Below are 72,089 nucleotides of genomic sequence, written 5' to 3'. Positions count from 1 at the left end.
CAGAGGAAGGATTATCAGCCCCAGCCAGCAGAGCCAGAAGCCTGTTAGCACACTATGCAATAGAGTGTCATTCTCCATGTCTGCTCCTCCCCTTCATTTTCCCTTTTGCCTTTGCTTTCTCAGGCTTTTCAGATGGGGTTGGTAATCATAATCCCGTGACCCATGTGCTCTATCTCCCACTGAAAGCCCCAGGAATCTTTGAAAATAGACCAGCCTCTTCCTTCCTTGTTGAACAGGCTATTGGGCTAGCTGGAAAGTGAAATCCCTTCTCTTTGGCCCATAGCTTATAGAACAAAGCTTATTCAGCTGATGAATTCAGATCCACTATGGGGCTCTTTAGGTGACACAGATGCAGAGGTCTGATGATAATCTGCAAAACAAGGACTGAGAAAATTACCTTTTCTCATCAAAACAGCATCATCTGAGTAAAATAAGTGGAGAGTAGAAGAAAGGTTGACACTAAGGGACCTTTGAATGTTTCATTTAGGTCAAATCAAGTCAATAAGCACTTTTTTATGATGCCTACTACGTGCCAGGGATTGTGTTAAGCAGAATAAAATACATGCAGATGTATGATCTAAGAATAATAAAAGGTAGCATGCAACATTATAGATGACCGAATCAACTTGAATCATTTCATTTGATAAGGAAATTCAGTCATTGGTGGCAGATTTCACAATTACCTTTATTATCTGTTTTATTGATAAAGCAACTGTGATTTAAAGAGAATCACTGGTTGGTCCCAAGTCTCCCAAGTCACAGAGTATGTTGCAATGTCTATACTTAAATTAAAAACTAACTTCAAGTCAAATGTTGTTTGTTTTTTTCTCCCAAACCACAGCTACTTCCCACAAGCGAATCATGGAAGTATTTAAATTTAAAACATTTTTTTAAATGCAGTCATTTAGGTGCATGTTGTATTAAGAGATAATGTGTAGAGCTGTTTTCTCATATAAAAGATGGATTTTTTCTTTGAAATATCACATAGAGAAAATACCAGTAAGGTATATGGCATTCACCCAAAAAAGCTTTTAATGTTGCTAGAGTATTTGTTTGGATAAATAAATAATTTAAAACTTTAATTTATTTAAAAAGTAAATATGAAATATTCTACCACAAGCAATACTTCACCCCCACCCACCCTTACCTTTCATGGACAGAGGTCAAATCAAGGGGAACATGAATGTATGGATAGAAATATCAAGGAATTGGCCAATCAGAGAATCCTTAGGCTTTAGGAATAGTACCCCAATAGTAACTGTATGAATAGGGATGGAGAAAATTCCAGTTGGAATAATGTGTTAGCCCTTCTCAAAGCTTACTACATAAAGAAATAAACATAAGCACATATCCTTTTAATCCTGTCATTTGGGATATAAAATTCTCAACATATTACAAGTTCTAATTTGATTACTATTACTACTAAGAGTCAAATTTGGCTACTGATCTTTACATTGTTTTTATGTTTGATTCCAGAATGAAAAGGATAATAGATATATATATATATATATATATATATATACATATATATATATATAGAGAGAGGGAGAGAGAGAGAGAGATACAATTTAAAGATGGATAATTTTTTAAATTATTTCTACTTGTTGCTCAAAATAAATCATTTATCAATACTTCCCATCAAAAAATAAAAAGCATTCAGCAAAATACCTTTCAAATACCTAGATTTTTAAGAAGTCAAGAGAAAGGGACTATTTGGAATCATTCCATTGTCACATGTTTAAGATCGAATGATTGCCTGTGTTCATCTTTCTACACTTCTGATGCCTTAATATATTGAATTCAGTGGGCACCTAGGTGGCTCAGCTAGGTGGCTTGGAGAAAAGAGGGGTTCTGACTTCAAATCAGGCCTTAGACACTTCCTAACTAGGTGACCCTGGGCAAGTCACTTAACCCCCACTGCCTAGCCCTTACTATTCTTCTGCCTTGGCACCAATTCACAATATTGATTCCAAGACAGAGGGTAAGGGTTTTAAAAAATCCATGATAATTCTTTGAGGTGCTCCAGTAAGTCCCACCTGCAGATGATCTAAACATTACCAACGTTGAAATGCACAGCTTCAATGAAAGACCATCCATCTTTAGATTGCCAGGACCATATTTATAGAAACTTCCTTATATTAAATTTAACAAGAGTTATTTGAAGCTATTTCCTTTAGCCAAATGCAATATTTCCTGGGTATATTTAATTCTAAAAATCTGGGTCTGAGCATTATGGGTATCTACACACCACCCATACTTTACTAGCCAACTATTTCTCTACCACTGCCATCCCCACTGGAATTTGTCCATGGGAGAAGGAGCTGGGTCTAAAAGGTGAAGAAAGTCAGCGGCCTTTCTGCTTTCACACTTCATAATAGCTTCCCTGGAGACAAAAGAGAAATCAATTTCTGACACTGAATAGTAGGAACTCTTTCTCCTTTTCCCACTGTCTCATTCTCTCCCTCCTTTACTTTAAACCCAAGGGGCAGGAAAGAGCCTCTGGCACTGTTTTGGGTCCACCTCAAAGGCACCCTATTCCTAAGGGAATGTGTATAAAAAGGTTCTGTGAAAAGCACCTCATAAAAGTGGCTTTTAGTGGGAAGAGTAAAGGCCCCAGAAAGAAGGCGTCTGCAGTGTTTAATTGTCAGAATAAGCTTGGCATTGACTTGACATTGATAGATGCAAATGGGGACAATTTCTGGCCACAGAGATACCACCTGGCTTGAAGCAGCTTTGATCAGGATCCAAGAGTGAAGCAGAAATTTCACTCTGAACTAACTGGCAAGACAAAGGAATACACACAGAAATACATGAGGGGATTTGCACTTCTTTGGGAATCCAAGGGTAGAGGGATAGGAGAATAAAAGCTTTTTTTTTTTGCCTTTCTCTAATGCCAAAGAGAAGAGGGTAAGGCTGAAGCTTCTTTACTATTCTAACTTTTCTTCTCCCTCCTTGCCTATATCAATTTAATTGGACAATAAATACCTACTATGTGCAGACCATTGTGTTAGATGCTAGTTGAGGCAAAAAGATAAACATGATGCTTGCCCTCATGGAGTTTATAATTGAGTGGAGGAAGATAATATTTAGAAATAACTGCAATGTGAACTCGAAGTCGATAAGATAGATATTAGCGTACTATGAAATATCTGGAAGATGGGGGAAATTATTTTGGATGGAAAATTCAGAAAGGGTCATGAACTTGGAGGAAGAAGAAACTATATTCAATCTTTGACTGGACTAATTATTTTCTCTGTAATCCTGGGCAAATTACTTCACCTTTCTGGATCTCAGTTTTCTTAACTAACTGTAAAATAAGGGGATTGGACTAACTGACCTTTAAGGTCTTACAGCTTTGAATTTATGAACCCGACTGCATGGAGGAGCTGGCATTTGAGCTGAACATTCCTGAAAGAATATATTTTCAAAAGATAGTTATGGTAAAGGGAAGAGACAACTCCATATGCAGAGAACAACAGGGATAAAGGTATAGTACAGTTGTAAAATTCTAGGAGACATTGAAGCTACTGTCTGAATTCTGCTGTCCAAACACTTCCAATTCTTCCCATTCAATCCAAAGTTATTCTCATTATACACATGGTACTTTTAAGGATGACTAATATATAGACTGGCACAATGTGGTCAAACTCAAATAGAAAGGAGGGCAACTAATCCATACCTAAAGATTTGCAAAGACTGATTATTAACTTAGAAAAACCACATATTAAAATTATTCATATTTATCTGTATATCCTATTTTAATTTTAAATGTATTTTGTTAAATGATTCCCAACTGCATTGTATCTGGTTCTGGCTGCCTTTGGAAATACTGGGTCACCTGGCTGCATTTTGATACCTTGGGACTAGCAGCTGGCACCCATACTTCCAAGTTAATATGAAGAATCTGAGAAATGTATGAGAAATAATTCTGCCAGTCTAGAAACAGTGCTTTGCTATTGTCGTCCAGTTATTTTAGTCATGTCTAACTCTTCACGACCATATTTGGAGTCCCCATTTTCTTGGCAAAAATACTGGAGTGGTTTACCATTTTCCTTTTCAAGCTCATTTTACAGATGAGGGATTGAGGCAACTCGGGTTAAAGGACTTGTCCAGGGTCACACCACTAGTAAGTATCGGAGGTTAAATTTGAATTCAGGAAGATGAGTGTTCTTGACTCTGAGCCTGGCACTCTTTTCACTGTGCCACCTAGCTGACCTGTACATTAAGTGCTTAGTCAAATTATTAAACTGATTAGCCACTTAAATTGTAGACAAATGATTTGAAAACTGGAAGTTTGGCTGTACAATTAAAAGAAATTCTAGCTTTTATTTGTGGGTGACTTGAGAGAAGTCTTTGAAACCAAAATATACTTTTGCTATTGAGTATTTTTTTCATTCTATTTGGAAGTTTCAGTCTTCTATAGGTCTTCAGAAAAGAGGAAAGCAGAAGGTTGGCTTACTCCATTCTGTGAATGAACTAGAAAAGAACCAAGATACTGCTTTAAAGATATTGATCTACTTAGTGAAAACAAAGAAAAACTTAGACAAAGCTAGGCACATTCAATCATTGTATCCTTCTTCTAAAGTGTCTTAGGGCAGGCAAGTATGAGAAGGAAAAGAAAGAAGGACAAGTCTACTAGGCAAGGAACTATGCTAAACACCATATAATTATCTCATTTGGTACTCACAATTACCCTGGCAGGTAGATGCTATTATTACCTCCATTTTCTGGAAGAAGAAACTTACATAGACAAGTTGGCCTGGGTTACACAGCTAATAAGTGTCTGAGGCCAAATTTGAACTCAAGTCTTCTGAACTCCAGGCCCAGAGTTCTATACCTTGTGTACCTAGTTGCCAAGGGAGAGCAATGCAATATTCAGCAGAAATGCTCAAGTGAGGCTACCTCAGAAAATATTCCATTGCAGAAGTGCAGGCCAAATTTTATCTAACGAATGTTGACTCCAAGAAAATGCATCTCCCTCTTTCCACTGGAAAGCTGGGAGAGTCTAAGATGTCCAGTGTTGCATATGATACTGGTCAGGCAGGCTTCCTGGCCCAAAGTTTTTTGCTAAAGTATTTTTCTTTGTTTTAAGAAAAAAGGTCAATGGAGGAACATATGGGGATGGGGGAAATTTGTGAAAAACCTGTATGGAAATGATTGTTCCCTAAAGGGGAAAGATGTGTGTAAGAGGGAAAGGGTGAGAGAAGGGAAGGGAAGAAGGAAGGGAAGGGAAGAGGGAAGGGAAGAAGGAAGGGAAGGGAAGGGAAGGGAAGGGAAGGGAAGGGAAGGGAAGGGAAGGGAAGGGAAGAAGGAAGGGAAGGGAAGGGAAGGGAAGGGAAGGGAAGGGAAGGGAAGGGAAGGGAAGGGAAGGAAAGGGAAGGGAAGGGAAGGGAACGGAAGGGAAGGGAAGGGAAGGGAAGGGAAGGGAAGGGAAGGGAAGGGAAGGGAAGGGAAGGGAAGGGAAGGAAAGGGAAGGGAAGGGAAGGGAAGGGAAGGGAAGGGAAAGGCCTGAAGGAAGTTTGTGCTGAAAACTTTATATTCAACAAAGGAACAACAATTATAAATGGATATAAGAAGCCTCCTTCACTCCTTTGTGCAAACCTCTCTACCTGTCATGGTCTATGAGAAGAAAAGGCAAAAGAATGATAGTGGCTCACTAACCTCTAGGAACACACACACACACACACACACACACACACACACACACACACATCCATGCATATATAGAGAATAGATATGTTCGGTGGTCCATTTCCATGACAAATTTTCTGAAACGCCATAAATAAATTGCAGTGTTAGTATCAAGACCACAGCAGGTTTATGTGGGTTGATTGTACATTTAGATGGAAAATGACTGGCATCTTTCATAATGAAGGACAGTCGAGGCCGAATGCAGGGAACTGCGTGCCGCTTATGGCTGTCAGTCTACATCTGTGTGCCAGCAGGCCTGGGTAAGCTAGCTCATAGCTACCTGCAGCTCACTCTCCGTGAGTCTATGCCCAGCTCACATATCAAAACAATAATAAAATAGACATTTAAAGCACCAATAAGCCACAAGGTCTATCTGCACAGCAAGCTGATATTTGTACAGCTCCCTGGTCTACTCAGCAGAATTCAACGAGAAGCTTTGTGATCTAATAACAACAAAGGTTAAATAATTACCAGGTATCTTGTCAGCTTCCCCTACGAAGATATCCGTGGCTTCTACTCTCAAATTCGGATGCAGGGCAGTCAATTCTAATCTCAGAGTATTGGCCAGAATTGAATCTGGTGGAATGTTTTAGGATTATTTTAGTCTTAGTTTAGTGTTCTTCATAAGAGGATACAGTCTTTCCTGAGTGTAATTAGAGAAACCAGCACAGAACTGATTTTTCCCCGTTTGGAATATCTCAGAAATCCCAAGAATGACTTTCAATAAATTCCTCTAGATCAAATCCAGTTTAGGATTTAATTTCTCTAAATCCTTCAGGACGACACTAGATAAAGAGGAAAGAGAATTTGGGTCTGGAGTCAGAAAAACCAGCTACACAACTTAGTAATTGTGCATTATGAAGCGAGTCACTAAACCCATTTTTTTCTCCAAATGACCTCTAGGATCCAAGTTCCAATTCTAAATCTATGATTCACAAAACATATGCAAGATGAGAGCCCATGCCATGCTATTTTTTGCCTTTGCATCCTAAGGACAGGAACCTTGCATGTAGGCAGTAATAAATACAGGTATCTGAACTGAAATTCAGTTGAATAATATGTTAATCCAACGATTGTCTTTGATACACTGGATGGACCTAAGTGGTTCCTGCAAACCCACAACTCTATTCAAAATATTGATTTGGATTATTTGGGTTGGTCATTAATGCCCCTTGCTGCTAGGTCTTTTCAGGATCCACAGAAATAAAGGAATGATTTCTACCTACCCTGAGCAGTTTTGCCCAATCTCATTTCCTATGTCTTATGCCTGGAAATGTCCATCACTTTCCCTGAATCTTCACAGTCGAATAGTTTGCTGTTTTAAATGAACAGCACACAGTGGTGGCTTGACAACTCACAATTCCCTGGAGGCCCAGAAAAGGTTCAGTGATTTTTATTCTGAACAAAATCTAAGATGAAGATTCCTGAGCTGTTTGATGAATTCGTCTTGGGAGCCCAGCCTGGTTCTAGGGACTGTGGTGACACAGTAGAATATATGTTTAAATTTAGGTGGTCAAGGGATGTTCCAGACTTATCCATGCTAATGAAAGTTGAAAATGGTTTGGGAACAACTACACTCTGTTTCTCAGTGACTAAAAGTTGCGGTGATCTTCTGGGTCTCTGGGGTCATATTGGAACTTTACCAGAATTAGTCCCTCAAGTCCTGTCCTCACACTGGCATTTATTCCTGGCCTGGAATTTGAAGGTGTGCTTCAGAAATGCATTCTTTGTTTTGGTCTATTAGTGACTACAGTCTACACACTACAAGGACATTTTGAGATCTTGTTGACAATGACAAAATTCTAAAACAAACGCATTTATGACACCATTTATTTCCAAGGTTCTCCCTCCTTCCCACTTCATTTTTCTTCGTGTCTCTTTTCTCTCAAGGAATCTTGAAGGTTCTAGACAGAGTACAGATGATATATTCAAATTATACCCAACACATTTAGTAGCTGTTCAGTCCTCAATATATCACTTAGTCTTCATGTGCTTCAGTTTCCATATCTGTAAAATGAGATGGGTTGGACTAAATGATATCTAAGTTCTCTTCTAGATACAGGTTTTGATGCTATGAACTCCTAGACTTGACCTGGGGGATTTTCTTCAAAGGAATTCGTGATTGTACTGAGAAGTTCAACAAAATTTAAACTCTCTTTATTGGTGATTGCTAACTCTTGACTCTCCCTTGTCCCAATCCAATGCTTTTCTGTCATTCCTCTGTATTAGGTTCTGTTGTTCCATGCTGGGTCTGGTGGTCAGCAGATGTCATTACCTAAAAAGCTGTAGTATATAATTACAAGACACTACAACCTCCAACCAAGGGCTCTAAGATGAACTTCTTAAGAACCCAAATCTTCCTTTACTATTAAACATTTTACATTTTGATTGAATATCTTATTCTTCTCTATAAGACTGAGAAAGAAAGGAGAGAAAATGAGAAGAATTTGATTGTTAATTGTCCAATTGCCCAATTCAGTTATAACCAAAAAAAGAGTGAGATAGATGTTAACTGAAGAGCCCTTTAGAGTTACAGATGGTGAAAATGAAATAAAAAAGACTCCTTGTCTGGACTTGGAACATAGTGTCCTTAACATCACTCCCTCCTGCTGTGTTGATTTACTTCGTATCTAAGATCTAGAACAGTATGTGCCAAGCATCCAGATGAACAGCCACCCTTGGCCCACCCCTATGCTGTTATCCCCAAAACAATAACTAGAGGAAAGAAAAAACCAGCAACCCTAATGCAGTAGGTGCTATTGCTAACTTCCCCTCTCAGCCCACCTAGCCTTTCTTTCTATACTCGCTGTATATGTGCTATTTTTTCTTTTCCATATGAAGGCAAATTTCATTCATCTTATACTCCCTCTCTGACCTCATTCATATTCTCCTAAATCCCTTGACAGGTGGCAGCTTCTGACTGAAATGCTAACAAGTTATGATCCCATCTCACCCCATTTCTTCTCTCCCTCCCCAAATGGCCAGTTTTCTTGGAGAATGCCTGCCGCCTGCCCTCTCTCCTTTTATTTCCTGCAGAATTTCATTACTCACCTAATTGATCCTATGAAATATCTGCTAGCCACACACTTTTTTATGTTTACATAGCTGCCCTTTGAGTTGTGGTCATCATCTACTATTTGAATTACTGCAGTTGTCTTCTAAATATTCACTTTGTCACACTTTGTAATTCACCATATGTATAAAGGCTGCATCAGTTTTCATAAAGAATGTGTCCACGTGATTATCCTTCTCAAAGCCCTCACTAGCTCCCCCTTTGCTACAGGATAAAAAGCTTAGACTCTTCATCTGGAAAGAAAAGTCCTTTTCCTAATTCTTTCTGACTCTGCTTTACTCATCAGCAAGGTGAATCCTACACAGCATCGCCACAGTCTTACCTGCAAGCTTTTCCACATCCTCTACTCTTTCCCTCAATGTCCTCTCTCTTAACCTCCATCTAAGCACCACCCAAACTCGTTCTGTTTCATCTGTTAAATGAGGGGGTTGACTCAATGGCCTTTAAGGTCCCATCTATCTCTGAATCTATGTTCCTATGATCTTTAAGACTGAGTTGAATTCCCCACCTCCTTTGTGCCTTCACCTTAGAGGGGACTTTACTATCTTTAATCCACAGTGATCTTTCTCTCCTCTGATCTCATTGAGTGAACTACTACTCATTCAGCACTTACATTACATGAAGCCTCTTAAAAAAAAATCTGTGTGTGTGTGTGTGTGTGTGTGTGTGTGTGTGTGTGTGTGTGTGTGTGTTCTATCCTTGACTAGATTTTCAGAATCTCTCTTGCAGGGACTAAAGCTTATGCGTAATTCTTTCCATTCCCTAAGGCACTCAGCAAAGCACTATGAACATAGTAGGAACTCAATAAATATTTGTTGAATAAATGAATCTCAGGTGAATTATTGAAAATGCAGCTTATGTGCAAATCTTCCTTTCAAGTTCATTGACAGGACCTACTCCTTAACTCCTTGATTTGTTATCTTCTCAGACACTCATTATTGACAATACCTAATCTGCCTATTCATAGCTTTGTTGACTTTTCATCTCCCACAGTGGCAGCAAAGCCCTCTGAAACCAAAACACTTGGCTATGTCTCTTGCTTTAGGAATGGTTTGAGAGGGCATCTAGGACACTAGGACAGGACAAGGCTTCATATCCCTGCTGAAAGCTTGGGACTCTGCCCTTAGAAGACTTGCCTTTAGCAATAAAGTACAATGATCCACTGTGAATGACTAAACTATTATGGGGCAGTGCAGAGAGCCAGGACAACCCCAAGAAGTCATAATGAAAGAGCATATCTGCCTCTATAGAAGGAATTGAGTGACAATTTCATTTCCTCCAGGGATTTTTCCTCTAGTGGAAGTGATATGTGTCTTCTTTCACAACATAATAAACATGGAAATATATATTGTATGATAACACACGTACAACCTACATCATAGTATCTCCCATCTTGGGTTGGAGGAAAGTGGGAGGGAGGCAGAGGACATGGATCACAAAATATCAGAAAATGATAATTCTGTCAGCATGTATTCTGGAAAAAAATTAAATGTAAAAAAAAGAAGAAGATTGCCTTTAGGAGCCCTTCCTTTTCCTGTAGTGGATGTAAGGCAGACTAATAGTTCATTTATTATTATCTATACTAAGAAAACACCTAGTAAACTTATCCTTCTCAAAGCATGCTATCAAACCTTACTAATCAATAAGGCTAACCAATGGGAACAGCAGCCTCTCAAAAAAACAACCACCAACCTGCTTCTTAGAGGTACTGGAAATGTCTCCCTGTCTACACAATTGGAGGCTGTGTCTCTCTCTCTCCAAGGTGGTCTACATCAATAGCACTTCCCACAGACAAACATGATACCTTGAGTTTCATGCTGAGTCTTAAGTGTCAGAACGTAGGAAACTATTCTTTTTGCAAACTAGGAGCAAGACAATGGCTAAAGGCTCCAATGGATTTCTTATAGTTCTATCTGTGGGTATTCCTAATTTGTTTCCCACATAATTTGATTGGTACGTCATGCACAGGCTACTGAGGAACTTGTTTAGAACATTCTTTATATCGGTGCTTTGGCCAATCAAAGGGTCCACATCTGCTTCAAAGTTTTAGAAACATAGTGTTTATTTTTTTATTACAAAAAAGTTAACTCCATCATTCCCTCCCCCATTACAGAAGGCATTATTTGATAAAAATATATCTGTATATATAAAACTATGTCTAACATTTCTATTTATCAGTTCTTTCTCTGGAGGTGGACATACACAAGTCATTCTTCAAACAATATTTCTGTTGCTCTAGCTAGCATTCTCTTGGTTCTGCTTGTTTCACTCTTCATAACTTTATGTAAATCTTTCCATGCTTTTCCAAAATTAAGTTGCTCATTTCTTATAGTACAGTAATATTCCATTAAATCATATACTACAATTTGTTTAGCAAATCCCCAATTAATGGGCATCCCCTTAATTTCCAATTCTTTGCATATTATTTACCAAAGCATACCATATAAGTATTTGTGTTATTGTTGAAAAACATTCTATAGAAAAACGACATACCAAAAACCAAACCAAAATGGTTTAAAACAAAATGGAGTTAGTTTTGCCAAGTGTACAAACTTTCTGTCTCCTATGTTATTAAGGATATAAAACTTAATCTCACTTCAACCCTCCACTTCCTCTCTTCCATTCCTCTTCTCCTATTATAGATTTAGATATGGTAGCAACCTCAGAGGACATTAAGTTAAACCTCATCTTTTAACATAAGCACAATGAGGCAAAGAGAAGAGCAGGGTGATTTTTACCATCAGAGAGCTTAAGTAGGTGTCTGAGATAAGATTTTAGCCACAGTTTCATGACTCCAACTCTGTTGATCTCTGAAATAGGCTATGCTATGATTCAACCCCTCTGCGAGAAATTATAGATATTAAAGAATTACAGGCACATATTGTTGATATTGAGTTTTATTTTTATCTAGCTTAAGAGAGAAGTGGTGGGTCAAATTATTTCCACAAATCTAACTGCTCAATAAATATTTGAATTGAATTGAAATGGATTAAGTTAAATAAATACAACAATACAGTCCAACCTTGGTATTGAGTTTCAGAACTCCTTGAATTGGTATTAGACACATTTTGATGGAAAAAATGTGATATTATTGGGCATTTGCTTGGCATTCTATGGGCTTGCTAGAACTTGGTGCTGTCCTGATCTCAGGAAGTGTATGCTCCCTCTAGCCAAAACAAAAGGATCATGTTAGTTGAGGAGCATAAAGAAGAGGTCAACACTGAGGAACTGTAGGATCTTTTACCGGCAATAGCTAATGGGGGAAGAAGTTTTCTTCAGGAATTGAGGAGGAAAAGGAAGATGTCCCCACTTCATTAATAAAGGAAATGTGTGAAAAATGGGTGGAAGTGTAAAACTTTGTTGAAAAATATGATTGTAATAAAACTTTTTTTTTTTTTAATTTTTAACCCTTCCTTACCTTCTGTCTTGGAGCCAGTACTATGTATTGGCTCCAAGGCAGAAGAGTGGTAAAGGCTAGGTAATGGGGGTCAAGTGACTTGCCCAGGGTCACACAGCTGGGAAATGTCTGAGGTCAAATTTGAAACTAGGACCTCCCATCTCTAGGCCTGGCTTTCAATCCACTGAGCTACCCAGCTGCCCCCATGATAAAGCTTTAACAAGCAGAATTGTAAATCTGTTAAATGGCCAGACCACTTCTCACTTGAGAGGAATTTCAAAACAAAGATAAAAATAAACATCACTGGATAGGTTTCCTGTGAAGCTTTTACCTGGTGAATTTCAAACAGGGATCAGTGATGATAAGGGACAGAAAAGAGAATGAGAAAGAGTTCCAGAAGAGCAATTGCCCTCAGATATTAAGGAAGGGGACTCCTCTCCCAAACAATAACAATTCTCCCCATCATCCCCTTAAGTCATGAACTCCTCTCAATACAGGTAAAGTTAAATTATTTTATTTAATCTAATTATTGTTTTTTTAAAATTTATGCCTATGTATTATTAATGTTTATTTAGTAAATTACAACTCCATTAACACGTATGACATAAAATCTGGGTTTTCTAGGTGTCTAGAATGAATTAATTCAGTTTATATTATATGTTATGGGAAAAATTCATTTGATACTTGACCTTTTGAGTACTCAATTTACCTTCTGGAATGAATTAATGATGAGTACCAAGTTACCACTGTATTTATAAATATACATATGTTGATATTTATATATTTATAAATGTAATAAAATTTTAAATAAAATATATAAGTACAAATATAAATAAATATTGTTACATTTACTTAATTCATTTTAGTTCAATTCATTCCAGTTGCTGATTTCCCAGATTACTATATCTATTAGCCTCTGTCTAAACTCACATCTACTTTGCTTGGCTTCTTGAGAAGCCTATATTAATTTTAAAAAAATTGGCTGAGAATTTATTTTGGAATTAAAATATATTAATAGAATCCATACATGATTTTCTTATATTACCCAGTGTAAAAGATACAGCCAAGAATAATGAAAATGCTACCTACAGTAATTTTGAAGCATATATAATTTCATAAAATAATATTCTGGAGGAAAATCCTCCCACTATCAGAATTTTCTCATGAAACAGGAGTTTTCTGTAGACTACTGCAGTATAGAATTCTAGTTTTTATCAGTACCTCCCTAGTAGGATGACAGTGAACAGAAAAAACTAGTAAATCTCAGTTCAAACAGGGTCCAGCCCTTTTTCATCATTGTATAGTCTCTTATTTTCCCTAGCTTCTATTACATAAATTGTAGTAGGAATCTTTTAAAACCAGGCACCTCATTACCTGGTTTATCCATTGTTCAATTATTTGTTAAGTTTGCCAATATTATCTTTTCTTGATGGATCTGGTTTTCATCAATATGGATACTCCCTCCAGTGTCATAAGCTATATCTCTCTAACTCTTATAAATATCTATCTTTTAATTCTTCATAAGAGATCCGCCCAGGACATGAAGAAGTATTCTAAATCTCTTATAATCAGAGAGATGCAAATTAAAACAACTCTGAGGTATCACCTCACACCTAGCAGATTGGCTAACATAACAGCAAAGGAAAGTAATGAATGCTGGAGGGGATGTGGCAAAGTAGGGACATTAATTCATTGCTGGTGGAGTTGTGAACTGATCCAACCATTCTGGAGGGCAATTTGGAACTATGCCCAAAGGGCGACAAAAGAATATCTACCCTTTGACCCAGCCATAGCACTGCTGGGTCTGTACCCCAAAGAGATAATGGACACAAAGACTTGTACAAAAATATTCATAGCTGCGCTCTTTGTGGTGGCCCAAAACTGGAAAACGAGGGGATGCCCATCAATTGGGGAATGGCTGAGCAAATTGTGGTATATGTTGGTGATGGAGTACTATTGTGCAAAAAGGAATAATAAAGTGGAGGAGTTCCATGGAGACTGGAACAACCTCCAGGAAGTGATGCAGAGCGAGAGGAGCAGAACCAGGAGAACATTGTACACAGACACTAATACACTGTGGTATAATCGAACGTAATGGACTTCTCCATAAATGGTGGTGTAATGTCCCTGAACAATTTGCAGGGATCTAGGAGAAAAAAACACTATTCATAAGCAAAGGATAAACTATGGGAGTGGAAACACCGAGGAAAAGCAACTGCCTGAATACAGCGGTTGAGGGGACATGACAGAGGAGAGACTCTAAATGAACACTCTAATGCAAATATTATCAACAAAACAATGGGTTCAAATCAAGAAAACATCTAATGCCCAGTGGATTTACGCGTCGGCTATGGGGGGTGGGGGGGAGGAAAAGAAAATGATCTATGTCTTTAACGAATAATGCTTGGAAATGATCAAATAAAATATATTAAAAAAAAAAAAAAGAGATCTGCCCAGGGTACAGAGTGTCTTTCCTCCAGATTTCTTGATAATGTTTAGATATCAATGGAAACACGCTAAATGTTCCCTAGTTTTGTATATGATAAGTCCATCTTCTGTAGTCACATATTTCTTTTATGTCATCCCTTAAGCTGCTACTTACAAAAAGACAAAATGTCATTCAGTCAGCTAGCAACCACCATGTGTATAACTTTTGTCCTTTGGGTGAGCCCAGCTTTAATTCTTCAGACATGGTGGTAGTCTATGACCCAGGCCTATAAGCATCACTGGAAGACTATTGTTAATAAGAACACTATTATTTCAAGGAGAAATCAGGGGATCACTAAAAGCAATGCACCATTTCCCAAAAGGAGTCTAATTCATTTTCTTCCCCCATTCAACTCTGGGCTCAATTCACTCTAAATCTGAAGTGTCTATCCAAGATATATGCATTGACAGACACACTGTTTTTCATTGGCTGATGAATGGATATGAGAAAAAGTATAGCTATTTACTTAGTAGTCATTAATCCTTATCGAGTATGCTACTATTGCTAAATACACATATGCAAGTTACTGGCATAAGATTACACAAAGTTTCTCTCATGAAATGATTGAATCCTTCTCCCAAAGAACTTTGCTTTAAAAAGATGAATGCCTATTCCCAGAATGGTAAGGGCTGCAACAAATTGACTAAAAGGCAGGATGAAGAATCTAGTTCTCCAAATCCTTCTCAATTAGTTCTTCAAAATATATCTTTGCTTTGAAATAAATTTCCAGAATATACAAGCATACCAGTACTCAATTTTAATATACTGAGACTGCATCATTGGGAGGGAAGAGCACAAGGACTCAGAAGACAAGGTTTCTAATCTCATCTATGCCATTTACTATACTCTTGACCTTGGATGAAGAACTTGGCATCTCTGATCTCAGTTTCTCCATCTATAAAAATGTCATAATTTAATCCCACTATGTTCACAAAGTTAACACGATGGACAAATGAAATTATGTAGGGGAAAACACTTAGAAAACTGAAAAATGGTCAATAACAAATGAATGGACCTCAAAGCAAAATGTAAACTTTTCAAATACCACATGCCTTAACTCCTCATCATGAGTGTACATGATAAAAATAACTCAGATTTGTTTAAGTGCTTTAAGATGTTCAGAGCACTCTTCTAAACAACATTCCTGTGAGCTAAATAGTCATAGTTTTGTTATCTCCACTTTATAGATATAGAAATTAAGGCTTAGAGGAATCATGTAACTTGCCCAACATGGCAAATTTTAGAAGTCATGGGGAGGGGGGGTGTACTGAAATTGTTTCTATGGACTCTAAGTATAGCCCTGTTTCTATTTTCCATATGACTGAATACAAGTCTCTCCCATTCACTCTGACTAATGACTTTTCCTGGCTTCTTTTAAGTACCAATTAAAATCCCTCCCTCCATAGGAAGCCTTCAGCAAACTCTCTTTAAGTACCTAGTTCATTCAATTAATTATCTCCATTTTTATCGTTCATATAGCTTGCTTTGTGTATATTTGTTTGCATGCTGTCTCCTCCATTAAATTGTAAGCCCCTTGAAGGCAGGAACTATATTTTGCCTCATTTTATATCCCCAGCACTTAACATGACAACTTAAACTTAAATATAGCTGGCACTTAATATATTTATCAAATGAATTAGTAAATGATAAATATATTGTATTAGAAATTTCTAGAACTAGGGAAGTCATCCCAACTGTGGAAATATGCAACTATTAGGCAAGCTATATGGTATAGTGAATAGAGCACTGAGCACTTAAGGACAAATCTGGTCTGTGATACCAAGTCACTTATCCCTGTTTGCTTCAGTTTCCTCACCTGTAAATGAGTTGGAGAAGGAAATGACAAACCATTATCTATTGCCAAAAAAAGCCCCAAATTGGATCATAAAGAATTGGACATGCCTAAAATGACTGAACAACAATAACTCATAAAGAAACAATAACTCATAAAGAAATGAAAAAAATATTCAGGGCAGTTAGGTAGTACAGTGGTTACAGCATCAGGCCTGGGGTGGGGGAGGGGACCCAACTTTAATTATGGCCTTAGATACTTCCTACCTGTATAATCCTCGGCAAGGCACTTAACCTCATTTGCCTAGCCCTTGCCCTTCTGTCTTAGAGTTGTTACTTAAATCCAAGAGTAAGGTGTTTTTAAAAGAAAAAGGAAATGGAAAAAAGAGTACCCAGATCTTACCAGTATGGGGTATGTTTTTTATAAGTTTACTTTCAATTTAAGAAATAAAGAAACAGTCACTCGGAGCTGGAGAGAAGACAGACACTTGAGGAGAGACTGGAAGACAAGACACTCACACCTGGAGTGAAGATACCTAGCTGTGGAAGGAGACCTCAGGCTGCTTTCTTTTTAGACAGTCACCATAGTGAGTGTAAAGGCTGCCTTAGTTTCCTTGCCTTTCTGGAGATGTGAACCTCTGAGAAAGGTCCATCATCTTGAGACTTCTTTCCCCTAACTGGGGCTTAGAATTTCTAACAGGCTTTGAGGAAACCAGAGCTCTCCCTCCCTCTCTCTTTCCCCTTTTCTCTCTTTCTTAATATCTTCCCTCTATTGTAAGTAAAACTACCATAAATTCCATTCTACTTTAGTAATTCATTTTGAGATTTAGAAATTAAATACCTGGTGACCACCAATTTAATATTCAGGTCCAATCATAATAAATTTAACAACATATAAGATGCACCTAAGAGATGTTTGTTAAATTATTGATTGATCTGAGATCTAAAGGTTGGTATTCTATCTCTAAATCTAAAACTCTTTAGTGTTCCACAATTCCTTATTCTTTCTTTTCTATCCATCCTAACTATTCTCAATTTCTTTAACTAATGCCAGCCCTTTAATTGTCCTTTGTTTATCTTGTAGTTTGCTTTGTACATATCTGTTTGCATGTTGTCTCCTTCATTAGATTTTAAGCTCCTTGAGGGCAAGAACAATCTTTTGCCCCTTTTTTGGATCCCCAGCACTTATCAATCATCAGTCATTTATTGTTTACTCCAAGCCTGGTACTGTCTTAAACACTAATGATACAAACAAGTGAAAATTATCTGTGCCCTCAAAAAGCTTATATGCTAATGGAAAGATGTACATAAATAAACATATTCCCATTAACAGGAAGATTAGATATAGAGTAACTTCAGAAGGAAAGACAACAACAGCCTAGAAGCAACCTAGAAAGCTTTCCTACAGTGGGTACCACTTGAGCTTAGTCTTGAAAGAAGTCAGGGATTCTGTGAGGTGAGGGTAAAGAAGGAAAAAAAAAATTCCAAGCATGGGAGACAGTTGCTGGAAACACATAGAGATGGGGGACAGGGCTTTGTTAGGAGGTACAGAAGGTGTATGACTGGACTCTAGAGTTCATGGAGGGTAATAGACATATAAGAAGACTACAAAGAGAGGAAAGGATCAATAAGTGGAGTGCTCTAAATACCAGACAGAAAAGTGTGTGTTGGATCATAGAGGTACTCGGAACCCACCCTAGTTCATTGAGTGTTGTATGTTCAGCCCTATGTCTTGGGAAAAGTACTTCGGCAGCTGAGTAAAAGATGCATTGTAGTTGGGTTTAAAGCAAAGAAATCAATCAGAAGGTTATTGCAATGGTCCAGATGAGAGATAAGAAGGAACTGAACTAAGCTGGTAGCTATGAAAGTGGAGGAGATTGATGAACACAGACAGTGCACATATGAAACTGATACACTGTTAAATATGCTAACCAGTGCAATCGAAACACTAATTATTCTTACAATTCTTAATGCTAGCAATTAAACTTTTTTAATTTAATGTGTGCAAACATTAGTGTCTATTATCTAGTTGACTATAAACATTAACCCCACTAGTTACAAACCAACAAGCTGATTTCCTAGGGTTTCCCAGTAAGTGTCCTCATATTGGTACTCACCTGCAAAGCTCCCTTTCTGCTCAGCTGGAGGCCATGTGTTTCCCCCTGTAGTTGCCTGGCAAGTCTTCCTCTGTAAATCAGCACTGTTCTGTTGCTTTAGTCTCAAGTAGAGAGGGGGTGAAGGCAGGAGCTAGTCTTAGAAGCCAAAAGCAGACTGAGATCTCATAATTCAAGCTTTGGGTGTTAAATTGCTACATTGTGTCTGGTGGCCTAATTCATTTGCCAATGAATTTGATTATTACCTGATGATATAAGCTAATGACTAAGTTGCTTACCAAATGTTCCCATTGGCGGTCTTCCTTCCTCGGAGGTCTCATATGCTTATTAGCTGTTTATGAACACACATATGATTATATCACACAACAAGCTAGTTACAAAACATTGAAACACTTCACCAAAGAATGATGGGTTAATCTAAAACAGAGTTAGTTATGTCTAGGCAACAAACTTATTCTTACTATGATTGCATATAAGAAATACTATTAAATTGAAACAACCCAGTTAGCATTTGATTGAATATTTAGAGTTAATAACATTGAGGAGTTGAGGCGATCACTAGGTAACTGATACCCTACATAGTAATAAGAAAATGACTTGAGTTTGAGTGGAAAGCATATGAATTCTTTGATAGATATATTGAGGTTGAGATAGTTATGGGACATTCCAATGGAAATACCTACTAGGGTGTTGGTGATGAAGGACTGAAGTTCAGGAGAGAGACTAGGGCTGGATATATATCTGGGAAACATATATAGAGGTCAACTGTAAAGAGACCACTAAGTAAAAACATATAATGTTACACTTAAAATGCTAAGATTTATTGGTCATCCTGGTGATTTGTAAATCTTCCCCTCTTAATTACTCCAAGGTGACCCCTCTAAGTAGTTTCATCTGTAGCCTGACTTAGTTTAGCTATAGGCTATTTAATAAGGTTCTTTCCTTAGGGGATCTATGAGATTATTTTTTCTGCTTATTCTTTTTGTACTACTTGCCTCCTACCCACTCTTTTGATGCACCTTAAGGTGGACTATCATTCCTTCCAGAAATCCCTAAAAGAGAAAGTTATTAAATAATTTAGCTTGTGGGTTGAGAACTTGAGGATCAAAGGCAGGAATGTTGCCTTAAAATAACATTAGTGACTCCATTGTGCTTTTATCCACCACTTTGTAAAAATAAGTTTTAGCTGCTTATAAGTCACATGATTTTGGAAAAGTCACTAGATTGCTTCACTCCCCATAGGTCTCCCAACTTTAAAAACATTACTTAAAAACTACCCTTCTCCTCCTCACCTCACTGTCTTCTGTTCTCCTCCATGAAAGAGAAGATTACTCCCTGTCCCTCTCAACTCCATATCTCCCAATATTCTTCACCAGAGAAAAACCAGATGTCTCAATCTCTATAATTCTGCTTTCCCCATTTTTCCAAATTGTATATTAATTGTGTATAAACTGAGTATCAGAGTCCTTTCTCTACCATGAGACTTGAACCCCATTTATTTTGCAACCACTTGCAGTGCTAAATAAATTATTTGTCTGGATGAAGCTCAGTCACTTTATTCCACCATAATAATAGAGAGGATTCTATTTAACAACAGAATCACTTAAATTTTTTAAACTAAAGGATCTCCTTTTTGATTGTTCACCCTTTGTCCTGACCTCAAAGAGAATTCAATATTGCGAATCTACTTGAAAGGTGAATAAGAAACCTAGATGACAGGACTGAGAGAAAGGGATCTCACATATTTTCTTAACAAAGAAAAGTAGGAAGAGTCATATGCATATGGCCTTTGCTTTTCCATTGCTTGAAATTATGAAACGGTTAAGATAGCCTATTATTTCTAATACTCATGAGGCATAGGTCACTCAGTTTAGGATCCTATGGGTTTAATAAAAAGACCAAAATAAAAGGAATAATGGACGCTGAGACTTAGTGAGTTTGGACATTATTGGTCTTCCCACAAAGCCTTTTAAATCATCTATATAATGTAGGTAGCAATTTTTTATTTTTAGAGACTTTTATTTAGCATTTCTCATCATAATAATCCTCATTATTACAGATTTTTTTTCTGATCATTCAATCTATGTACTCCCTTTTCCAGTCCCTCTTATTTATACCTTCATACTCTTAGCAAAATAATTTTTCTACTGCCTGTTTATGCTTTCAATTATTTGTAGCTGTAATCATTCCTCTTGCTGCCCCCAACTCTGTCACCTTGCCAAGTTGCACATATTAAGCTCCTTTAATCTTCCCTCATTAAAAAATCTCTCCATTCTCATAATCATTGTTGTTACTCTTTACTGAATTGCTTCCAACTTAATTGCATCTCTGCATCTCGGTCTGCTGAACTAAGAGCGGTATTCTAGAGGCACCAGAATCTTCCCAAAAGAATGACCATCATGAACCAAATTTGAATGTACTGCTCCAAATAGCCTTGGCCCCTTTGGCTGCCAAATCGCATAGCAATATTGTGTGCTGCCTGCCCATATGCCTGTGCCTGGCAGCCCTGGTCTTCCTGAGGGTTTATGCCTGCAAGTCTGTCCTGTATAGTACTGTCTATCTTTGTGAGCTGTTGTGAGGGGCCTGGAAGGAGATTAAGCAAAGATCTTTATTTATATGTCTCACACCAGAAAGCATTTTCTTTTAAATTTACTTTTAAATAAATAAATCCATTTAGTGAATCTAAATAAAAATATGATGAAAAGAGGATGTATAGGTGGTGGTCAAAGCAGCTATTGTATGAGTCAGACTATGGCAATTAAGATTCCTCCATTCTGTATCAACATATTAACTATTTTTTCCATTGTGAGGGGGAATAAGGAGGAAAGCACACACACACACACACACACACACACACACACACACACACACAAGGTCTCAGAAACAAGAACTCTAATGATTATTCTTGGTACTCTGGTCACACCTTTGGTCCAAGGGTACAAAACATGTTGGATATATTAGCTCATTAATTTCTATAGTATTGTTGAAAGGGAGGGAAGGCGTAGAAAACTAATTATCCCTATTTTATAGACAGAGATGCTGAGACTTAGAAAACTGAAGTGACTCACCCCTGGCCTATGGAGCTTGTTAGTCCTTTGGCTGAAAACTACTATGAGCTAAATTCAAGATCATTAGTAGGCTTAGAACAAGCAGAAGACTTATTATTATCTTTGTTCATTGAAGGGGTTCAAAAAGAGGATTCAACTGAGTCCATTGCATAGCAATTGTGGTCTTTTACCCACTCCCACCTACACTGTGATTTCCAAGAGGGAGATCTGGCAGAAGGAATCTGTTTTTATTCATTAGCAAAATCAAGGACAATTTGAGAGTTTATCCAGATGGATAATCCACTTTAACAAAAGCATTCATAATGTACTTAGATTTTTCTAAACATCTGATATTCTCATTTTTAGGAAAAAAAATGACAATGGCCGACTTTTTTTATAAGGGGTTTCTAAAATCTTTTGCATTCCCATTATTTTCCCCTAAAAATATACACTTTCTCCCTTACCCACTCAGAAGAGCATCCCTGCAACTTTATAAATTGGTTATAATAATTAGTCCATCTTAAGACTAAAGTCAATACAATGGACTGTTATTTCCACCTAGTTCCTTCCCCTGGTTGCCTCCTTTTGGCCTTAGGGTGTTTATATTGAACAAAAAAAAAAGAGTACCACACAATTCCCCTGAGCTGCTAGGTAGGAACATTCTTAATATTTAGGCAGAAGTTGGGCTCTCTGACTTAATTTACATTTATATTTATCTCTAGGCAGCCCTTGGCCTCGATGTGGTTCAGGGAAAATCAGGTTAACTGAAATGTTTGGGTCAAGAAGCAATAGAGTATATTTAAATATCTGTTATTAGAAAGGAACTGAGAGGAGAAATAAGGGAAAGAGTAGATCTTTTCTTAGAACTTCTCTGGGTCCATGAGAGGGGCAGGATGACTGATGGCGTCAGCCTTTGTTTTCTGCTAGAAAAGCCTAGGAAGGACCAAAGTCCTTCCTAGACCCCCTTTTTTCACCCTTTTTCTCGTTTCCAGTGAGGTTCAGCTCCTGATGTTCCCGTTCCCTCATGGCATGCTTGAAGTCTCCCAGTTCCCACTAGCTCTCAGTTTATTAGAAAAGACTTCCTGGTGTATCTATGCCAGGCCTTACTCACAACAAGTAATGCATCAAGTTAACTTATAAATATATCTGAATGGGGTGACATCATTTCCACCTACCCCTGACATAAAAAAGTGGAAAGAAAGAGGGGGAAAAAAAAGAACAGTTCAGCTTTATTGTTGTTCAATGTGCCACATCTTGTTTGGCCATTTTCCAATCAGTGGGCATCTATATTTTTCTAGTTCTCTCCTCTTCTATGAAAATGAGGGCACCATTTTCAAGCCCCTTAAGTAATATCTGGCAATAGGACTATGGCTGGATTTTCCCATACATTTGACAAACTTGTCCTCATCTCACCTATTATCTGTGGTTTCTTCAGTTTTCTTTGTCGATTTCGTCTCGCAGAATAATAAACTTCCTCTGCCCAAAGAAGCTTCCTTCCTTTTCTTTCCTAAGATAGGCAAAGGGAGAAGAGAATGAGAACAAATTGGAGTTAAGATTGTGAATGAAGCTATAAACCAAGTGTGTGGATTGTTCTTTGGATACAGACAAAACATAAAAGGGATGCTCTGCACCTCTGACTGGTTGCGTAGAATCCTGTGAGGCTTTCTGAGGTTAGGAGTAACCAAAACCCCTTTTTTGTGTCTCTTGATTAGAAGTGTTCAGAAGATTGGCATATACAATTAAAAGAGAAAAGCCTGAGATGCAGTAACATTGTTACAGACTCAAAGCTTTGTGTACCAGACACCAGCCTCATTTTCAGACTGTTCTGAGACCGCAGACACTGACTTGGCGTAGTTTGAACAAGTATCTCAGGCATCCTTACTGAGTCTGATTGTATTTTTTCAAGTGGGAATGTTTTATTTCTCGAAGCAAATGTGTACAAAATCCCACACCTTCTTGGTTCTCCTTAAAGAACTATAAGACCAAAATAAATAAATAAATAAATGAAAGACTGGTTATAAACACAAGGAAAACCTCACTAGACTTAGCATCCATCAAATCCTGTATCAAGATCAGCCAAGCAGGCAGGCTGCAAGGCATCCATAATGAGAATTGGAGAGTGGAGAACCCTCAGCACTGCGGGCTCAATAATTAATCAAAGCTGAAATTCTCTCTAACGAAGGCAGCAGCCGTGGCAGAAGCAAGAAAGGAGCATTTAAGGAGCTGGGGCTAAATGCAGGAGAAAAGGAATGGGATGAAAAAGCTCAAAAGTCATATCCCTGGTGAAAGGGAATGTCAGGTACCTAAATATTCAGCTTGTTGAGGTTCCTGAGAGCATAATGGAACAAAAATTAATATTACACATGAACAATATTAATTCTCATCTTTTCAAGTACATGCATAGGCATAGCTTGAGATTTCTAGTAATTGGAGATTTGCCCTGGACTAGCAAAGATCCAGGAAACTGCTCCTTCTTTTCCCACTTTCCCACAGGACTGTCAGTAACCATAGCTAGTTGTGGGTTGGTATCAAAGCAAAGCACCCAGAAAAAGGAGATGACAGACCTAGTCTCATTAATACAAGCTGTACACTTCTTTTCAGCACAATGAAATGCTAGGTGGTGCAGTGGTTAGAGCACTTGGAATCAGGAAGTCCTGAATTCCTGTTTGTTTTAAGTCACTTAACTTCCACCCGCTTCAATTTCTTCTGCTGTAAAATAGTGTTGGTTACCAGCAGCTAACTCACAAGGCTGAATCAAGTGAAATCATCTTTGGAGGCACTTAATGCTCACTTCCTTTCTCCAGTGAACTAAGATTCAGTAAGATGCAAGACCCTTGCGGCTCTATAAATCACAAGGAAAAGCCGCAAGTCCTATAGACAAAATGAATGAAACGTGCCGTGCCGTGTCTGTGTTGATTCATAGCATTAATGTGTGAACCTGCTATTGGAAATAAACCATGACTAACTAGTCTTGCTCATGAGGAGAGCTCAGGGCTAAGCAGCATAATGCTCTCCCTGCCATCACCATCTTTCTCACTCTTGCTGCTCAGAGCATCATCGGTGCTCCATTTGGCCCTGTTCTCCTTAAATGTTAGTAGCATTTGGGATCTCTCATCCCAAGGATTTTTGTTGGTGTCCAATTTCCTTCTATCCCCTGTTCCTTTACCCCCACCTCCCTTAAATCTTTTAGGGGCAGGCTCCCATTGTCCCCCAAGGAAGGGATTACCTAATCTAACCAACTTTATTGTGCTACTTTTGTTGTTGTTCAGTCATTTTTCTGTCCTGCCTGACTATGATCCCTTGTGGTGTTTTCTTGGCAAAGGTACTAAAGTGCTTTGCCATTTCCTACTCCAGCTCATTTTACAGATTAGGAAACGGAGGCAAATAGGTATAAGTGACTTGAATAGGGTCACACAGTCAGTAAATGGCTGACAACAGATCTGAACCCAGCTGCCAAGCTCATTGTAGTAAAGTGCTAATAAGAGAAGGCTTTGGAGCTGCTCAGGCTCCTACTTTCAATTTCCAGGGCAGGCTTATTAAGTAATAAAGACCAATTATTTTTATATTTGAGATTTCCAAATTGCTCTGTGTATAATATCTAGGTCACCCTCAAAATGATCTCCTGAGAGAGGTGTTTTTATAGATGAGGAAACTGAGACTGAAAAGTTAAATAATTTGCCCAGGGTAATGCTGCTAATAAGCATCTGATAGCAGGATGGAAACTCCATACTCTTCTCCTCCAGGCCACTAGATGCCTTCCTTCACATTTCACCTCTTCAAGGACCTTATGGATGTAAAGGTTCTGAGATTTCAACCATAATAAGAACAATAATAACTAATGCAAATGTGGCACATTCAACCCTCACAATGTTCCTCTTGAGGTCAGTAATACTGTCAGTATTTTAAAGATGAGGAATATAAAGTATAGAGGGGTTGTAAGTTGTCTATAGTCACAGGAGTAATGAATGGAGTCAACATTTGAAGCCAGGTCTTTGTAATATAGTCACCCTTAACTTATGAGAAAGAACGTTATCCACATTGAGAGAAAGAACTGTGGGAGTAGAAATGCAAAAGCTAAACATATGACATCACTTGTCACTTGTATATATGGGTATGTGATTTGGGGTTTAGGCTTTCAAAGATCCCTCCATAGCAAAAATGAATAATATGGAAATAGGTATCAAGGGACAACATTTGTACACCCCCAAAATACATATAGTCACCCTTCGTGCTCCCTGACTCATCTATCAAAACTGATCACTACCATCCTTTGTTGAATTTTCATAAGTTTCCAACCAAAAAAATTATCACCTTGCAGTCAGCTCTTTGCAGATGAAGTTTTCAAAACTTAGCAACAAACTATAATTCATTTCTGCTCCTATAATTAAAGATGTTTCCAGCTTGGTAAGATCTGTCATAATTTGCACTTTGCTTGGCAAAACTTTTGAGAACTCGCAGAAATCTCCATGCCAGAAAGAGGCAGCAGAATAGGGTCTTATCAGAATTCAAGACACAGTCAATACTGTTATTATTTAGCACTTTTGTTGCATTAATCTAAATAAATCAATTAAAGTAATAAAGCATACAATTGAGTGCAATTGAAGTTGGTATCAAAATCTTAGGCATTAATTAAAAAATGAAAGAGAGAAAAACTGTTTTTTTTTTTACAAAAACTTATCTAACAATAAGCTGAAAAAACTATTTCTTCAAAAGTCTGTGGACCCCATGACCCCTAGACAAATATATTTGATATGATGCAATTGAACAAACATTTAATAAGTATTTCCTGTGTTCAGAACATTGTGCTAGCTACAAAGTTTAGATAAGAACCGGTCTCTACCTTTATGGAATCTATATAGTCCAGTAGAGGATAGGACAGAGACCTAATAATACAAATATGTGCCTAATATGTTCATCAGAGAGATGAGAGTAAAATATTAGATGTGTTAGGGAGTGTTTGAAGGGTGATCATTATGCTTGAAACTTCCAGAAAGACTTGATAATATTTAAATTGGAGTTTGAAGAAGGATTAGGAATTGGGATGGGAAAAATCTGTAATAACTGAGGAAAGAAAGGTCTGAGCTTCTGAGTAAATCAATTTATTAAGCAAAGTATGCTGATTGCATAACAAGTTGGGACCAGGCCTCCTCCAATAAGGATGTCAAGGGCAGCTAGGTGGCCAAGTGAATAGACAGTCAGTCTTGGAGGTGGGAGACCCTGGGTTCAAATTTAATCTCAGACACTTCCAGGCTGTGTGACCCTGGGCAAGTCACTTAACCCCAATTGTCTAGGCTTTACCCCCTTTTGCCTTGAAACTGATAATTAATTAGTATTGATTCTAAGGCAGAAGGTAAGGAATTTTAAAAATTGGCATCTCACTGCCTGCAGACCTTAGTATCTTTCTCTTCAAATATACCCCTTTTCTGAACTTCTAAATTACTGTTGAGAATACCACCATCTTCCTAGACCACATCTCAGTGTCTAGTGTGGACTCATCCTTTGTTACTATTAATGAGCCATTTTTTAGTTGTATCTGACTCTTCATTAACTCAGTTAGGGTTTTCTTGGCAAAGAAAGTAGAGTGGTTTTCCACTTCCTCCTCCACCTCATTTTACAGACAACAGGATAAAATGACTTGTCCAGGGTCACACAGCTAGTAAGTGTCTGAGACGGGATTTGAACTCAGGAAAATGAATCTTCCCAACTCCAGCCTCCCCACACTTTGTACTATGCCCCATAGCAGTTCATCTTGCCTTAGCTATCACATCTTATTGTTTCAGTCTTCACAATATAATCATCCTGTATCCGTTTCTTTTTCTCCACTCATACAACTGTCACTCTGGTTTAGGCTCTCATCGCCTTTCACCTGACCAGCTGCAATAATCTTCTAATTAGTTTCCTTGACTCAAGTGGCTTCCCTCTCCAATTCTTTATCCATATATATGCCAAAGTGATTTTACTAAAGCACAGGCCTGATTAAGTCACTCCCTACACAATAACAGTTAGCACCTTCCTATTATCTCCATCTCTAGGATGAAACTTAAAGCCCTCGGTCATTTAAAGGTGTTTACAAGCCTACCTTTTGAGTCATCTTACCTTCATTGTACATGCACCCTAAGGTCCAACCCTGCTGGCCTACTTTCTATTCTTCAAATGCAGTGTTTCATCTCCCATCTCTGAGTATTTGCACTGAACTTTCCTTAAAACCTGGAGCATTTTCCCTTCTCACCTGTCTCTTAGCATCCCTGGTGTCCTTTAAGACTCAAGCCAACTTGCTTTTCCTTTTAGGGAGCCTCTTGTAGTTGTTCCCCCATTCCCTCTTCCCCAGCTCCTAGAGCCAAAGGTTACTTTCCACCTAGTCTGTGTCTATCTTTGGTGTATCTATTTATTCATGTACAGTTTTTCCCATTAGAATATGAGTTTCTAGAGAACTGAGTATTTTGATTTGGTTTTTTCCAGTCCTCAGTATTTAGCACATTGCTAAAGATATGATAAGCACTTAATGCTTAGAGATGGATTGGTTGATTGAAAGTGAAGGGGAGGAGGCAGCGAGATGACTCAGTGGATTGAGAGCCAGACATAGAGACAAGATATTCTGGCTTCAAATTTGGCCTCAGACACTTCCTACCTGTCTGACTCTAGGCAAGTCGCTTAACCGCCATTGCCTAACCCTTAATATTCTCCTTCCTTAGAATCAATATCCAAGGTAAGGGTTAAAAAAAAAAAGAAAGCAAGAAAGAAAGTGAAGAGGAAAAGTTAAGACCAGGTAGATGGGCCAAAGGAATAATAAGTTTATTACCAGGGAGATAGAACCATGTTGGCGAAGGATTGCAAGTAGAAAATGACAAAAGAAGAGACTGAATGTGTGTGTAAGAAAGGAAAATATCACTAAAGCAAAGTTCTAGATAAAGTTGAAGAGAATCGAAGCAAGAACAGAGAGAAGGATTCATTGTCCTTAGTAAAGACTGATTAAAGGAAGGAGGAAAAGAATAGATGTCCTAATGCATTTTGAAAGTTACAATAATATTAAAGGAACTCATATTTTATTACCTCAACCCTCTTAGTGAAGTTGCATGCCAAGTAATTGTTACAAATCTGAGTCCTAAGAGTGAAATTAGAATTGCAAGGAATGGAACACATTTAGGTGGTTCAGTTTGGAGATGGGAGTTCTGAATTCAAATCTAATCTCAGATACTTCCTGGCTTTTTGACCCTGGGCAAGTCACTTCACCCCAATTGTTTAGTTCTTACTGCTTTTCTTCCTTGGAATTGATACTTAGGACAGATTCTAAGACAGAAGGTAAAGATTTGAAGAAAAAAAAAGAGTGAAGAAAAGCTTTAAAACTATGATTGTGACGAAAAAATATACTGTGATAATACCTTCAATCAAAAGTGCATATTAGAATTCATCTATGAATCATATAATATTCTTGTGTATTTTCTCCTATAAATGTTCCTCAGCAAACATCTCAAAATGCAAAGAATGTTCATGTAGATTTACCAATATTATATGAGTACCAAAGGAATATTTAGAATGTTTGTCATTTATTCTGGCCACATATCGGGTGGGGTTCTACCTTCATTTTTGTTAAATTTTCTCTTGTACAATTTTTTCCCTTGGAAATGTTTTGCCATTGATGATCATCAAGGGCTGCTCCACTGCTCTTTGAGTGTCTTTTGATTTTAATTCTTGGGGAGACTGTGATATTCCATCACTCTCAACCATGTAACAATACAGCATCATTGGAAGTTATTTTTTTTTAAGTTGGGTTAAAGCCCAGTTTGGGGGAGAAATTTGGAATCACTGAAAATATTTCATTTTCTCAAAAGCAATTGGCTCTCCCTTTTCTGTTCAATTCTAAAGGAAGTCAGTAAAAGCATAATAGAAAGATTGTTGAACAGTTCTGATAGTTAAGAAATGACTGATAGTCACCCAAATCTCATAATATTCACTAATCATTCAATGTTTATTTAGTTAAGTCCACAGAGTGAAAGATAGAGCAGAACAAACAACCAAAACATCCTCCCCTAATATCAGGAGTACATTAAGAACCTCCAGTTTGCCTGGGGAAAGAGAAACTAAAGTCTAATTGAGTCATAAATGTGCTAATGTTCTTTGCTGTTTATTTGAAAAGAGACAATGGCCAAGCCTAGAAAGGTGGCATTAGAGACTCTCAGGAGTGAGTGATGGCTAGGATGATTGAGGGAGTCAGAAATAGGAAATGGTTTGGAGTTTAGAAAGGACAAAGACACTGGGAAAATGAGGACAGTTGGGAGAAGGGGAGTGTAAAAAGCAAGATGCTACATGCCTAAGAAAGAGGGATCAATTCCTAAGAAGAAGGCTGGATGAGCTGAAGCATTATTATTCAAGGAAAATCATTTAGAGCCCACTGACAAAACTGAGTCCTGGTTTAAATGGCTTTCCACACAGGAGTTTTGACCAGAAACCAAGAGGGCAACTGGAGGATGCCCATGAGTGGGGTTTGTAACACTCTCTAATAGAGAATAAGGTCAGAATTTTTGCTGCTTTCCAGGAAATGCTTTCTAAGGGAAGACAGTGCACAGAGAAATAAAAGATCAAATAGAAAGGTTGTTTTTGTTTTTTGTCAAAATGTACTAACGTGCTTTTATCCAGATTTGGTATGCTCAAATAGTTGGGCTGAGTCCCATTCTCTATATTTGACTAAAAAGGCAACCGAGGCCAAAAGAGAAGCTATCTGCCCTTCTCAAGCTCGCTCTATTCAACTGGTTGTTAGTATTGCCAACAACAGCCTGACAGAATACATGACACATAGTAGGTGCTTGATATGCATTTGCCGAATTGAATTGAACTGGGAGTGTAATTGAATCTGCTTGGGGGGTGAGCTCTGGGACGGTTTCTGCTAGCTTTCTTCCAGACGCCTAATAACATTGTCTTCAAACGCAGACATCCACAGCAAGGTTGGAAAACAGAGAATTACCCATCGGTGATATGGACTAGATAGCCTAAAGCTCGCCTCCCAACTCTTATAACCAACTAGGGATATAGCGGGAAAGCTCCGCGATGGCTTTAATAGGGTAGCAGCAGATATTACACACATCTATTAAAGTGTTTGCTAGTGTCTATGTGAGGGTCTCAGGCACTTTTCAGTAAGCCAAAATTTAATTTGCAATTACTGTTAGCTCCGAAGGTGAGCTGGAAATTGGAGCTGGAGGCACCTCAGGCTGAAAGCTGTGTTCTAGTGAAGTTATTGGAGACCGTGCGGCGTGCGGGAGGGCTGTTGATCCAAGGAAAGATGATGCTTCTCAAGAGCCATCCTCACAGAACATGCAGGCTTGGCAGCCTCAGCAATCCAATACGCACACTATATCTGCAATATTGCAACATTTCTCCTTTGATGCCAGAAGTACTTGATGAGAAAAAAGGAATCTTTACCTTTCTAGGAACCCTGGATTCTTGGTCTAGCTCTGGCAGGCTAGATGGGAATGCTTATGTGAATGTTTCTGAGGATTCTTGACTGGATCTTTGTGCTTTCCTGCCTTTCCCACCACCTGGCAGCTAGGGAGTGGGGAAAATCACTTTCAGGCTGGGCTCAGCTTTGCTAGGGACCTGTGAGTAATTCAGCATCACTGAGGGCACAGTGAGGCTCCAGGTATCAGTAGGAATATTCAAACTGCTGTTTTGTTTTGTTTTCTGCTATGCACTAATCATCTTACAGCAGGGTAGGTATCAGGTGGCTTTTATTGAAGGTTGCTAGCAGGAATTAGTTTAGAAGATCTGTCCACTTGATTTCAGATTGAATGCTTCTTTAAAAAACAAAACCAAACCAACAAACAAAACCTATGCTGATCGGTTTTCTTGTTCCCTACTTTGTTGTTGTTGTTGTTGTTACTATTTTGTTACCTTTCGTTTTTTACAAGGCCATCATTTTGCTTTCAACACGACTGGCTCCAATAATTCTTCCTTGCAGCCAAGGGGAAAAAAAAAAACAAAAACCCAACCTTTCTCCATTTCCACTTAGCACAACAGTGCTTCCTGACTATTAACAGAGTTTCACTTCTAGCCACCAGTTTCCTTCTCTTCTGAGAGGAGGATGGCGAGTTTCTCCATTAGCTCTGCACAGAGATCATTTACTATAATTCACTTTTGTAACAATAACCACAGTCATTGTATACATTCTCCCTGTAACAAAGGAGATATCCTTGGATTTGAGGCACACCATGAGAGATACAGTTTGTCCCCTCCTAAACAAAGCCAAACCTCTGACAAGGATAACTCTGTTAGTGACTAGTCCTTTTCCAAACACTGTAGAGAGTCTTCTGATGGGAGCTCAATGAGGCAATTAAAACAAGTTTGAGAGACAGTGTGATATGTATAGTGGGTAGTGCAAGGATCAAGAAGACCTTGGTTTAAATTTTGCCTCAGCTACTGAGCCTTGGGTATTTGAGCTCAGCTCTCAGATCCTTGATTTGCTTATCTATAAAATAGGTATAATGACACTCAATGAATAAGGCTACTGAGAAGGGGAAATGAATTCATTCATGTCAAGTAATTTTTTTGAAACCTTATAGCATTAAATGGCTGTGAGCTATTGTTACATTATTCTCTCATTTCCCCTTTTTTATTTGCATTGTTTCAAACCTGTCTTCTCATGTTTCTCTGAATTTCTCATATATGTCATTTTACGGCACACTAATATTCTAATACCTTTATGTACCACATTTGTTGTTTGATTTTTGTTTTTGGTTTTATTTTTGCTACTGAGAAGAGTCTTAAGTATTTTAATACATATTGTCCTAGCACTAGTTCTGTCCCTGAATGGGGATGATTGCTGGTGAATTTTGGTTTCTACTCAAATAGACAAAAAAAAAAGTTCATCTTGGAGATTTTTATGTTATAAAGTTCTTTTCACAAGTCACAGCAAAACATTCGTGGTATGGAACAGCTGGGATAGTATCATATAGAGAAAACAAGGGCCTACAATTTTAGTGATAAGATTTCAAGGTGCAATTCGATGTCAAAATTGGAATCTTCGAGAAATAACTTTTTCCATTCGAGTTTGTTTCTTTACTAAAACATCAGACTAGATGATTTTTTGTTTGTTTGTTTATCTTCTAGTTCTGGTATTTTATTGTACGTTACATTTCTCTTACCCACTCCCAAAACTTCTTTTAGAATTTGGTTAGCACAGTATATATGGGATTGCTAGCATGCACCATTGTGAGATCACAGGAAAGATTTACAGAATTCCATTTTCCTTTAAAAAAATCCCACTTTAAAAAACAAAAACACAAGGCTGAGAAGGGGTAACTAAGGGAGGGGAGGGACTCTTGTTGAGAATTACAAAGCTGCCCTTCAGTTCATAATATCACTCCCCCCACCCCCCATCAAGTGAGGATTAACTCCTTTTTAGAGAGAGAGAGAGATAACCTCCTTCCCTTCTTCCCCCCCATGGTGAAGCTTCTCCAAGTATTTACTCCTTTTTTTTTTCTTCTTCTCTGGGTTGCATTTGAAACCTCATATATGCATTCGAGATAATGGAGCCTACCCGCAGGGTGTGATTGTAGACAGAGCATACTGCCAGGCTATCTTTCATTCTGATTTCCTAGTAATCTCCAGGCTCCCCGGATTACACATCAGAGATCATTTTACATAATGAAGCTTTCTTTTGGACAGTTTATCTTTTACCCCTCTCACTTAAAACTGTACGGTTGATTGTGTTTCTGATCAGAAATGTGCAGGCTGTCATTATTTCAAAAGATACATTTAAGAGATTAAATTAGAGAGAAAAGGAAGGAAGAGACAGGCTAATTGATAATTAGGTGAACTCCACCACTGCCACCCCCTCAGGCTCTTTGAGCTATGTTTTGGAAAGTAATGAGTTTTTATTTGAAACTCACCTTGCAGCCAGTTGGAGTCTCCTCTCTCTCACTGGGTAGACTTTGTTTGGGAAAATGTTCATCAGTGTTAATGGGCTATTCAGTCCCTACTCTTCTTCCTCCTGCAGACATCTGGCCAGAAAATTCAGAGGTGTCATTTAAGTAAGGGAAAGATTAAAAAAAAGGGATGGGTACCCATAAGCTAAGTGGAGCCAAGAATGGAACTATTCCTTCAGTGATACAGGGAATGTTGGGATTCTGCCATTTAAACAGGTGCTTAGGTACTTGGAGGAATTCATAAGTGGCTGTATATTCTGAGAGGACTGCTAGGTAGCCCAGTGCATAGAGTTCTGGGCCTGAAATGAGGAAGACTCAGTCTCAGACACTTTCTAGCTGGGTCACCCTGGGTAAGTCACTTAATCCCATTCATTCCTCATCTGTAAAATGAGCCAGAGAATACAAAGGCAAACCACTCCAGTATCCGTGAAGAAACTGTGTATACCTTTGGACCCAGCACTGTCACTCCTAGGTTTATTTCCTAAGATTATCAAGGAAAAAGGAAAAGAATCCTTATGTTCTACAATACGTATAATAACTCTCTTGTGGTGGCAAAGAACTGGAAACTAAAGGGATGCCAATCAATTGAAGAATGACTAAACAAATTTGGCATATGATTGGGATGGAATACTACTGTACCATAAGAAATGACAAACAGGTTAATTTTGGAAAAACATGAAAAGATTTACATGGAATTACGAAGAATGAAATAAGCAGGACAAAGAGAGCATTATATAGAGCAACAAAAATATCATCTGAAGAATGATTGACATATGTCCACTTCCAGAGAAAGAACTGATACATAGAAATTGCAAGACATAGTTTTATATGTAAATATATTTTTGTTCAAATTGTAAAAATTTAAATTAATATCCAGTAACCCCAAGCGTTATAATTTATAGTATTTATTAATAATCGCTTGAAGTAAAAGAAATGAAAGGACAAAAGTAAAGCATGAGTAAAGCCAGCTTTCCCAGCCTAGATCAGGGGAAAAGAGAGAGGGCGAGGTCACACACAAACTTTATCTCCAAAATGTGAGGACATAACATGAGAACAAAAGTGGGATGCTGGGAGAGAGTCCTGGGGTTCAAATCCTAATTACACAAAATGATACCTTCTCTAATGGAGAGAAGAAAGGGTATTTTAATGTAACAAATTAATTAATAAATTTAATTATATATAAAAAAAGAAAACACTAAATGGGATCATGGAAAATTCTGATATGACTGAAAAAAAGGAATGAATGATGACAACAACATATATTCTGTTATGAGATGAAGTGAAAGGAAACTGATCTATGCATGTACTTACTTTGTGACCTCCAAAGAGGTTACAAGAGACTGTAAGAGTACAAGTTACACAGAAGGTGTAGACCTACATTGGTAGAGTGTTTTCTCATCCAGATTTTCCCTGTACCAATAAAAATCATAGGTTCACTTCCTAGCTCCATCCATATCCAGGTCCCTAGCCCTATCTTTCCCTATTCATACCTCATATATTAAAAAAATTTTTTTTCAAATTTGTTCATATTAATTGTTATGTACAATACTCCATTAATCTATTTATAAAAACAACAACCATTTTCTGATATGTTGCTGAACTGTCCCAATACCATTTCTCTTATAATAAAAACTGGATCTAGGGTTAGGAAAAACAATAGGAATTAGGAAACATTAGAATATTCTATCAATAGATATTATGGAATCTTTTCTGATCACATAGCATTATTTTTCTGAACTGATTTTAACAGGGGAAACTATGATAAGGAGTCAATCAATCAAATTATTTATTAAATACTTTTTATGAACCAGGCATGAAACAGCACCTGCCCTGTGGGAAGTTACATTCTATTAAAGGAGATAATATGAACATATATAAGAACATACAAAATAAATGCAGAATATATATGATTGGGGGGAGGGCAGAGTGAAGGAGATAGAACTTGGTCAGATCAGAAAAGACTTCATGCGGGAAATCTAGGAGGTGGAGATGAAAAAGAAGTCCATTCCAAGTCTGGAGACATCTGTGCTAAGGCATAGAGGTATATTAAATAGATTATCCTGTGGAAAGAACAGTAATTAAATCCAATTAGTTTGGACCACTGAGTGCCAGAAGAGAGTAATATATGTCTGGAGAGGTTAGTTAGAAACGAATACCCTTTTGGAATTCATGAAAAAGTTGAGTTAAAAGGACAAAGGTTTGTTGGGTAGCTGTAGTTAGCAAGGTTGAGGGGTTTTTGTTTTTATTTTTTATATGATCTTAAGAATCTATTTCCATTTAAGATACTTCTTTTCCAAGTTAGAGAAGTACCATTATGGTACATAGAATATAAGATTACAGTTAAATTTGGAGAAGTATATGACTTTGAGTGTTTATCAGTATAGTTTCTTTAGTGGAAATTGTTCTTGTAAGTGAAATGAAACATTTAGAGAGAACTGAGGGGGTTTTTGGAAGGTGGATGATTGGAACTTAAGTAATCCTCAAAGAAAGAACTGTACAGACCCTATCCTTCTACATTTTAAGGAGCATTGTGCAGATAAATGGCGTTTTTAAAATGTGATTTCTAATTAAATAGTTATGTAGCAGCTAACTAATATTTCTTTGTAGCCCAGTAAAGTTGACCGAAATGTTTAAACATAAATCCTTCACATACTGAAAGATCCATTTATTTGCTCAGTACAATTTCTAGCCAGGTGGTAAGGGATGGAGGGTGGAGGGCAGAGAAACCAATAGAGATAGAAATCAACAGAAAGTATGCTTGAAAGAGACCCAGAGATAGAGAGATAGTTACTCCAAACTGCTGAATTAAAAATGACTTGGATGAAAATCATTGACTATTTTCACAGTGAGGGGAGAAACTCTTGATACCCTTGTTGACTTCCAATTCCCAAATGACTTTGAGTCTTGAACAGGATATTTCTGTAATGGAAATTGGCCATGTAAGTGAAATGAAACACTTAGAAATATAACCTATTTATATATAAATATAGTCAGAGTTGAAATGACCCAAGAATGCAGGATTCTTGGTTGCTCATGACTTCTCCATGATTAACTATTTCCATTTTCCCACTTCATATATGCGTATAGAAATAGATATAGAAATAGATATAGATATAGAAATAGATATAGATATAGATATAGATATAGATATATGTCCCTGTCACTGCACTCACCAAATTTTTTTAGTTGTAAAAAAGTAGATTAAAACAAATTGTTAAAATGACATCTGACAATATATATACCATTACACAACCTGTTACCTACTCTGTCTTTGAAGAGAAAGTGTGTGTACATGTGTGTATACACACATAAATGCATGTATTATGTCATCACTTGCCTATTAGCCAAGATCAGTCCTTAAAGTCAATCTGAATTCCAGTAACTTTTAGTATGAAGTTACTTTCCAAGGCTTTCTTCAGCAGGGTAACCCTTTAGCTACAAATATTTGGAGGTCTAGTTTTTATGGCCCTCGGGAATCCCTGCATGTGGCTGTGGTCTGTGACTTCCTCTCGTTTTAGAGCCTTTTAATTATAGTCCTTAATTAGGCCAGTAGTGTGGTGCTACTTCCGTCTCTGGCCATCTACTAATGCTGCTTTCTTGGGATTCTAGTAAAGGGGTATTTGCAAACAGCCTGCTCCTTTGCAGCCAGAAGAATGAGCTTATTTAACATTGCTTTTAGAGAGGCTCTCATCTATAACTTGCAAGTTCCCTCGTGCCCAAGCACAAAGAGCTCCATTTGGGGTCTTGCATATACTTAGACTATACTAGTATGCAACAAAATACAACTTATGAATTTAGCTCTTCAGATAAAAACACTGAAGACTTTAAGGAATTGTCATTTAGTTCCTCTGAATAGTGAGCCATTATAGCACAGTTGCAAACAATTTCATGCCTCCCATCTCTCCCCTTTTTACTTTCAAAGGATTAAGGAAAGGAATGCCAAGATGATTGTTTAAAACACTTTAGTTAGGGATCTTTGTTCTTATATGGGAGGCTGATGCAAAGTCGCCATTATGGATTAAACATGGTTTTAAACAGACAACAGAGAGCAAGACAATTTATTCTGATCAAATGGGCAGAGCAAAAGCTTTAAATAAATACCTGATAAATGGAAAAAGATCTGGTAAATAAGTTAGACCCAAAAACGAGAATAAAATCACAGATAGACCCATGGGAAATATAATGTTGCAGTAGGAGCCTAGAGAAAGGAATGAAGCAAATAAATGAGAAATACATAGTTTATCAATTCAATAACTCTTTGGTGGATTGTGCTATTTTACAATACCAATAAAGCAGTATCTTTATTATTCCTATGTTTTAAAGGAATAGGAATAAATATTGAGAAACAAGGGAAAAATTGAAGATATTTCTAATTCCATTGAAGGAAGAAAAAAATGAAACTGATCCAATTGACTTTCTAGAAACAAGAAGGTTCTTTGCTACATATGTTTGTGACCTGAGGTGAATTTCAGAGAAAGTGTACTAGCATTGAAAAGTTTGGGCCTCATTGAAGCACAGCTTAATACCAAGAAAAATGAAAAGTCGGGATTTTATTTTTTCTTTAAAAGAAAGACCTACATCTGGGAAACTTTGAGGGACATTCAAAGACTCTGCTATCATTCTGTATTTTAACATGTAGAATATTTGTTATATTAGTTATTCTGATATAATTTGCCTCCTCAAAAAAAGAAATATATTATAGTTAAAATATTGATAAATTAAATGAAAATGTATCACATGAGAAGCCAGTTTGTGATAAAAAATACAATAATATTAATAATAATGAATGCAAAAATATTTTAAGTACTTACTATGTATAAAGCATTGGTAATTTCTTACACCAGTGTATCATACATACTTCAACCACCTGGAAAGGGAAGGAAGGAAGGAAGGAAGGAAGGAAGGAAGGAAGGAAGGAAGGAAGGAAGGAAGGAAGGAAGGAAGGAAGGAAGGAAGGAAGGAAGGAAGGAAGGAAGGAAGGAAGGAAGGAAGGAAGGAAGGAAGGAAGGAAAAGAGGAAGAAGGAAGAAAGGGGGAGGAAAATGGGGTGGAGGCAAAAAGACCTAGAGTAACTGTTACATTTTAAAATTTCTCAACTCTTGGTTCTAGCATAATCCAATAGACTATATTCATAAACATTAAACATGTACCTTCTAAACAGGACTTGTAATGAATACCTGGCTTATTTGTGGTCTCCAAGCTTAGGCATCTTAGTAATGTAATTACCAATGGGGATTAACAGCATTAAAGCATTAAAGCTAGCTGAATGTCATGTGGCAAAAGGCTAATTAGAAGGGGCCTTGATAGACTTTTGAAAGAAGGTGTGTCCTAATTTATAGTACCTCTTCTGTTATGCCAGAATTTGAGGAACCTAGAGATATTCTGAAATGTTTTGCCATTTGGGAAATTAAAATTTACAGTGACAAAATTGCATATGTAAAAACAAACCAAAACAAAACCAGAAGAATAGACTTCAATTAATGGGTCAGCCTAGGGAAATCTTTTTTTTTGTTGTTGTTTGTTTGTTTCTTAAGAACCACAGGACTGAACACAGATCTAGTTATATAGAAGGCTGGATAATTCTAATTAAAGGATATAAGTAAGGAGTTTATCTCACTTATTTTAGGAACAAAGCAAAAGAAAATCACTTCAATACATATGCTCTGTCTTACACTATGTCTGTTAAGGAGAAAGGTTCCTCTTCTCATTTATTTTCCTTCTTTTACACCTTCTGTTGTGTAAAAAAAAAAGTGTTTGATTAGGAAATTTTCAAATTACTCTATTATCATAATGTCTATTTGCTCAAGATATCTTTTTAGTCCTTTCCTTCCTTCTTGTTCTCTAATTCTTTTCTGAAGTCTCACCTGATTTACTCCCCATTGCTATCCCTCCCTCCTCAAATAATCTTGCCCATTATCTGAAAATGGAACATATCCCCAAGAATCATTTAGGATCCTTGAGGACAATGAACATTTGACAGTTTGGTCTTTAAATATTCAGGGCTTAGCTTATCATCTTGTCCATAGTGGGGGCTTAATGAATTTGGGCTGAATTGAGTTGAATTTCTACTTTCCCTTCTTTTTCCCCCTTGACTTTTTCCACATTTCTTTCTCCTCTTGGGCCTTCACTCCATCTTCCCTTTCTATCTTTTTCTTTTTAAAAAAAGGAAACCCAAAATCTGAAGTGATAAATGAATCTTTTCCAACAATCAAGAGACTACAGTCAGGAATTTGAACACCTAAATCAGCATTCTCTGATAATTTCCACAATTTAGGAATGTCCAAGTAGCCCAAGTTGATGGAGATGGAGCTGGTCAGAATGCTCCAGGAATGTCATGCTCAGTTCTGGGTTTGGCAGTTTAGAAATGCTATTGATAATCTGCAAAAGTGTTCAGAAAAGGGCACCCAGGATGGGAAGGGCCTTGAGGTCATGTCATATAACTATCAGTTGAATAAAATGGCAGAATTAGACTTAGAGAAGGGAAGAAGAGGGGAAAGAGGTATGTAATAGAGTTTTTAAAGTATTTGAAAGGCTTTGTATGGAAGAAAATTTTGATTTGATTTGATTTTCCCCTATTTTGATACACAAGGCAGAAGGAAAAGCCAAGAACTGAAGTTACTGAGAGGCAAATTTAGACATGATGCCCTGGGGAAAACCAAATAAAACAGACAGAAACAGGAGGGAAAAAAAATCAAACAGTGCTATTCTGAAGTAGACTGGACTCTTGGGAGGTAGTAAGTTCATTGGAGATTGTCAAGCAGAGGCCATATAAGCAAGCATTCAGTAGATATTTTGTAGTGGACATTTTCGTGAATGAGTTGGAATCAGTGGTTGTAGACGTCCTTTTAATATCAGAAATCTTATGTTTCTATGACCTGTTAGTCATACATTGGAACTTCATCATAAGCAAATTTGTGGTATAGAAAAGTTAATTTTAAGCTCAGATTTCTTCAGATTCTAAGAATATTTCTTTGGCTTTCAGCAAATGACTTGTCAGATTTCTTCATCTGTAAAAAACATTAGAGTGCTCTTTAGGGGTAGCCAGAAGGCTGGGTGGATCATATGCTGGTCTTGGACTCAGGAAGACCTGAGTTCAAATTTAACTTCAGATACTAGCTGTCTGATGCAGGGCAGGGCAGTTCAATTAATCATCAATTTGCTTTCATCTAATAGAGAAGACTGACAAACCACTCCAGTATCTTTGCCAAGAAAACTCCAAAAAGAGTGATGAAGAGTCAGACGTGACAGAAAAACAACACAATAGTGTAATGCTCTGTTCAATCAGCAAGCATTTATTAATTCAGAACTATGTGCCAGGTACTTAATTATTGTAATGATATGTTTTTGCATGTAAACATTGAAGTGTCACTTAAATGCTAGTTATTCCTATTATATTCTCCTGTAGAACACGAGAAAGGGAGAATTGGAGAAGATGATCTCAAAGATTCTTTTCCAGCTCTGTAGCCTATAATCTTTTATGAGTTGTTATTGTGTTAATACTTAAATGTTACTTTCCTTAGTGTCAGAAAATTTCCTGGGAAACTTGAAAGGTAGAATCAGGTCAGTTTAAATATGAAAATCCCTTTTATTATCTAAAGTAATATACAAGGATATTACAGTTTTAAATACACACATACATATAAACACAAGGTAATAATAGCTAGCATTTATGTAGCACCTAATGTGTGCCATGTTCTATGGTAAGCACTTTACAAATATCCCCTTAGATCCTCACAACAACCCTGGGAGATAGAAACTAGGCAAATAGAAGTGAAATGACTTCCCCAAGCTCATATAACTAGTAAATATCTAAGGCTGCACTGGAACTCATATCTTCTTGTTTCCAGGCTCCGGCTTCTTTCTATATCACAACTAGATGCCTGTTTATGTGCCATCAATATCAGAGAGTTTTAATTTACTCACAATGTTTCTCCTCTTGACACTACAAGTTGAATCTCTAGTCCCCTGTCATGAAGAAAATCGTAACAATAGCTAGAATTCCTATAGTATTTTAAGATTTATAAAGTGCCTTTACATGTGTTGTCTTGTCTGGTCCTCACAAGAACCAACTGCAGAGGGCTACTATTATCCTCATTTTACAGATGAAGATACTGAGGCTAAAAGATATTTAAGTGAGGGAGTGGCTAGGTTGCTCAGTGGATTGAGAGCCAGGTCTAGATAAGAGGTCCTGGGTTCAAATGTGACCTCAGACACTTCCCAGCTCTGCAAGTCACTTAACCCTCATTTCCTAGTCCTTATCACTCTTCTGCCTAGGAAACAATAGTATTGATTCTAAGGAAGAAGGTAATAGTTTTTAAAAAAAGAAGGAGGAAAAAAGAAAAGAGATTAAGTGACTTATTCAGGACCACAAGATAGTAAAGGTCAGAGACAAAGTTCCATCTTCCAGGTCAATACTCTATACACTGTTCCATGAAAACTAATCTTTAATGTCTACTCTAATAAATATCAGTTTTGAGTGAAAATGGAAGTGAGTACAAATATGTATTTTTCCTGCACCAGTAATTGAAACTAGTCTAATTCGTTTGCTCATTACTTAGATGCTATGGTGATGGGCTTTACAAAAATAGATAGGCAAATAGAAAAAGGAATTTGTAGTGCTACTGAAAGTAATTTTAAATTCAAAAGGTTTAAATGATACTCTAGGTGTTCCATTGAAGCGCTGATATTTAGAAAGGGCCTATTTTTTTGTCCATTCCTCTTGTTAGTTTTTTTCCCCTCCCAATCAACCCCCATCTTTGTCCCACATCTAGTTTAAGAAGAAAATCAAAGAAAGCCTTTCTCTTTTAATTATTCTCCCCCTAAAAAGAGGCAGTGCAGAATAATGGAAAGAATGCCAGTCTTGAATCTTTCATTTTTTCTCTGATATTTACTAGCTGATGTAATAATCATGGGCATGTCATTTAATTTCTTTAAGCTTTAAACAACTCTCTAAGATTCTAAGTTAAAGATGGGTTTCAGTCTGCTTTTGTGGAAGGAATTCTTGCAGTGACAAAATCATAAATCATTGATGTATAGACATATTGACCATCTTCCTAAATGAAAGGAAGTATATAAAAGCACTTTGTGAAGTGGAAAGCGCTATTCAAGAGTAAAGTGAAATTACCTTCATCACCATCATCCTTTCCTGCCTGAAACATGGACCATATAACTTCCCACCAGAGACTCCTTCGGGCTTTAAGGGAAATCAATCAAACATTTTAATAGGATAGGCAAAGGTCTAAATGAAAGAAACATCTGGCTACTTCACCCTGGCTGGTAGGAGAGGGAAGAATAAATCAGAAATCATTCATTTCTCCTCGTCAATCTTCTCTTCTTTCCTCATTATTTTTCCTTTCTCCTTTTCTTCTTCCTCTCTTATCATCTGTAACTATGAGGCTATTAGATATGAGTTTGCCTAGAAGCAATGGTAATTTCCACTGGGTAGTTTCTTGCTTTCTTTTAAAAAACAAACAAAAAAACCTTTTACTTTCTTTGTAACAACTCTAAGTAGCACTGGAGGGCAAAGGCGAGGAAAACAGGATTTAGTGACTTGCCCAGGGTCATATAGCTAGGAAGTGTCTGAGGCCAGATTAGCACTGAGGAGTTTTAGAGGTAGACCAAGGGAAAAAGAATACTAAAGTACCTAGTCTATCCACAAACATCCAGGGGAACCTTGTATATAAGATTTTCTATTTTTTTTTTCCCTTGAACCAAACTTAAGAACAAAAGGCAGAAGAAATGATTTGGGTTCTGTTTCAACTAGTCAACAATTTCTATGTACTTGGGGTCAAATATTGTTCTTTTAAAAATGATGGTGTGGGAAAGCTTGATGGTATCGACATGCAATCTAGAAACCCCAAACTTGTAGCCTAGTAAGATCTGATGAACCCCAAGTTTCAGGACTAGTTTGTAAATTGGAGACCTCAAAGCTTGAACTGGTTCTTTGTTCCCCTGAGAATCTACCCTGAAGGGAATCTCAGGCTAGCAGTTTCAGCCAAGCCCAAACCAAAAGACTCTTCTTGTCTCCAGAAACCTCTCCCAGTATAACACACCCTTCCAGTACTGGGAGTGCAGTCTAAGGCACTAAAGAGTCACTAGCTTTAGGCTTAGCCCCCACCAGAAGTGGATTGTCTTTTATTTTAGGGTCCATTATTCAGTCTGAAACCCCTTCAGGGTGGATTCTCAGGGGAACAGAGAATAAGTCCAAGCTTTGGGGTCTCCAATTTACAAGCTAGTCTTAAAAATTGGGGTTCATCAGATCTTACTAGGCTACAAGTTTGGGGTTTCTAGATTTCATGTTGACAATGGCTTAATGAGTAGAAAGTCAGGCCTGGAAAAAAGGAGACTCTGGCTTCAAATCTGGCTTCAAATACTTCCTAGCTGTATAAGCTGGGGAAGTCATTTAAACTCAAATGCCTAGTCCTTACCACTCTTCTGCCTTGGAAGCACTGCTTAATATTGATTCTAAGATAGAAGGTAAGGGTTTAAAAAAATGGTGGTGAAACTCTGCCATGAAACAAGCATCTTCCACCTCTTGTTGCCAGGCCAGTATTCCATCAAGAGGGATGTGAAGAAACTCTAGTACAAAGAAAAGCAACCCTCTTTGACTTCAAATTTCCAATCTCCTGTTGTATTTGTCTTTTCAGGGAAGATGATTAACACTTTCCACCCAATAATAAACGTTCTCATACTTTTCATATCCCAATGACTTTGGATTCCCAGAGATAATCATCCAAACTCCGTTCCATACTACCTACCTCCTTATTCCCCATTTCTATTCTCCTCAACCTTTCCATTCCAAAGTTTCATCCTAACCCTTTGCCCTTCCCATATGCCCTCAGGCATATCTGTTCTATAGTAAACAAATTTAATTTCCTATTAAACTGATTCCTCACCTATTTCTGTAATACATTATACTCTTACTGAAACCTGGCTTTCCCTTGACACAGACTTCCTGGCCATTCTTTCTGGTACTGGTTTCAGTTTCACTCATTTTCCTCAACTCACTGGTAAAAGTGTGAGGGAGGATTGGAATATTCTTTACTCCCCATTACTATTTTTCTTTTTATCTTTTTTGAAATCCTTACCTTCTATCTTAGTTCTAAGACAGAAGAGCCCATGGCAATCAGGGTTAAGGGACTTGCTCTGGGTCACACAGCTAAGATCTGAACTTGCATCCTCCCAACTCCAGGCCTGTAGCTCTGTTAGCTATTCAACCTATCTGCCCCATTGCTACTTCTTCAAAGGAAGGTAGGAAAGAAAAAGAAAGGAAGAAAAGAGGGAAGGAATAAGGGAGGAAAAAAGGAAGGAAGAAGGAAGAAAAAGGAAGGAAGAAAATGAACAAATTAATATAAAGAGATTTTGAAGGAAGACTATTTTTGCTGATTGGATTTCACCATTTCAAAAAATTCAATGAGCATTTATAAAGCTCTTCTTATTTGAAATCTTTTGTGCTAGGCTCTAAATTTATAAAGAGATAAAATAAAAGCCTCTTTCTTTAAATAATTTACAGTCTAAAAGATGAGGGTTGGATTACAATATATACAAAGCTAAGGAATATGTATGATGAATTCATAAAGAATTGAGAATCAACAACTGAAGGCTTGGAAGAAGGAGGACTTTGTAGAAGAGCTGACTCTTGAGATGAGCATGGAAGTGACACATATTCTGAGAGCAAAAGATGAGGAAGGAGTAGGTTCCAGAAATGGTGAGACAGTTTGGCTAATGACCAGAAGCCAGGGAGAAATACTCAACTTGTGTAGAGAGTAAGTCATGTAATTTAGCTAGCATGTAGAGTTTGTGAAGGGTATAGTGTGAAATAATGCTGAAAAGGCAATCTGGAGTTAATTTGTGGACCACCTTAAATGCCAAACTGAAGAATTGGCATTTTCTCTAGAGAGGCAGCTATCAGCTTGGAATCTAGAAACCTCAATCTTGAGATCTGGAAATCTCCAAAGTTTAGTCAGCTTGAAAGTTGGAGACCCCAAGTTTGACTCTGTTCCCACGAGAATGCACCCTCCCAGGAAGTTTCACTTAGCTATTTCGGATTGAATAATAGACCTTAAGATATTTAATTGCCCTAGTTAGATGAAGTTAGCAGACCTAAAGTTTCTCCTATTGTATCAGAGTCCTTTCCCAGTGCTTGTCTGGATTTTCCCCTTCACTATCCATTTATAAGGTAGGCGCCCTAGTTCTGGCTATGGTTCCCTTCCCAAGCTTGTCAGTGTAGTTTGAGCACTCCCATTTCCTTGTAGCCATGGCAATGCCAATCAATCATTTCCCCCTGTCCCTTTGTTCCCTAGGAGGAATATAAGTTCCCCAAATTCTATGGTGCTTTGGAGTTGTCATCTAGCAAGGTGGCACTCCCAGGGATCAGAAGCCAGAATAGCCAGAGCCTTGAGCTTTGTGTGGGTGTTGAGTATGTGACTCTGTGTAGAGGCCTAAAGATTGTACTGTATCCCTCTCCTAATTGAAGGCTTGGTGTTTATGACTATTTAATAGTTCTGTGTTTTTTCCAGTCTAAAACAATTGAAAGGGAAAAATCAAGAGCAAGTCCAAGATTTCCAGCTTGTGTAGTTGAGAAAGTAGTAGCATTCCAGTGAAGTTTACTTTGAAAAATATTTGAGTCTGTGTTTTATCTTCCTTACTTGTCTGTGAGGTCTTTGAGGCTGGGAAGCAATCATTTTATATTTCCTTTATTATCTAAAATAATTTACACATATCACGACCTCAAAAATTTATGCTGGATGGATGGATAGACATGATTAGAAGATATTATGAAGAGGAGTAGGGGGAGCTAGAAAAGGGTAGGAGATGTTTCATTTTAGACAGTTTTGAGATTGAAATGACAGGACATCTTGATGGAAATAACCATCAGGCTGCTGAAAAGCAGAATTAAAGTTTGGACAAGTATTAAATGTTGGATATATAAATCTGGGGGTCATTTGCATAAACATGATTTTTAAGCTTTGGAAATGGATGAGAAGTCTAATCATCTAAAGATAAAAGAAGAGAGGAAAGTGTACAGAATATTCAGAAAAACCCAAATTGAGGGAGTAAAAAACACAAAGTTGCCAGAGACGTAGGATAAGAACTAAGATATTATAATGTAGCATGAGAAACAGGTGGAGAAAGTTTTAAGATGTAGGGATTTATTAAATGTCAAATATTATAGAAATATAGAGGATCAAAACTAATAAAGTCTTTGGATTTGATTATATGTTGTATATAGAATTAGTATTAAATCTGGTACCCTCAATCTATTCCAATTTAGCAAAAAATGCCAGAATACTCCCTCTTCTTTTTTATCCCTTCTCCCTCAATTTATGTCTCTTTTCCTAGCTTCTTATCCCTCTCCATTTTACTCTATCTTTTTTCACTGGCCTTTAAATTTATCATTGGTACGAGTAAACAATATTTTCTGAACCATCTAGAAAATAAATGTAATTTTTGTGAAAGAGATTATTTGCTGTCCACTTCCCTAAACTGAAAATGTTAAACAAAATAGGAGAAGGTGGGGCTAGATGATTTTTTTCTTTCTTTCTTTAAACAAAGGAATGATAGAGTGTGACTAATCAGTCATTTACTTTCATTGTATGCTTAGAGGGTACAAAACCCACTTGTTATGTAGAGTAATAGAGGAAATAGTCACACTGTACCTTTCCTTAAGTAGTTTGTAATCTATTACCTTCCCAATTAGGCCCTTTTCCAAAACTCAGAAGAATAAAAAATTATTTCACTTCACAGCAGGGAGGATATTTTTTTTGTTTGTCTGTTTGAAATATGCCCACATATTGATATTGCCTTTCATTTTGTTTAAAAAAAAAAACTATTAAAAATGAAATCAACTGAAGGCAGTTCTTTGCAGTCACAACAATCCAAAGAATCTAGACAATTAACCAGACAGTCATATTATTTCTTAGTTTAACTCTGACTGAGAAACACTACCTAAAATTGCTGAATTTTGTCTGAATTTAATCTACTGAGTGTGTAAGGTTTCCACCTGGAATCATAAAATGTAGTATTTTATAGTACATATTTCCTTAGCATTTTATATTATTATTTTAGTTCCATCTTAAAGCTTTTCTCTTGAGTAGCACATCCCATTTTACTTGGGAGGCAAGTGGGATGCAGAAATGTTAAGTGATTTTTTCCACATCAACACTGTGAGCCTGGCCTTAATACACCTAGTCATTTGGAGCCTAATTTTCTACACCAGGTACTTCAAAACTGACACAAACATTTATTAAACTACAGGCAACTGCTGTCCGAGGTGCTAGCAGATATCTATATCTATATCTATCTATATCTATATATTGTATGGACCAGTGGTTTAATAGTATAGGAAGCTTCTAGTGTGGAAACTCCTACCAATGAAGGTCAGCAATTTGTAACTTAAGATCATTGCCTTGGCAAAGGGGGATGGAACAACAGGATATTGTGATTTGACTAGCTAGTATATATCCTAAACAGGGCTTCAATCCAAGTCTGTTTACTTCCAATGGCATCCATTTAATTACTGTGCCATGCTGTTTCTTTTTAGGAAAGATAGACAAATAAAGCATGGTTCCTGTGCTCCTTCCATACTAGTAGGAGAGATAAGATATGTATGTAACCAAGTAAGTATTCATTTATTTGAGAAGCATTATTAAGCCTTTACAAGTACCAGCCATAATCTTAGGTGAGGGGGATACAAAGGAGCTTACATTCAATTCAAGGGAAAGAATATGTTACAGATAAGTAATTATAAAATCTGTTCAAAGCTACGCTTAGAAGGAGAGGCAGATTAGGGGAATAGGGACAAATTCTATTCACATTTATTCTCTTCTTTTTCTCCCATCCCCTCTCTATGTGTGTATGTATGTATATATGTGTGCATATATAGTATGCATATACATATGTATATATGCATGAATATTATATTTATATACATATAACTTTTTTCTTTTTCTCTTTGCTTTACTGTAATGCTTACTTTAAGGATGATATAATTATTTAAGTCCAATACTAGTCTTAAAGAACAGAAAGAAATTTATATAATTGAGAGAAAGAGACAGAGAAGGAGAAGGAGAAGGAGAAGGAGAAGGAGAAGATAGGTGCTTCCCCATGTAAAGAAACCCAAGCTTGAGTTTCCTTTTTTTACTTTTTAGAGATTCTAAGCAGGGCTTAGAAAAGCTTTGGAGGGCTAAAGATATGGAATCTGCTGAGCAAATGTTGGCATAGCTCCTGCTCAAACCTTCATTTCCTTTTTTTTCTTTTCATTTTATATAATGAAAGAGGTAAAACTGGAAAGGTCAAACAGTTAAGAGTTTTGCAGCACAGTCAGGCACTATTCCTGTGAGGAGGCCCATTTCCCAATTCCCTGGAATGTCAAATCAACAGCTTAGCTGGTCACCAGAACCAGGACAAGATGAGTTCCCTCTTGAGAGTTGACCCACTTCCCTTCTTAGTTCTCACAATTAAAATTTAAAATTATAGATTTTAAAACACGTTTACTCCCTCCCACTTTTTTCACCTCCATAAGTATTTTTAGCTAAATATTTGAAAACTATTCCCCTTAGAAAAGAACTAGGAAGGGAGACAGGTATAACAGAGGCAAAATATACCATTCTCATATTTCTTAGTAAGAAAATTTAATAGTTTAGTGATAAGGAATTTCCAGTATCTCCAGCATTAAGAATATCTCTGACATTTGGATCTAATGGTTATCACAAAGCTAGCCAATGGTTATCTTCCTCTTTACTCCCATGACCTTGAGGAGACTGCAAAACAACTAAGCCTTTATTTTCCTTTCTATAAAATGTAAGTGCAGAATAAAAACACAGTGGTCGTGGGGGAGAACATGGTCCTAGTGGGTTAAGTAGTAAACTTGAAAAGTTAGGAGACCTAAGTTCTGCCACTGACATGCTATGCGATTTTCTCCAAATTACTTAAAACCCCTTGTGCTTCTGCTTCCCATCTTAAAAATGTGGATAATGATATCTGCTTGTTACATACCTCCCATGGCTATTGTGAAGATTAATTAGGTATTGCCCTTAGAAGTATTCTGAACTCTTTGGGGAAATATAGTATATTAATAATAGTTGTTAGTAATAAACCTATATTTCCCCTATTGCCAATTTTTAGCATCATAGCCGCATACTAACACACATAGCCTTTCTCATTTTTCCATCTATCTTTTATGCTATCATCTTACTATGGAATATTATAAACAATCTTATTAAAGTATAATAATGTTACTGATATTTATTTAGCAATTTTAAATTGGCAAAGTACTTTATAAATATTTTCTTGTGGATTTTTCATGCTGGCATATTTTTACCAAAAAAAGATGTCTCTTTCAAATATTGTCTTGGAAAATTATACAACTATGCTAGTATCTAGAGTAAAGTTGGAAGAAATTTCATCTAATTTTTTAGGATGTTGTGACCTCCTATAATACCATAATGATATGATAGAATAAAAGCTCTTTTAGCTTTTCTATATAATGCGTTGATCCAAGTTTCCACTTGTTTGAGGCAGTATTGCATTGAATCTCTTAGTTATTTGTAGTTAGTAGTTTTATTGAAGGATTCAGTGACAAGAATATGTATGAGGTCTGAATCTGGATTTGCTCTCCCAAAGATATCCCAGAAGATAGCTACCTTTTTCCTTCAAGGCTCTAGGGGTGACTCTAAGGGCTTAAGGAGTTTTTTCCTAATGCTATCAGCTTGAGACCCCATTCCAATGTGCCCTCATTCTATACCAGTAACCATATCAGGCAAGTTAGGTGGCACACTGGATAGAGTGCCAGTATTTAGCTAGGAAGACCTGAGTTCAAAATCATCCTCATTCACTTAATAGCCATGTGACCCTGGGCAAATCACTCAACCCTGTTTGCCTCAGTTTTCTCATCTGCAAAATGACTCAGTGAAGAAAATATCAAACTATTCCAGTATCTTTGCTAAGAAAATCCCAAATAGGGTCACAATGTGTTGGACCCTCCTGAAATGATACAACAACAACAAAATTAATATCTCCTCAATTTAACCGATGTCATTTGATTAGAATATTTCAATCAATTTAACCGGCTGCTTTCTTATCAATATTCATAAACAATTAACATCAAATAATTTCTATAAAGTGATTTTTTTTTTCCTGAGAGCATAGCAGAAGTACAGAAGAAAACATTCTCTTGATGTAGAGGACATAATTTCTCCTCTTCCACTTCTGTTTCTAGGGAGAGTGGGCTCAGATCTAAAGCAGTTACTACAAAGCATTTTCCCCATCAGGCTCATGTTCAAGTACAGCAGAATTAATAGAAGAATTATTTGCAGGACATGGTGTCTCAGTTGCCTAGCAGTTCTACTAGGGTAGTGAACCAGATTGTTTCTTAGTGTTCTGTTGGCTGTGGCAAACTCTCTTGACTCTTCAAACATTACTAATTCCTGCTCCCTAATCTATCTTTTTCTAAAAAATGGAAAAAATATATATAATGGGAACAAAAGCAAGAGCATGGTCATATGATCATGGGATACATGGTGAAAGCCCTGGAGGGGTGGCCCTAAGAATCTACCCTACACCTTCTCCAGGTCTACAGGAGCTCCTTACTGATTTTCTTCCAGAGTAGAAAGAGCTCAATTTATCAGGTTGGTAGTTTTCGTAGGGGTTCTCAGTTCTAGTTAAAATGCTTTTTGTCCTTATATAGTAGTCAATAGAAAATATTCACATAATATTTGTGTTACTGAATAGAAATTATTCACATAATACTGTGAATGTACTTACTTTGCTCAACACACACGCATACATACATGTACACACATACACATTCATTTATGTGTATGTATGCATGCAAAAATATTCTGGTACAAATTGGTATAAAACACATTTTTTTTCATAAAGTAAATCTTAAAAATACAGAACAAGGATTTTAGATAGGAGAAGTATTTGAAGAACAGAGGATTTGTGGAGTATCATGATGATGGCCAACATTTATATCAAACTTTAAGTTTTGTAAAACTTTATGTCTTATTTATTAATGATACTAATAATGGTGAAATGCTGCATAAATAGACATTGAGTTGCTGCTAAGATGGGAAAATGTTATAATATATGTGTCATATATATATAATATTATATATACATGTATGTATAAAACACAAAAACAAAACTCTAAATTAAATTGGGTGGAGTATTAGATAAGGGCCCTGGATAGAATAACAGATAGAGTTGACTAAGATGTGGCCACCTTCTTATTTTCCTCTACACTTTAACCAGGATGTCTCAGTCTGGAAGAAAAGATAACCAGTTTGCCTGTTATACCATGATGAGATTTTCAGTCATCAAAGCCACTGCCTTTAGTTGAGCAAGTCTCTGAAGGCAAAGTGTCAGCAACTTTGGTTTCCTAGCCCAAAGCAGGGTTGCACATATTCGTAATTCTCTTCATCTTGCCACTGTACAATGTTTGGAAGTAGAGTAGACACAGCTATTTCAGAGACAGAGACAGGGAGACAGACACACGGACAGACAGAAAGACAGACTGATGAACAGACAGACGCACAGAAACAGAGAGAGGAGAGACAGGGACAGACAGATGGACAGACAAAGCCAGAGATTGACAGAGACAGAGAGATGGAGAGAGGAGGAGACAGACAGAAACAGAGACAGAGAGAACTACAGCAGGAAAAGGAGATAGAGAAAACTTGAGGAGGAAGATGAGAAGTCATTGAGAAGTAGGGAGAAGAATGAAAAGAAGAAAAAGAAAAAAGGATAGAAAGGAAGGAGAGGAGAGGGTGCAAAAGCTCATTGCTCTCCATCCCTTCCTAGACATCTGGCAGGCAGTGAAGTAGGATTTTCCCCCAACACCAAAGGCAATGATGTTCTGCATAAGAAACGGAAACTTCCCTTGCAAAGACACTTAGAAACTTCTGCCACCTCTAGGCTGAAAGGTCTTTCCTTATTGCACCAGGAAGATCATTAATCAAGGTATCAGTATCACTGCCTGAAGGCAGTGAGGTGGGTGAAAGGAGATTTCTGCCAGCTGTAAATACTTTCTATTTAAATGACCTTACCTTTGAAACCCTTCAGCATCAAATATACCACATAATCAGCAGTTCCTCATTCATTTCATTCAACCAAGATTTTGTGCAGACTCAGTCCCTTCCCTCAAGCAATTACTAGTCTATTGTGAGTATGAAACAAACTCAGAAACCTGAGGCACAATATTACAAGGTAATAACATTAGAGAGTTTTAAAAGAGTTATGTCTGAGGTTGAAGGGGGAAGGTTACTATGGGAGCCTTTAGAAAGCAGGGTGCAAAAGATGACAATTGAGTATGATTTTTAAGGTTTTATTGCATGTCAGAGGCAAAGGGAAGGAAGGACATTGTAAGCACCGAAGGCAGGATAGCCAAAGGCAAGGAGGAAGGAGAGTATAATACTATTTCTGTTTGTCGGGAGCAGGGGTTTTTAACCTGTTTTGGTGTCATAGACCTTTTTTGTGGTATGGCAAAACCTATGACTTCCTTCTCCAAATTATGTTTTTAAACACATAAGAGAAAATGAACAGTTTACAAGGAAAAACAATTATGTTAAAATAGAGTTATCCAAAATATCTGAAAATAAGTTTATAAATTTGGGCTTCAGAAAGCCTTGTAATCACCATACAATCATTGGAGTGGAAAATATGAGCTAAAATAAAAAGGAAGGAAGATTGGATTGTGAAGAGTTGAAGAGAAAAGGAATTTAACTTTTAAATAGTAGGCAGTTGGGAACCAGAGAAGATCTGTTGGCCAAGGGGAAAGATTAGTATGAATAGATTGTAGGTCATCTAAGTTTTGTAATTTCTACAATGCCTACCAAAGTGCTGTGCATAGAATAGCTCTTCCTAAATTTTTCAAATTAACCAATTAATTATTTAATTAAGAGTGGATTGAAGGGAGTAGATGTGGGAAAGCCCATTGATAATTTAGGTCCTGAACTAAGATGTTGGTAGTGATGACTGAGGAAAGGGTTCAGATTTGAGAGATAGTTTAGGGATAGAATGGGCTGATTAGTGACTAATTGAATATGAGAAGTTGTCTGGGCAAAAAATAAAGAATAATCCCATCATTTCAAATGTGTGAAACTGAGAAATAGTGGGGAAATGGAAATAATGAAGCCACTAAGAGAAAAATGGTTTTAAGCTAATAAACTTGGTCTGGAATATATTAAGATTCAAGTGCCACACTGGCATTCAGATGAAGATTCCCTAATAGGTAATAAGAGATGATGTTCCAGAGCTCAGAGGAAAAGTCAGGACTAGAAATAAAAATTTGGGAGTCACCTGCATAGAGGTGATAGTGAAATCAGGGGAAATGATTGTGATTTCTAGGAAAAAGAGAAAGAAGAGAAGATGAATAAGGACAAACTCTTGGGGAACACCTCCATTAATGATTCAGAGAAATGACCATGAACAAGATATACTTTTCAGTCCCAGATCTTTTCTCTGACTGTCTCCCATGCCAGGAATGATTAGAAGATATTTATTATTATTATATCATCTTTTACGGAAAGTCTTCATTTACCCCTCTTATTTCTAGACCTTCCGTCTGATAGTTATTTTCTATTTATCCTATATATAACTTACTTTGTATATATTTCTTTCCCATTAGATTCTAAGCTCCTTGACAGCAAGTACTGTCTTTTGTCTCTTTTTGTATCCCCAATACTTAGTACAGTGCCTGGCCCATAATAGATATTTAATAAATCTTTATCAACTGATTTTGAATCAATGAAGTCATGCCTATACTTCTAGCTTCAGCTACTGGGAAGCTGAGACTAGCAGAGCTCTCTTGAATTCCAGAGTTCTGAGTCAGTTATTTGGCTATGCTAATCAGGTATCTATACCAACTTGAACATTAGGGTACCCTTTCACCCTGGAATCAGGGAGCCATTAAATTGCTTCTGTGCTGAACAGAATTGGGATTTGGCCAAAGAATAGTTCTTGTACATTATCTAGGTGAGATGGGAAAATAGAATCCTAAAAAGAAAAATAAAAGAATATCTGTGTGGGAAGGAGAATTCAGTGTAAGAGACAGAAAAGAAGTCAGAGGGATATAAAATAGCCAGGAGAAATGGTATTTCTAAAGTAAAAGGAAATGAAAATGTGTGGGAAGAGGTGATGAGTATTGATCATAGACCTAAAATTTGAAGTGAAATGATAGGCCATCCAATCTAACCAATTTCCTCACTTTATAGGTGAAGAAACTGAAGCTAGGAGAAATTAAGTTAAGTTGCCCCAAGCCACACAACTAGTAAATGAAAGTATGCTAGTAATTATTTAACAATTGACTCTTTGAATATGTATCTGGAGGTAATGTACCCAAAGACACTTGTAAGTTTAATATGCATTGTTAACTTTTTTCATCACTTTCTTGTTTATTCAAGCAACAAAATGATAAACAATTCCTTGACTTTAGCTTTTTTTAGGTGTAAATATTCAAATTAAAAATTTAACTAAAAATTCCCTATAAAATTGCTTCTCAAGTAGGTTAGAATTAGTTCAAGCCTACCCCTCTGATAAGTAAGCTGAAAATGTGATGTTTAAAATCCATGTCCTTTGACTCTAAAAAATGATAATTAAATTTTATATAGCCCTTGCTATGTAACAGACACTGTTTAAAATCCTTTAAAATTATTATCTTGTTTGATCCTCACAGCATCCCTGGGAGGTTGCTGCTTTTATTCTTCCCATTTTACAGAAGGGGAAATTGAGGCAAGTAAGGATTAAGGTACCTGGTTCCAGTCACATAGATAATGAATATGGGGACAGATTAAAACTGAGATCATCCTGGTTCCAAGCCTATAAATTTATTAATTTTCCAGCCAGTTGTTATCATCCACTGTTCAATATTTTAAAGCTGAAGTGAGGCAAAAAAAATATGAAAATTGAGGGAAGGCTTGTTAATTAGGGGTGTCATTAGCAAACTTTCAGAAAGTAGCTGATTTCAGTTTTGAAAACCTGATTACAAGAGGATCAAAGAAAGGAAGATTATGACATTAAAAACATTGAATGTAAATAGTTATTTTCAAGAATTATGGTATCTAAGGGTAAAAGAAAAAGGAAAGGGATAGGCAACTGGGGTTAAGTGACTTTCTTGGTCACATAGCTAGGAATTATCAGAGGTCAAATTTGAATCCAGGACCTCCTATCTTCAAATCTGGCTCTGTATCCACTAAATCATATAGATGTCCCAACAGATCCCTAGTTTCCCCTTCCCCATAGATTGGGTCAAATCCTAGGAATCTTCTCAAAACAATCATCTGCTTTTGACTCATTCCCTCCACTGAGTATTTGGTTGGGGAAAATCTTTAAATATATCTAAGGTATAATTTGAGTCTGGGTTCCACAAATCTGGATAATCAAGTCTTTAGTTCTTACAAAGCCTCTGCAAGTAACAAATGCAAACAGGTAGAGGATAACTTATGTTTTACTCTATAAAATATTATAGAAGTTGCCAAGGGCTTATAGGAGAGAAAGATACTAAAACACATAAGAAACTGAGATGATTCACAAAAGTCAATAAACAGATCTTGACAACTTGTAAAGCACTCACAATAACCTTTAAGTTCCCTTAAGAAGAGAATTTAACTTGGAGTTGCTGTTGAGGCAACTCTTAGACTTGCCAGTAAAATCTCTTTCAAAGAGATCACAGTCTTTCTCATCTCTTGGTGTGAATCTTATCTTTTTACACTCTCCTTAGAAGGTGAAATCAAATCAGGTTTGTAGAACAAGTACCACCCAGAAATTCCAACCAGTCTCTCTTTACATATTCTGTTTCTCCTTTCAACAGCCACATAATCATGAGATAATGGGTGCTAAAACTGTTGAAATAAAATCCTGTAGGAGGGGGAAGAGAGGAAATTGAAATGCCAAAGTCAAGGAAATGCTTAGTTAACAGTAGAGTTACCTTATTCTGTGATCAGAAAAAAAGGAAAAAAAGGGAATTGATGCTGTTCAGACATATTGAAAAAAAAGAGGGAGGAACATAGAGTGGTTCTAATTTTCTCCACTAGGCTACACATCACTGCCTCTCCAGAATGACCTTAAGGTTAGCATATGACAGAAACATGACTAAAGACACTGGCCTGAATAGATTGTAGAAGCCTCAAAGAAAGAAATGTCACTGAGGGTTAGTGAAAGAGAAATGTCTGGAGAGACAGTGGAAAATGATAAAGATATCCTTCCACCCGGAGGAGTGGGAGAATGGATGATCTCCAATTGGAAATGGGTTCAAAGGATGTTGTGTCCCAAGGGGAGAGATAAATACCATCTTTCTGGTCAACCTTATTCACTCTCAGCTTACACTACTATCTATAAACCACCATCATATTTTTATTTCCAAACCTCAGCTCTCTTTTGGGATCTAGATCTTTATCTCCAATGACTTAGACTCAGAGCACTGTCCACCTAGATGTCCCAGTGGTAATTCAAATTCCACATGGTAACCCAAATAGAGCTTAGGTGGAGATATTTTGAAGGTTGTTTGAATGGTTTAAGCATACCTGAGAGTTTATAGGCAATTGAGCAGATATTCCAAAACAAACAATTCCCCTCCACCCAAATCAACTTAGTGGAATGGACAAGGAAATGCAAGAATTGAGTAAAGTCCAGGTGATTGGGACAGAGATATGACTTTAAGCTTATGTAGGATGGTTGTTCAGTCTTTTTTTTTTTTGTGGATGTGAACAATTTTTTCTAATGGCCATGATGGCAGTTGAAGCAGCCCTGTGGAACACTTAACATTGAATCAGACTTTAAAGATGTCAAAGTCATTCACTGAAGTCTGGGCCATCACTAGCTGGATTTCAATGACTCAGGAAGAGAGTGAGACAATCTGATGCCTCATGAAATTTTGCCTCACTTAAATCCAATTCTGACACAAGTCAAGACATCATCATGGGATATCATTGCTCTTCAATGGAAGAATGAACAAACCATGAGATGGTCATGATGCTGTGTCCTTGTGTACAGTCTACATTATTTCAAGATCCTATTTCAGGATGTGGAAACCTAGACACGTATAAGGATATCTCTACTTGTTCTCCTTAAATGGAGGTGAAGGTCAAAATCATCTATATAGCAAACATTCACTCAAATGTTATTAGTTTGTTGTCTTGGACTTTTCCAATCTAGAATAGAAAAAAATACCAATTATAGACTTTATTTTTCATCCCATTTTTATTGTTTTTTGCTACTCTTTTCTGAGCCCATTTCAAATGCTCCATGTTGCAGGATGAGTTGTAAGGGCTCAGACCGGGAAACAGCCTTGTCTATGTTCATGCTTTGTACCATGAAAAGATTACCTTTTGGTCCTGCTGTTTCTTACATCTATTTATGCATCTTAGTATTGTGTCAGCTCTGTTTGAAATCAGTGTTTGTGATTCCAAGCTTGTGAATTTTTGAATACTGGCTATTTTTTTTCTATTCCTCATGGAAAGTCAGTCATTCCTTACTCAAGTTGTTCCATTTGTTTTTTTCCCCCTCTGTAACTTTCCTTTGTCCCTGCTCAGCTTCCTTTTGTTGATTTCTGATTATTGCTCTAATTTGCCAGTGTCATTTTAAATTCTAATCTTTTCCACCAAGGCACTGCCCTCTTCAACCTTGCTTGGTTTCATTTGCCAAGTTAGGTGCATACTCTATTATATCATCTGATCATGGCTAGAAATCTTAAGTATAGTTTGAAAAGCATAATATAATATTCTGAGCCATTTCTGAGCAAAATTCATATTAGGAATTAGGCCCAAGAGCAATCTTTGGGCTAAAAGTTTAGAATTTCTTATTTGAACAGAAAATTATTTTGGAGTATTGCAGTCTAAAATATTTTCCTGCAATATAACTGTCCCCATGCTCAAAAGCTGAGAGTTGCTCCATGTTTTCTCTGGGATAAAAATAAACTTTTCAGTCTCGCCTTTAAAGATCTGGACAATTAGGTTCCAAATTATCTTTCCAGTCATATTTCACATTATTCCTCTTCATAACACTCTATGCTCCAGTCCACCTGCATGACTAGCTGTTTCTTGTAATCTATATTCTGTCTACTGCCTTTTCGAAGTGATGTCACCCCCAAACCTTCCTTACCTTCAGTACACTCTCATCAGTTCCACCTCAATTCTTCTTTTTCTTTTTTCAAGGTTCATCTCAGGCCACCTCCTCTGAGGAGCTTTTTTTGATGCCCTCTGTTGCCAGTGCTCCCTACCACTATAAAATGACCTTGAATTTGCTTATTTCTCTACATGCTATATGTCTCTCATCCACTAATTAGAATGAAGCTCTTGGAAGTGTAGGAACAGTTTTACTTTTGTATTTATATTTGTATCACCAAGTACATTATTCCATACTTTTTAGTTTTTATCCATATCTACTATATTTGAACATTTTTCTGAAATCTCAATGTGGAAACTCCTTCCACCAATGCCAATATGCATTGTAATTTAGTCTTAGAGAATAGCCTGGGGCAAAGAGCAGTCAAATGACTTATCTATAGCAGCACAACCAACATATGTCAGAGGCAGGGCATATACTCCCATCTTCTGAATCGAAGGCCTTTATCTTGAACAGAATTCAGGTGATAAATATAATAGAGTCATAGAATGGATGAGTTGGCAGGGACCTCTAAAGGCTGGTTAACCCAAGATCCTCATTTTATATATATGACAAAAATGAGAAAGACAGTAAGTGACTTATCTAAGGTACTTTTGTGCAGATAAAATATTTGGTCCCAGATCATCTGACTATACAGAATTAAAAGAGTGACATTCCTGGTTGGAGAAAATAATCCATGTTATTCAATTTATCTCATCTAGTTCAAATAGTTTATTACTGTAAATTTATGGACCCAGGATTACAGAGAGTTCCTGTTGTGGGCTAGTTGAGGCTTAACCTCTGAACAATATTGGTGAGATTTTTGTCCCTCGAAAATGAAAAGAAGTGCTCAGAGATTTACTTTACCATGCTGTGTAGTTCCTATGAGTTTCTCTCTGTCTGGAATATCCTCGCAACATTTCAATTTACATCTGATGTTTAAAATATCTCCTCAATGAGGAACAGGTGCCCATTGCTCGTAAACTGTGTAGCTCAATTTGTTGACTCTGAAAACATCTTTTAAAGAAAAAGGAGATTGTCTCATTTGCTTAAATTTTTATAATTATATGTTGATAAGTCTTTTTTGCTATCCTGCCTCTTTGGGGCATTAAGGAATTTAATATTTGAGGCTTTTCAGGGCTAGCCTCAAAGCAGTCAGCATTGTGATGAGGCAACAGCATAGTGAGACCCGTCTCTGAATCAGCAAAGTGGGATTCAGGACCCTGAGATTCTTGTGCTGTCTCTGCCTCTACATGGCAAGGTAGATCAGAACAGGCCAGTTTCCTCATCTGTGGAAAGAGGAGGGGGAGGTTGGTTGGATAAGAGGAGATCAAATTGTGAGAGGTTCTCAATTTTTAAATTTTTATTGTTTCATAGACTCCTTTAATACTTTGATGAAGTTATTAGACTCCTCAGAATGAGGTAAAGAAGTTAGTTTTATTGACATATAATTATTAAAATAAAAAGCTCTGCCACCTTAACAGACTCTTTTCTAGAGTAAATAATTACTCCAACTTGCATTCATCCAAGCTCATGAACCCCAGGTTTACAATCCTTGCTTTAGGAATCCTCCAAATTCAATACTTAATGATTTCATCACCATAATGGAGCAGCTAGGTGGTATCAGAAAGACTTAGTGAGTTCAAATCTAGTCTCAGAAACTTAATAGTTGTGTGACTGTAGGCAAGTCACTTAATCCTATTTGCCTCAGTTTCCTCATCTATAAAGTGAACTGGAGAAGGAAATGGCAAACTTCTCCAGTGTCTTTGCCAACAGAATCCCAAATGGGGTCACAATGTGTTAGACATGACTGAAACAACCAAACAGCAGCAATGACAAAAATTGTCATAATAATTGAAAACCAAAACCCCAAAGTAGAACAGACTGTAAAGGCAGGAGTTGGCACTGAACAACTCAGAGCTCCTATGAGAATACCTAGGCTGCTCACTGAAAGATGTTGGGAAGTCTTACATTCAATTGTGTCTTGCTATGGTCAATTCATTTCACTTTATTATGCATTTGTTGAATATAAATGATCAAAGCATTGTGCTTTTTGCTGGGAGAAATAAGCAAAAACTATAAGACTTAGTCCATGTCCTCAAGTTGCTTTCAATCTTATTGATGGATTTCACTTTACAGACAGGTAACAGAAAACAATTGGCTTACAATGTTAGAGCTGACTTTTCCAAGTCAACACAAATAATAAGTAGGAGATTTGGGACTGAAACTCCAATTCCATATCTTTGTCCAGTGAGTCATGCTACCTCTCAATACAAAGCAGTCCAATTAAATTGAATGTAACCAAGATTTTTTTAAAGTATAATATAGACAATCAGTGCTATGTGCAGTTAAAAAGGAAACAGATCAGTATATTTTGCAGTTATTGGGGAAAGCTTTTTGGAAGAGTTAATCTTAGAAGGAGATCAGATGATTCTGATAAGTAGAGAGGGGACAGGAGGATATTCGCCATGATGGACACCTAATGAAAACGTTCTGAGCATTTATCCTCTTTGACTGATGAAGAAAGCAACTTTGAATGTATGAAACAGTTATACCCTGTGGTAGACCATTCTAAATATATCAGAGCAATGCCAAATCTGTTGTGCAATATAGCCATTGGAAGATCATTACTCCTTTGCCTTGGAAATGTTTTTCCTACCTACACTCAGTGAAAAGGTTCCCATGGAGCACTAATTTAGGAACTCTAGCACATTTCATGAGATTCATCATAGATATTCCTTTGGCACACTTTCCTGTCTGTATGTCAGCACAAGTACAAGAGTTTGGCGGCAGAGGGGTGAATACATCTTTTTTATTTCTTTGAGTTCATATTTATATGTCAGCATTAACATTATAACTAACTTTTCCTCTTTAGATTTCTGAGAAGTGCTATTTTGTAACTTGGGGTTGGGGGAGCTTCAGCCACTTCAATACTGTATCTATTAACTCACCACTGCTTCAGAAGGGACTCGATTTGGAGCAACTTCCCCTATCCCTTCAAAGTTATGGATCTATAGAGAGTAATAAGAGTGGGGATAAGCTAGACTAAAAAGCTCCTTTCCTTGGATTTCTTTGTAGAACTGACTCAACACTGGGAGTGCTGTCAATTAAATTGGTTGCAAAATTTTGGAATCCTGGTCAGAAATCATTTTGCTTTGACAGCTTTCTAGAAGCTTGATAAAATGGTCCATCATTAAACCAGAATGGCATTGTGATGCGATGTATTGTGGACTCCAGGGCATGACACTGCCTTTACATTTTTTTTTCTTTCCTAAGCCTGATAAACAGAAAAGAATGTCAGATTGTCCTTGTCCCAATTTTAGCTGCCTTTCAGAAGGGCTATTCAGTGAGTATGCACCATTTCATGTTCTAACCAATGGGGATTACCTTGGGAAATCCAGTATAAAACTTTAAACAAACAACTGAGAAACCTATTATCCCCAGCTAACCACAGACATATCATCTGTATTCACATATAGGCTGATGCTGCCTGTCTCCAGGTATTGGTTTGAAATCTGACCATGAATTTCTCAGCTTCTGGGCAAACACAGAGAGTAATTTCTGTCAACACTGCCCCTTGTTCTCCCTGACCCCTCTAAGGAAGGGCTGAGGGACTTGCAGAAGTGATCACATCTCTCTTCTTCCCTCCTTACTTTTGATGATGGCACTATTTACAATGGGATGTTTCTATGTAGATTTATATACAGTAGAGAAGAATAAATTAATGACGATTGACCTCCCCTTCCCATTTTTAGGAGTGTTTTTAAAATTCAGAGCATTTTCAACAAACATTAATTCAAAATCATGATATCCATAGAAAGTCAAAATTCTTTACTTTCTCTACTTTGTAAGCATTGGAAACTGGATGGTGGGCAGAGCGATTATGTAATGACAGGACTGCACTTCAGCAGTTGCCCTCTAATCACCTAACTAATGGCCCCCAGAAACCTCTACTGAGGGAATTGTATATGGTTGGCTAAACAATATTTCATTTCCAAAGGGAACTATAACCATACTCTGACCCCAAGAAGGTGTTTTTAACATGGATGGATAGCAGGCCTGGTTTTTATCAACTATGGGCATCTAGGCAATTAATCTTCTTGTAATCCATACAAAGTAAGCCCTGTGGTTTTTTATGACTGTGGTCTTTGGAGTTTAAGTCCTGGCCCACTCTTACCTCTTCTTCTCTTTTTCTTACTAAGCCATCATACCTATTCTTGAGTGCTATACTATCCTCAAAGCTTAAACTATGGCGAAGAATGGGATTACAAATGTACACACACAGAGACAGAGAGAAACAGAGAGACATTAATGAAAAGATAGAAACGGAGAAAGTTTGAAAGAGAGAAAGACATATACTGAGGCCAAGTTAGCAGGTAGGTTTTATTATGAACTTTTAATCTGGGATCCTTAATTCAATTTTCAAGGAGATTCTCTCTCTCTCTCTCTCTCTCTCTCTCTCTCTCTCTCTCTCTCTCTCTCTCTCTCTCTCTCTCTCTCTGTCTCTGTCTCTGTCTCTGTCTCTGTCTCTGTCTCTCTCTCTCTGTCTCTGTCTCTTTCTCTGTCTCTGTCTCTGTCTCTCTCTCTCTGTCTCTCTGTCTCTCTGTCTCTGTCTCTCTCTCTCTTCCTTTAGAGTATTTGGGGGAAGCTGAGCTCTGTTTAGTCCCTATTTTCCTTTCAGTGTGGTTTGAGCTTTTCCTCTCCCTTTCACTAAAATGAAATTTCCTCCTCTTTCTCTTTAGTTTTTTTAAACACTCTCATGGTTCTGCAATCTCATGGACCAGGAGGAAGAAGTGTAGAATTTAAATTAATATCCAATACTTCAAGTATTATTTTTATAAAGTTTATTACCTGACAAAACAGAACCACCTTACTGAGTTTTTTTCTACCTGTTCAAAAATCCCTGCTCCACGAAAACTGTAACAGGAAGGAAAAGAGAGTGAAAGATGGACCTCCACTCAATTGATATCCTGTCTATATCATTATATAATGAGAAGAAGTGATTGACATTCTGGCAATTATAGTTTTGCTGGCAATCATAGTTTTTCTGGGGATCATAGTTTTTATTTTTAGGGTAACAGATTCTAATTACACAGAAAGATTGTAAACCATCCATGCTTGCCCATCCTATGATCTTCTTATCAAGGGACAAACTGCCCTAGGTGGTGAATCCTTTGCTCTGGGTGATGTCCTCTAGTTTTTGTGACATTTTGTAGATAATTTTGGAGGCCAGAAGGTATCTCATAGTCACTGCTATCTGGGTGGCCATCATTTTTTTTTATTTCCCAGCCATATATTTCTCTAATGACATATATAATACTTCTCACAGACATCTAGTTGGTATGGTGGATAGAGCACAAGGCTTATGACCCATATTCAAATCCTGCCTTAGAAACAAACTTTCCAGCTGTGTCACTCTGTGAAAGTCATTTAACCTTTGTTGATCTGTCTCCTCAGCTGAAAAATGCTAATAATGATAGCACCTGGTTCTTAAGGTTGTTGTGAGGTTCAAACAATATACAAAATGCTTTACAATCTTAAATCTTAAGATGTAGATGCTAGCTTCTGTTTTTATTATTTTTGTTATTAATAATTATTATTATAACTTGAACACTCCTAATTTGCATAGGTCAAGAGAAAAACCACCTTTAATTTCCACTAAACAACAGCAAAAACAACATCGAAAGTAACATTTTTCTTTTCTATTTTATCTTGGTAATTTAGATGCCAGCATTCACTTTTATCTATTATTCTCCCAACCTGAGTGAGATATTTGGCATATCTTAGGAAGAGAGGAGCATCTCTTCTTTTTGCATGAACCTATCTGGCACACAGCATAATCCACTGAAGACATCAACATAACTACACTAATAGGAAAACAAAAAAAGGAATTTAAAAACAGCTACTTCTTGAGTGTTGCCACAGAAGCAAGGTGTTTCAATGAAGTTAACAGGCTATCTCTCCTTTCTGGTTATGAATGGCAAATGAATATTTCATTTTCAGAGGGCTTAAACCTATTCTCTTGAGTTGTTAGTTCAAACAACAGGCATTTGAAGTGCTGAAAATATGGGAATCCTCCCCATTTCAGAAAGAACAGGCAAAGCAGATTGTGGAGGCATTTTAAAGATACTAACTTTATTTAAGGAAAAAAAATTCTATGTAATTTGCCCTTTAGCTGTACCAGCCTTTTCTACAGAAGGCAGGGATTTACAGAATATAAGACCTCATAAAGACATTAAAGATAATTTCTTTCTATTTTCATATTAAGATCTGAGGCCCAGAGAGGAAAAGTACCAAAGGTTGCAAAGTTTATGACTTCTGGAATCAAAATTCAACTCCTTCCACCCCTAAGTCTCTTGAGTATCTTTCTTGTCTTCTCAAAGTCATATTCAAATAAATATTTAAGTGCTCCAACACTCCTGCTGAAGATGTGAATTGGTCCAAATGGGCAAGAAAACAATTTGGAATTCTATGAGACATCACTTAATGGTTTTGATGTCCTTTGACCCAGGCATTCCTAGAGAGGTTGGGGAGAGAAAAGTCTCAAATATGCCTGACTAGATTGGGGTGCAGCCAAGATGGTGGATTAGTAGCAGAGAAAGCTGAAACCAGTCTGAGAATCATTTCAATCAATCTTTAAAAAGCACCTCAAAATGACAGGAGTTAAAAACCAACAGCAAGATGGAGAGACAGGGCTCCCTTGTGAAAAACAACTTGGAGGATAGGCAGAGTCATCTTTCATGATGTAAAGCTACACATAGAAGAATAATGGTCAACCATCCCCCCCCCACCTACTATGCTAGGTTCTAAGCCTGTGCATAGATCAATTTTGGAATGCCAGGACCCTTCCTACACCAACAACAGAGCACCCCATACCCCATAGCTACACCTTGAAGTCCTAATCCCCGGCACCAGCCTACAGTGAGGCCTAAAAGTCCACAGCATTTGGCCTTTTCAAGCCTGTTGTGGTGAAGACCTAGTCCCAGGGCAAAATAGCTCAGAGGGATGAGTTCTGCAAGCCATCAACAGGGGAGACAGAATCAGCAAGTTTCAGAATTCTCTGCCTACAGGCAAAAAAAAAAAAGCCTGGGAAAATGAGCAAACAGCCAAAGAAACATCTAACTATAGAAAATTTCTATGGAGATGAAGAGCAAGGAACAGAGACAGTAGGGGACAATGAGATCCAAGCAACTACATGCAAAACTTAAAAAAGGGGTGGGGGATGGGGCTCAATTGCTGGAAGAACTCAGAAAAGAATTTTAAAATCAAATAAGTGTGAATCTTAAAAATTCTCAGACCCTACTTCAGAACACTTGGTTAAGACCATTCCTCATTTTAAACAATGAAGGTACTTGATCAGGAATGTGGGAACTCTACTTCACCCATTCTTAAGCATGCCTTAGGGGAAGATAAAGTTGTAAACTCCTTGCTGAACAATGAAAAGTACTTAACCCATACTTATAATAAGGCAAAAAACCCTTAATCTGGGCCCATTTTTAGATCTAATACAAAAGGGTGCTAAGTACCTATAAAGGTCAGGCAACTTGTAAACTTACAAGGGGCAAAGACGTGAGAATTTACTCAAGATTTTATTCTACTCAGGTGTGAATTACTCAAAAGTTTAGTCTACTCAGGTGTGAATTCAGAGTGGTCTGTCCTTTGGAAAACATCTACTGTGATTGGTAGATGTAAGAACTTAGGGGAGGTGACATAGGAGAAAATTCGCTTTAAAAAGGAGCTCTGAAAGGGCTCCAGGTTCATTCAGCTAAGAAGCAGCTGGGGATTTAGCTGGGAAAAGCTGAATTGGAGAAGGCAGCTGGCCAAAGCTGCCTTGAAGGGCTTGGTGGCTGAATTTGTTTGAGCTAGCTGAAGCTGAACTGGTGTCTCTCTGAACACTAAAATCTTGCTTTGGACAGATCTTGTGGTGAGTTGATAAAAGACTGACTGATCTCTCTTAGGGCTTGGGCTGAGGCTGGCCTAGGCTGACCTGGGCTGGCCTACCCCTTTTCTCATTATTTCCTCTTACTCTCTCTCTCCCTTTTCATTAATTCCTCATTTGTATTAATTAAAATCTCTATAAAACCCAGCTGACTTGGGTATATTACATATTTGAGAATTTTTCCCTGGCGACCACTTTATATTTTGATTAAAATCAAGACACTGTCTTGAATCCATATTTCTGCGGTCACAATTTAAGCTAATCACTCTTTTATCTGTAACAGTTTATGACTCCACTATTTTTAATTGTTACATAAGACTGGTAGGAGAAAAATGGGAAAAAGAAGATAAGGTAAAAAGAAAATAACAGCTTAAAAAGCAAAATTGGTCAACTGGAAACAAAAATCCAGTAAAGAAAAGAAAAACAAAATTGACCTAATGGAAAAAAGGAGGGTGGGGAGAATCCATTAAAGAAAAGAATTCCATGAAAAGCGGAATAGATCAAATGGAAAAGGAGGATCAAAAGGTCATGGAAGAATTCATTCTTTAAAAATTAGAATTGGGCAAATAGAAGCTAATCACAAGACATTAAGAAACAATAAAACAAAATCAAACAAGAAGAAAATATGAAATGTCTCATTGAAAACAGCTCACCTGAAAAATAGATCTCAGACAGATAATTTAAGAATTATCAGACTACCTGAAAATCATGTTGAAATATACCAGAATATCCATAGTGTCACTACACTTGGTAGCCAAAAACTGGAAACAGGCTGTTTATTGGATGAGGACTTAAAAAACCATTGTATATGAATGCAAAGAGCTATGCATTGCACCATAGAAAATGAATGTGAAGACTTCAGGGGAATGTGGGAAGACTTGTGTTAAATAATACAACATGAATAAAGTAGACCAAGAGAGGAGTATTTGAAGTGACTAAAAAAATGAAAATGAAAATGGTAACTAACAGGCAATTGAAATAAGAGATATTTTAAGGAAGGCTCTTTGTTCTAAAGATCAGCGTATGAAATGATTTCTTTCTTTTCAGTAGAGTTGAAGGATTTAAAAACATAAAATGTTGCTACAAGAGTTAGTTTTTCTAAGAGGGCTATTGGTCTCTTTTTGCCTAATTGATTTTCTTTGTAACTGTATTGATGTCTATGTATATTGTAGATTGGGAAATATCTATGATTTAAGAAAAAAAATAAAAAGGCATCATTTAAAAGATGGGAAAAGATGATGTAAACAGTCAAGCCTTGACACTCAAATAGAGTGAATGAAACCTCATTGCCTCTATCACCGTTGTGCATATGCTTTTTGAGATGCACTGGAATTGAGTTGTCCATGATCAAACTACAGAGGCAGAAATAGTTCATTTTGCTGAACTTTCTACTCAAGTTATTCTACCTCTGTCCTGATTTATCCATAACATCTAGCTCTTCTGTCTATTGAAGTCTTTCTCAGTGGCTTCAAGATAAATACTCTTTTGAGGGAATTGGGAGGGGGAGGAGGTTGGTACTTTGCCCTGAAAAACCTGCCATAAATGGCTATATTCAGCCTCTCTCACCTCTCTTCCCTCCCTTGGTGTTCATTGAAAGCACCCTTCATTCAGGATTGGCCTCTCTCCATGCCTTATGTGATCCAGAAGCTGCAATGGTCCTTTCTCAGCCATGACTGTTCTTCCTTGTTGTGGGATCCTTTAAAAAGAGAAAGGGAGGAAAGAAAGAAAGAAATAAAAGAAAAAAACACACAGAAACCTCTACAGTGGGAAAGCCTGAAGCTGCAACACAAATACTGATTATTCCCGTCAAGGTTTAGCTGCCGTTGCTAAGTTACTGGCCTGTTCTGAAAAACCTTGAAGTATGGGGCACATTAGGAGCTCGTTAGGTCCTGGTGACTTGCGGTAAATGTACAATTTGTCTCAGTGCTAAACACACTTCTAAAATAACAATAATAAAAAAAACCCACGTAGTTAAAAAAAAAATTCGTGACCTTTCTCTCTCTTGTTTGGTTTCTACTCCCCCTCACCCAGTATCTCCCAATCTGATGTTATTACGAATGCTGGACTATTGGAAAAATAAACAGAGGCATTTTATAAAGGATACGGAACAAGATTTATTAGCTTTAAGTCTGTGGCATTTAATGAAGGTGCTCTCAGAGAGCACCACGCCAGGGTTGAGGGAAAATAAGGGAAGGCTCAGTAATAATTGTTTACAATGCAAGCTGCGGGCTATCAGCTCCCTCCCTAGGAGCATCTATGGCGGAGGTACAGAGCTGCGAGCCCTCCCTCCCGCAAGAACGTTCCTCCTCCCTTTCATTTTTCTAACCACGCTCATGTAGAGGACTCAGTCAATGTGTGTTGGATTCAGAGAGCTGTGTGTGTGTGTGTGTGTGTGTGTGTTGGAGGGCGGACCTAGTGATTTTTCCTTGATTTACATGTTGTTGATGTATGGGGTGGCATGGAACCCGAGTGGATGTAAAGGTCTCGCCATTACGCTACCACCTGGGGCCCTTCTTGAGCAGGTATAATTTTGCTTTCCTTTCCTCTTCAGGTGCTATTGGTGACACAAGGGCTGGTGTGGGTGTCGAGTAGTACAGTGAGCCCACCACCTTCGGCTTGTCCTAGGGCCTGGGCAATAGGATAGTTGGCTGCGTGGTAGTGTGAGGCAGGCAGTGAGGACTAAGGAAGTTAGAAAAGCCAAAGAGGGAACGAGAGAGGACACCTGGGTGCTCTCTGCAGCCATTGCTGAAGAGTGGAAGGAATAGACAGTGGATTGCGCTGAGAATCCCTGAGAACGGAAAAGATCTATTTCCTAAAATAATCTTGGGCATATAAAAAGCTAATTTTATTTGGGAGGGTGGTTGGGCAGGTAAAAATCATAGGATCACTGGATATTGAAATTAGAGTTGGGAAAAAAACCTTTATTCAACCCCTTTACTTTACAGATAAGGAAACTGAGGCTCAGAGAGCCTATATGACTTGGCTAAGTTCATACAAATCTCAGTAATTGGAAGGATGGTGAACCTGTACAAGGGGAAAATGCCAAATTTCCACTTCCTAGCACTTTGCCAAGTGGCACATGATACTAATCTGATATCTGTGGTGAGCCAACACTTATGGATTTTAGACAACTTCCGCAGAAGTTTAAATTTGAACTGCTTTCAAAAGGATAATTTCCTTTTTTCTTAGTCCAAAACAGAAGTCTGTTGATTTTTGCTTAAATCAACAGTAATTCTAGATACAACTCTTTCCTCATTAGAGGGAATCCCTTTAGCCCAGATTTTCATTTTCCTATTAAAGGTATCAATCATTCTGAAGGTCTGGCGCTTACTACTAATGAAGTCATCCCCCCTCCCCTTCTCTCCTCTCAGGCTGTTCCTCTATTTTTCTCTGTACCTGAAGCTTCTTTTTGCTTATGCACCCTTTCAGAATTGTAATCTGGCTTCTATCCAGTCATCAGTTACATACTTATATCTCTTCCCCCCTCCCCATCTCCTTTTCTACTCTTTCTGCTGATATACTTCCTTTCGAGGCACATCTTGAATTGGAATGTATTCAAAAGCTAAAGCTATCTCCTGTTTCCACTGAAGAAAAAGCCTCTCTTTTCAAAGAAGAAAGCAGACCATAATGCCTTAGAAACTATAAGGTACCATATTCTATCTTGAAGTTCCTAGCTCCTCAGTTAGATCCTTTTGTATTTTCTCCATGGACCTCTGGAATATAAAGAATTGCATTAATTTGAAATTGATATTAATACTCTTCAATTTTATCCGAATGGGAATGAACTTATGATTTCATTGGTTTAGGAAATTCCAAAGTATGGAAATATCTTTCTAACCAAGCTGGTTGGTGCTTTTTCTGCAACTTATAATCTTAGAAAATTGCCTAGAACTGAGATTTTAAGTTCCTTGATCTAAACATCAAAGTCATGACCTTGAATCTAGGTCCTTTCAGCTCCAAGGTCGGCTCTCTATTAATTCTTGCTGCCTCTATATTTATTGATATCAAAATAAAATGCTGATATTGAATCAGTAGCTTATGAGCCAGAAGTCAGATTTATGTCATGCTAATAGGCACTGGTCTTTGTACTACATAATTTACCATGTTATATCATAACAGAGTTGTAACTAGCATGGGGCAAAAGGAGCTTTGTCCCAGGGTGTTGTCACAAGGGCATACTTCTTTCTCTGTGCAACCACTGTCACTTCATGTTATTTTAAAAGTTCATTTTCTAGGGTTCCTGCCTCTCCTTTCTGTGTCAAATGTAAAGGAGAGAGGATTCTTTTTTTTTTTGCCCTTGCAATATTTCCCCCCACCTCAGGTGAATTTGCCCCAAAGAATTTCAGTTTATTGTGGCTTGGGATCATAATAGCATGACAGATGACTCTTCAGGGATAAATCTCTTCCTTGTTCCTGAAAAAGCTACAATCAGCAAACATGTTGGTGTGAAAATCCAGCTATCCATCCATCAACTAACATTAAAGTTCCTACTATGTATGAGGCATTGTGCTAACCACTAAATATAGAACAGAAATAGATAACTAAGTAGAGAATTAAAGTAAATTGATTTGAACATATTTATATGAAGATCATGTAACTCAGAACCAGAATATACATCAGTCTAACTGTTATGAGTAATTAGATAGTCCATGGCTTAATGATTGGCATATGCAACCTGGAAAACCCTTTGGTGCACACAGGCAAAGAAATAAATTTGATAGCAGGTGCCATACATTTGTTAAAAAGTTCTAAGTGGTTGTAACACATAAATTTATATGTCTAATTCATAAACATCACAGGTAAATCTATTTTCATGATTATGACATAACGTTCAGCAATATGGGCTAGAATTGTTTTGGTGAACCTATAGCACACGTGCCAGAGGGGCTGCTCTCCCCTTTTCCACCACACCTGAGGGAATTTCTCATATCACCTGCTCCTCTGCTCAGCAGCCCAGTGGGAGCACTTCCTCCCTTCCCTGTCTTCCCTGTAAGGCAAGGGACTCTCATGAAATGCACAGGTTGCCGTTTGGGCACTCAATCTCTAAAAGGTTCACCATTGTACATTAAGGCTTCAGAAATGGAGAAGATAGGGTACACCAACCAAAAGGGACCTTAAGAGAACTAGTAATAGGTCTTGATTAGTGTGAAAAATGGATTCCATGAAGTAGTTGTATTGCTCAGACCTTTACTGCATATTTCCATTAGACTGGAACCAATGACCATATTTTACATAATTATCATTTTGAATAATGCAAATTTGATGTGGGGGATCACTTCAAGGGATGTAATCTAACTTCACTTTACAGATAAGGAAATGGAATCCCCTAAGATGAATATTCTTGGAAAGATATTAGTATTTATATTATTTACAAATTACTTTTTATCTCAGTCTTATGATGTAAGGTTCTAGAAATCTCAGCATCCCTATTCTATTAAGCAGAGAGTTTAAATGACTTGTAAAAGCTCTTAAAAAGCATGGCTTTAATTCAATTCTGCTAATTTTGTCTAGTTTCTTTTCTCCCAAACTATATA

At 37.3% G+C, this 72,089-nt stretch overlaps 1 long non-coding RNA gene across 1 annotated transcript; it reads right to left on the bottom strand.

Annotated features, from left to right (window-relative positions):
* Window positions 1–22,428: 22,428 nt before the first annotated feature.
* LOC103094716 (uncharacterized) lies at window positions 22,429–68,324 on the bottom strand. Its single transcript, XR_467190.2, has 3 exons — window positions 68,122–68,324; window positions 33,481–33,591; window positions 22,429–23,108 (listed from the first exon to the last, which is right to left on the bottom strand). It is a non-coding gene; the product is annotated as an uncharacterized LOC103094716 (long non-coding RNA).
* Window positions 68,325–72,089: the final 3,765 nt, after the last annotated feature.

The sequence above is a fragment of the Monodelphis domestica genome, chromosome 4 (assembly GCF_027887165.1).
Source record: "Monodelphis domestica isolate mMonDom1 chromosome 4, mMonDom1.pri, whole genome shotgun sequence".
Taxonomy (NCBI): domain Eukaryota; kingdom Metazoa; phylum Chordata; class Mammalia; order Didelphimorphia; family Didelphidae; genus Monodelphis; species Monodelphis domestica.
The sequence above is the reverse complement of the archived record's forward strand: the minus strand, read 5'-3'. Positions and strand labels throughout refer to the sequence as shown.